Raw genomic sequence first — 72,089 nt, forward strand, 5'->3', positions numbered from 1 at the left:
ATGCAAAATAAAACTAGTCACACCACTCACACACCCAATATGAAATTGCCTTTTCACATATTCAACCAGTTTAAAACAATCCTTTAATAAAACCATAGTATCACTGATCACCATCTTCCAAATTATCCAGTTGATTCTTAATTTTTCCATCATTCCTTTATCAGAGTATCTATGGCATCATTGGCAACTAGGACGCTCACCACCTGTCCACTCAGGGGCCGTTTCCTAATTCCTAGCCCTTAATACTCGGCAATATAATCACTTATCAAGATGGACTCTCGTTGAAGATCAGCAAGATCAACCAACGGATCCATATAAGGAGCCATGGACTCATCCATTGAAGACCAGCAAGGTCAATCAACCAGATCCATGCTCGATTTCAGAAAACAACTCCAACTCTGTTCCAATATCTTCCTCGACGCACGCGTGGGTATCCTAGGCGACCCAGAGCCCGAGCACCGTATGGTCAGCACCCTCTAGGATCCTTCGCAGGTGACCTAGCGCTTCACTCATAGGCCGCTTCCTTGGCCCCTCATCCACCGTACCGGCGGAAGCTCACCATTTTAATCGCACCGAGGCTGGTCAAGACCTCGGCCGACCTTGCTACGCGAGACGTCCTTCATTGACTCTCCGTCAGCAGTTGCAACTTTTTCATTTAGGTCTCCACGACCTTAATCACAAGATGGTCACAATGCTTCCCCAGCAATCTTGAAATAAAACAGTCATTTACAAACAGCATTTACAAACAGTCACAAAATACAGTTTCTATATTAACTCTCATTTTTCCACATTATCCCTCATCAATCCACATTGCTTATTCCACATTCCAGTTATATGTGTACTCATCCCATCACATCCTTTTCCATCTCATCACTTCAGATTCCTTCACATCACATATCATATATTCACATCCATACATATATCTACATCCACATCCACATTCACATCCATACATCCACATCTACATCCATACATCTATTTTCACATCCACATCCACATGCACATTCATGCGTCCACATCCATACATCCACATCTACATGCACATTCACATCTATACATCCACATCTATATGCGTACATTCACATCTACATGCCTACATCCACATCTCTATGCATACATCCACATCCACATCCACATTCTCCTCCATACATCTACATCTACATGTATATATCCACCTCCACATCTACACATCTACATCTACATGCATACATCCACCTCCACATCTATACATCTACATCTACATGCATACATCTACATCTCCATTCACATCCACATCTATACATCTACATCTACATGCATCCATCCACATCTCTATTTACATCCTCATCTATGCATACATCCACATCTCCATGCATACATCCACCTCCACATTCACACTCACATCCATACATCAACATCTACATGCAAACATCCACATCTCCATGCATAACAAAACTCTTTTAATTAATCTAGGATGATAGTTCCTAGAATATGGTAGGAAGTCCTCTTTTTATGCTTTGAATGAAATTATTTTATGCGTAATTTCTATAAAAATTTTGCCATAGCTCCGCTACTATGACTGATAAATCTTAATTTTTTCTAAGGGATAAAGCTTATCATTAAGGAAATAATTAGAATGGTCTCTAATTGGATCATCAATCCATAATGGATTGAATCATCAATATGCATAAACTAAAAGCATAGAAGAAAGCCAATAATTTGGCCTCAAGTATAGCTTAATCTTGGATTAAGGAAAAGCTTTATGAAAAGCTTCGTTTGGATTGAGAATGGGTCATGAGTATGACCATTTCTTGAGTGAGAGAGAGAAATTACATAAAAACCATTAGAATTTAAACATAAATGGAAATTAACTTCAATAGCATTTATTAAATTATGTAACTCTTCACTACTATTCATCAATTAACTTCAATAGCATTTAAAAAACCATACCAATTAAACTTCTCAAGCTTGAGAGGGGTTGAGAAGAGAGAATTATTGAGAAATTATAGAAAAGATCAAAGTTCAATATACTTACCTTATAATTTGCTTGATTCTTTATTCACGGTAGAGGCCCCCAACCAATCAATTGGTTTAGTATGTTGATGGAGCCACCAATGGGGATTGAAGAAAGAGAGAAGTATCAAAAACTAGTGAATTATTAAAGAATTCACAGTTCTTGGCTTAGGTAGAGTAGAGTAACAATGCATAAGACACTATATATTTTGGCTTAGGTGGAGTAGAGTAACAAAGCATAAGACACTATATATTTTGGCTTAGGTGGAGTAGAGTAACAAAGCATAAGACACTATATATTTTGGCTTAGGTGGAGTAGAATAACAAAGCATAAGACACTATATATTTTGGCTTAGGTGGAGTAGAGTAACAAAGCATAAGACACTATATATTTTGCAACAAGGGGAGGCTTCTATTTATAGGAAAATTTGAGCTCCTAACCGATTCTAGAATTTTCCAAGTCAGTTAGGTCACTTTTTGACCATTTTTAGGTCAGTTAAGCTAACTTTTTGGAACTAGACTTGAATGAGGAGAGAGGAGAGATGAAATATCTCAATTTTTTTAAGTGTAAAACTCATTCAAGCATGTGAAATATGCACCTCCTTTAAAGAACTCCCCTTCCTTACATATGTGTCAAAATTCTATTGCTCATAGTTTTTTTACTAATAAACCTTGTACATTTTCAACTCTTCATCTTATGTGAAATATGCACCTTCTTTAAAGAACTCCCCTTCCTTACATATGTGTCATAATGAAATCATTTTAATATTGCTCATAGTTTTTTTTTACTAATAAACCTTGTACATTTTCAACTCTTCATCTTATGTGAAATATGCACCTTCTTTAAAGAACTCCCCTTCCTTACATATGTGTCATAATGAAATCATTTTAATATTGCTCATAGTTTTTTTACTAATAAACCTTGTACATTTTCAACTCTTCATCTTATGTGAAATATGCACCTCCTTTAAAGAACTCCCCTTCCTTACAAATGTGTCATAATGAAATCATTTTAATATTGCTCATAGTTTTTTACTAATAAACCTTGTACATTTTCAACTCTTCATCTTATGTGAGCATTTACTCATTTTTGGGTATCTTCTTTTACAAATTGGATTTATCTCCTCCCTACACATGGATTGATGCTATTGGCCCATAGGAACCTTAATTGGACCATAATCCAAAGATTTATGAAAATCTAGACCCTTAGACTAAGGTTCTTTATACCTATTTCTAATTAATTCCAATTGCACATTGGAAAATTCTTTTTGAATTTTTGTTTCAGAGGAACTTATTTTAATAAGATGAGATATTTTTCTATCCAAAAATATTCAAAATCTGAATATTCTCTCTCTAGAATAATTTTCTCTCTCTAGGCTAAAACAATTAGAAACAAGGTCTTTATATTTCTGAAGAGGGATTGATTACAGGGGAAGATACTAGACATCAAAAAGGGGTTGGGGGAGGAATCTTACATTCTACCCCACTTAAAAAACGCGAGATGTCCTCATCTCGCAACTTGGGATAATTTCGCAAGATGCACGAATATGAGACTTAGAGAAAAATTTTAATCAAGATTAACCACCGAGAAAAGTCTTAAAGAGAGCAAGATTCAAAATAAGAACAAGATTTAAACTTTATTCATTCTCGAAACTTATACAGTAAAGATAGAAGAACTCTTTACACTTCCATAAGCCCGTCCATCATATGGTCACAAAAGCAGTCCTCACAAGCTGCACAAGTATAGGGTAACTCATCTATGGGAATGATTCTACTGGTTATTGCCGCACCTATCTCAGTGGTATGAGGTGATCTAACAAAAGGACCTCTGAGAGGCAAGCCAAAAACGGGGTAAGGGCATATCTTCTCATGAGGAAGAAAACACGCCAGTAAGAAGACCCGCTCAGAAAACCCAAGATGCCTTGATCTCATGACGCAGTAGTATCGGGGACCCAAACCCAAGGCTTCAATAACCATGGCCAAGCGGACATTGTTACGAAAGTGCTGCTGACCCCAGGGTGTTACCCTAGTTATGTTTTGATAGGTCCGCCATTTGGTCTGAGCTACAGAAGTTCCTAGGTGAGGAAAAAGTGAACGCTCATACTGTTCTATAAAGTCTTTCTTCACAGACTCTCTTGCGTCTTGAAGGTGAGAAATCATCAGGGATAAAACTAATTCCTGTTGCCAAGCCATGAAGGAGATCAAGAAAGAAAGGAGATTGATGGGAGTAAGATTACTGTGAGCGACAAGTAAAAGTTACGACTTATATAAAGGAAGGAGCTAGCGTAACCTAGAAGCCAACGGTAACTTGCTACTGAAGTTTTACCGTCTTTCTATGATTTGAGTTTGACACATTTTTCTATAGAAGGCTTTAAGAATTTTGAGATGAGGAGATAAAAGAACTTGTAGGCTAAGTCACCTACTTTCATTGAATTCAGATATAAGGATCACAATATCTGGGGGATAACTTCTTATACTCCCCAAGAGATAAAGAACTTCTTTTGGGCCGTACTCGAATGAAAACCAAAACCTTGGTATCCAAAACACCGATTTTCACTTCTGAACTCATTGTTCTGAATCCTTAAAATAGGCGTGACTCTTGAGAAGTATTCTAGGAAAAGGGTCTTCCTTTTTTAAACAGAAACTTTCTTTTATTTTAGAGAGGGAATAATTATAAGATCAGAAAGGGAGATTCTTACTCCTGTATACCTCGAAGGCTGGGGAGGAATCTTACATCCTACCCCACTTAAAAAGTGCGAGATGTCCTCATCTCGCAAGGTAGAGGACAACTCTTTTTCTTAAGATCCAATTTTATTCTGGGGTTCCTTATATTCTGCTCAACCCAACAGAATACTGGGATAAATATCCCTTATATAGAACTCATAATTAAATAACAATTCATTCAGATCTTATCATTCATATCTTTAACATGATAATGGTCCATTAGACCGAAAAATTTCCTTCTGAACATTCCTTCACGAGAATTTCAGTTAAGCTAGTCCTCAATTTGACATCCCTTAACTTGATCTACCGATCAAGTATTAACAGTAGCAATCTGACAGCACAACCCACTAATCTCATAGTGATTTGCTGAATTCATTATCATCATTCTAGTTATGAATATCATCATAGGGACTCGTCCCATTCCCCCTCATTGTGGTTTCATTATATTTCAACTAATTTTTAAAAATCATCATTTTTCAATCAAAATTTTCAATCAGAATCCAAATCAATTCATCCATTCTCAAACAGAATTAAAAATCATATCAATCACATTCGAAATCATCATCTGGATAGCAATAACACTTATAATGTCAAGTCTTAGATTTACTCGTATATACTGTCAGTAAAGAGCTGCAGTATACTCTCGATATATACGGATAGTCACGGCCCTTGGAATTATAAGGTAAATACTATCATGTCTAGGCCTCAAGCAAGTCAGGGATTCTATATAATTGCGGTACTTCCATCTGAAGAACCAATTACCAAATTATGAATTTCAGTTTGAATATCAAATTGTATGAATTATATCACACAATTATAACTTTTTTGTGTTTCTTGATAAATTTTTGACATATTTGTCTTCTCAGTTGATCTTTATTAACCAAATGCTCTGATACCAACTGTAAGATCGTCCCACCGAGTAACAGATTCGGGATACTAGCAGCGGAAGTAGCACTTCTCGTGCGGGACAGGGGTCCCACATTCGGGGCCTCACCCACGGATATCCGGATAAGAGACTAATCCGTCGGTTGTTCCAAAACCGAACCCGAAAAAACTTCCTTTACCGGAAAGCACGGGCGATTCCACCAGGATAACTTTTTACTCTAACGTAGTCAAGATCATTTCTGATCGAGTTGATCCAATTACATCTATAAGATACTTGGTCAGATCAAGGAAGAAACTTGCACTTGGATCATTGGGATCAACGCTTTTTTCCCCATTCAAGAGGCACAGCCGTTAATTCCTATCCATAGAACAGTTACTGTCTGGGATTTATTTTATCTATCGTAAGAACAAAAGTTTGAGTCTCGATTTACGGATCCATCAGTCCAGCCTAACCCCATCCGATCCCATGGGTTAGCCAACCGCCCAACCACTATAGTGATGGGATCCAATTAATAATTTGGTTAGGTTTTGTCTCGGGTACCAAGGAAAAGAGTTCCAAGGCCCCCTAGTTGGGGACGATCATGCAAAATAAAACTAGTCACACCACTCAATATGAAATTGCCTCAACCAGTTTAAAACAATCCTTTCATAAAACCATAGTATCACTGATCACCATCTTCCAAATTATCCAGTTGATTCTTAATTTTTCCATCATTCCTTCATCAGAGTATCTATGGCATCATTGGCAACTAGGACGCTCACCACCTGTCCACTCAGGGGCCTTTTCCTAATTCCTAGCCCTTAATACTCGGCAATATAATCACTTATCAAGATGGACTCTCGTTGAAGATCAGCAAGATCAACCAACGGATCCATATAAGGAGCCATGGACTCATCCATTGAAGACCAGCAAGGTCAATCAACCAGATCCATGCTCGATTTCAGAAAACAACTCCAACTCTGTTCCAATATCTTCCTCGACGCACGCGTGGGTATCCTAGGCGACCCAGAGCCCGAGCATCGTATGGTCAGCACCCTCTAGGATCCTTCGCAGGTGACCTAGCGCTTCACTCATAGGCCGCTTCCTTGACCCCTCATCCACCGTACCGGCCGAAGCTCACCATTTTAATCGCACCGAGGCTGGTCAAGACCTCGGCCGACCTTGCTACGCGAGACGTCCTTCATTGACTCTCCGTCAGCAGTTGCAACTTTTTCATTTAGGTCTCCACGACCTTAATCACAAGATGGTCACAATGCTTCCCCAGCAATCTTGACATAAAACAGTCATTTACAAACAGCATTTACAAACAGTCACAAAATACAGTTTCTATATTAACTCTCAATTTTCCACATTATCCCTCATCAATCCACATTGCTTATTCCACATTCCAGTTATATGTGTACTCATCCCATCACATCCTTTTCCATCTCATCACTTCAGATTCCTTCACATCACATATCATATATTCACATCCATACATATATCTACATCCACATCCACATCCACATTCACATCCATACATCCACATCTACATCCATACATCTATTTTCACATCCACATCCACATGCACATTCATGCGTCCACATCCATACATCCACATCTACATGCACATTCACATCTATACATCCACATCTATATGCGTACATTCACATCTACATGCCTACATCCACATCTCTATGCATACATCCACATCCACATCCACATTCTCCTCCATACATCTACATCTACATGTATATATCCACCTCCACATCTACACATCTACATCTACATGCATACATCCACCTCCACATCTATACATCTACATCTACATGCATACATCTACATCTCCATTCACATCCATATCTATACATCTACATCTACATGCATCCATCCACATCTCTATTTACATCCTCATCTATGCATACATCCACATCTCCATGCATACATCCACCTCCACATTCACACTCACATCCATACATCAACATCTACATGCAAACATCCACATCTCCATGCATAACAAAACTCTTTTACTTAATCTAGGATGATAGTTCCTAGAATATGGTAGGAAGTCCTCTTTTTATGCTTTGAATGAAATTATTTTATGCGTAATTTCTATAAAAATTTTGCCATAGCTCCGCTACTATGACTGATAAATCTTAATTTTTTCTAAGGGATAAAGCTTATCATTAAGAAAATAATTAGAATGGTCTCTAATTGGATCATCAATCCATAATGGATTGAATCATCAATATGCATAAACTAAAAGCATAGAAGAAAGCCAATAATTTGGCCTCAAGTATAGCTTAATCTTGGATTAAGGAAAAGCTTTATGAAAAGCTTCATTTGGATTGAGAATGGGTCATGAGTATGACCATTTCTTGAGTGAGAGAGAGAAATTACATAAAAACCATTAGAATTTAAACATAAATGGAAATTAACTTCAATAGCATTTATTAAATTATGTAACTCTTCACTACTATTCATCAATTAACTTCAATAGCATTTAAAAAACCATACCAATTAAACTTCTCAAGCTTGAGAGGGGTTGAGAAGAGAGAATCATTGAGAAATTATAGAAAATATCAAAATTCAATATACTTACCTTATAATTTGCTTGATTCTTTATTCACGGTAGAGGCCCCCAACTAATCAATTGGTTTAGTATGTTGATGGAGCCACCAATGGGGATTGAAGAAAGAGAGAAGTATCAAAAACTAGTGAATTATTAAAGAATTCACAGTTCTTGGCTTAGGTAGAGTAGAGTAACAATGCATAAGACACTATATATTTTGGCTTAGGTGGAGTAGAGTAACAAAGCATAAGACACTATATATTTTGGCTTAGGTGGAGTAGAGTAACAAAGCATAAGACACTATATATTTTGGCTTAGGTGGAGTAGAATAACAAAGCATAAGACACTATATATTTTGGCTTAGGTGGAGTAGAGTAACAAAGCATAAGACACTATATATTTTGCAACAAGGGGAGGCTTCTATTTATAGGAAAATTTGAGCTCCTAACCAAACAAACTGATTCTAGAATTTTCCAAGTCAGTTAGGTCACTTTTTGACCATTTTTAGGTCAGTTAAGCTAACTTTTTAGAACTAGACTTGAATGAGGAGAGAGGAGAGATGAAATATCTCAATTTTTATGAGTTTAAAACTCATTCAAGCATGTGAAATATGCACCCCCTTTAAAGAACTCCCCTTCCTTACATATGTGTCGAAATTCTATTGCTCATAGTTTTTTTACTAATAAACCTTGTACATTTTCAACTCTTCATCTTATGTGAAATATGCACCTTCTTTAAAGAACTCCCCTTCCTTACATATGTGTCATAATGAAATCATTTTAATATTGCTCATAGTTTTTTTTTACTAATAAACCTTGTACATTTTCAACTCTTCATCTTATGTGAAATATGCACCTTCTTTAAAGAACTCCCCTTCCTTACATATGTGTCATAATGAAATCATTTTAATATTGCTCATAGTTTTTTTACTAATAAACCTTGTACATTTTCAACTCTTCATCTTATGTGAAATATGCACCTCCTTTAAAGAACTCCCCTTCCTTACAAATGTGTCATAATGAAATCATTTTAATATTGCTCATAGTTTTTTACTAATAAACCTTGTACATTTTCAACTCTTCATCTTATGTGAGCATTTACTCATTTTTGGGTATCTTCTTTTACAAATTGGATTTATCTCCTCCCTACACATGGATTGATGCTATTGGCCCATAGGAACCTTAATTGGACCATAATCCAAAGATTTATGAAAATCTAGACCCTTAGACTAAGGTTCTTTATACCTATTTCTAATTAATTCCAATTGCACATTGGAAAATTCTTTTTGAATTTTTGTTTCACGGAAACTTATTTTAACAAGATGAGATATTTTTCTATCCAAAAATATTCAAAATCTGAATATTCTCTCTCTAGAATAATTTTCTCTCTCTAGGCTAAAACAATTAGAAACAAGGTCTTTATATTTCTGAAGAGGGATTGATTACAGGGGAAGATACTAGACATCAAAAAGGGGTTGGGGGAGGCATGGATGAAGGATGATTGGATGAGAATGGATGAAGGATGATGGGAATAGATATAACTGGATGTGAAATAAGCAAAGTGAATTGATGTAGAACAATGTGGAATAACGAGAAATGATGTGGAGCAATGTGGAAAGATGAGAGTTCGATAGAGACTGTATTTATGGCCTGTTTTTAAATGATTGTTTTATGTCAAGAATGCTGGGGAAGCATTTTGACCATCTTGTGAATGAGGTCGTGGAGACCTAATTATTAAGTTGCAACAGCTGCCTCGGTTCGATTCAAATGGTGAGCTTCCAGAAGTACGGTGGATGAGGGACCAGGGAAACGGCCTATGAGTGAAGCACTAGGTGACCTGCGAAAGGAGCCTAGAGGGTGTTGACCATACGTGCTTGGGCTCTAGCTCGCCGAAGATACCCACGTATGCGTTGAGGAAGAAAACTGGAACAAGGAGTTAGACTTGTTTTCTGAACTCGGGCATGAATCTGGTTGATTGGCCTTACTGGTCCTCCAACGGATGAGTCCATAGCTCTTTTATATGGATCTCTTGGTTAATCTTGCTGAACTTCAATGGAGAGTCCATCTGGATTTTCTTATGTGATTATATTCCCGGGTACTATGAGCTAGGAACTATTGAAAAGGCCCCTGAGTGAACAGGTGGTAAGCGTTTTGGTTGCCAATGATGCCATAGGTACACCGATGAAGGAATGATTGGAAATTTCAAGCTGGATATTTTGGAGGATTATGATCAGTGATACTATGGTTTCATTAAAAGATTGTTTTAAAGACAGCTGAATTTGTGAAAACAGGCAATTTCATATTGGTGTGTAAGTGGTGTGACTATCTTGAAGTTTGCTTGAAGCGTCGGTTTGGGGGCCTGGGAATTGTTTTTCCTAGTACCCGGGACAAAATATAACCAAATTACTAAATGGATCCTATCACTACAGTGGTTGGGCGTTTGGCTAACCCATGGGATTGGATGGGGTAGGTTGGACTAATGGATCCCTAAAATGAGACTCAATTTTGTTAAGTTACGATAGTTGAAGTAAATCCCGAATAACCCTTGTTCTATGGAAAAGAATCAATGGCTGTGCCTCTTGAATGAGGAAAAAAGCATTGGACTCTATGATCCAAGTGCAAGTCTTTTCCTTGATCTGACCATGAGACTTACGGGTTTAGTAGTCGGATCAGTTTGGTTAGTGATGACCTTGACTACGTTAGAATAAAATTATCTTGGAGGAATTGCCTATGTCTGCTGGGCGACGGAAGTTTTTTTGGGTTTGGTTTTGGAAGAACCAAGGGATTAGTCTCTTGTCTGGATATCCATGGGCGAGGCCCCGAGTTAGAGGCTTTGCTCTGCACAAGAAGTGCTACTTCCACTGCTAGCACCCCTCAATTCGTTGCATGGAGGGGGCAAGGATCTTTCACAATACATACTATCTCTATGACAACCAAATACCCTCAGGTGTGCAAATGACCTCAATTCCCAAAAAGTAGCACAGATCTCCCAAATCCTTCATCTCAAACTTCCTTTTGAGAATAATTTTAACGTCCTCAATCTCTTCCAAGTTGTCACCCCCAACAATAAGATCATCTACATAAATGGTGATGATCACAATACCCTTATCACTCTTGCACATATAACACATTTTTTACATCCATCTCATCAATGTAAAAGCCAGCCTTTAGTTGCAGTGTACCGCAATCACAACTCTCACAATTGCCATCTTTGCAACTGGGGCAAATGTCTCCTCATAATCAATCACATGTGTCTGTGCATATCCTTTGGCTACCAATCTAGCCTTGTATCTGCTTATGCTACCATCACTATTATGTTTCACCTTATACACCCACTTAGAGCTAATAACTCTCTTGCCTTCTCAGAAAATGGCACCAAATCCCAAGTCTCATTTCCATACAATGCATCTATCTCCTCATCCATAGCTTTCTCCCAACACACATTTCCAATAGCCCCATCAAAACATGTGGTTTCTACAACTTGCACAACTTTTGTTGTATAAGCATAGTGATGTGCCACATAACCATCATAACTCAACCTCTGCATAGGGTTTTTGACTCTTCCAGATCCTCGTAACTTTGCGTTCATGGCTTCCATAACCTCCTTCACACCAGGTGTCCTCATTGCTAGAATCCCAAGCTCCTCATCAAGGCTTATCTGCTGCGAGCCACTAGACTCTCCACCATCTACAAGAGAATGCCCTGCAAAAATATCTGGCATACCAAGGGGCTCAACCATTTTCTCTTTGCCTTTATATGATGTACTAACTATATTTCCAAGACTGGTATTATGACCCAGCCTACCACTCCATGGTTTATGAATAGAACCACTAGATGAGGACTCTTCTGGTCCACTCAATGGCTGTGATTTGCTGACTTGCATTCTGTGCGATCACATTTCCACTTACATCAGCCCCAACAACATCGTTTTCAACAGCATTCCAGCTATTCATCTCATCAAATACAACATCCCTGCTTATCCTCAATTCAGATGTAGCAGGATTATAGCATCTATATCCATTTTTCTCAAGGGAATACCCAATAAACACACATTTTTCTGCCTTTGGATCCAGCTTAGTACACAATTCATCTGGCACATGCATATATACAATACATCCAAAAACTTTCAATAAGTGAGACAAATGAGGTTTCCTGCCAGTGAACTTCTCCTCTGGCGTTACATCATATATGGCTGTAGTAGGAGTCATGTTCATGATATAAAGTGCTATAGACATAGCCTCAATGCGGTATATTCTTCTCTTCCATCAATGCTCGTGCTATCTCTGCAATGTGCCTATTTTTTCGCTTAGTAACTCCATTTTGCTACGGAGTGTATCTACTTGTAAATTGTCACTGAATGCCATTCTTTCGCAAGAAATTAGAGAAATCATTGGAGAAGTATTCTCCTCCTCCATCTAACCTTAGGCACTTCATATGCTTTCCTGTCTGTTTTTCAACCATCACTCTGAAATTTTGAAAATGAGTGAACACTTCACTCTTATTCTTCATGAAGTACACCCACACTTTTCTCGTGTGGTCATCAATGAATGTTATGTAGTACCTACAGCCACCCATAGACATAGTCTTTGCAGGACCCCATACATCTGAATGCACAACATCTAGTACATTCTTGCTCACATTTTGTGTCATGTGGAAATACATGCTTTGTTTTCTTTCCAAATTGACACGCTTCACATACTTTCCGTATACCAAATTGACATGCCTTGTCACAATTTCTTTAGTTTGCAGCATGGACTTCATTCTTTGCACATTTACATGCCCAATTCTCTAATGCCAAATGTCTATATCTACCAAAACTCCTGAACCATTTGCAAACATTGTAGCACTTACTTCACGCATATCTATATTCAATGTAAACATTATGTCCACTTTAGCCTTTTGCAACCAACCTGCACTTATCTTTGAAGTCTTATACATAACATCCATCATGGTTAAACTAGCCCTGCAAACCCTCCTCAATCATCTAGCCAATAGAAACGAGATTCTTTGTAATGTTTAAAACATGAATACATCTACAAGGTACTTCACCTTACCATCCTACATAGACAATGGCACGTCTCCAACGTGGGCAATCGGATGAGTAGTGTCATCCCCTGTTTCAACAAAACCTGGTCTTTCAAGACTCTTCATTTCCTTGAACCACTCACCATGACTTATCATGTGGTTCGAAGAACCTGAATCACCATACATCATGTTTACATGTTGCTACATCATTTCCAGACACATCATTAACCACATGTTGCATACCTCTCATTATCCTCATTATTTTTGAGAGTGGATGAATAGTTGTTTTGCTGCACTTTTCCATTTTGCATCTCACTTTGCTTCTTATAGCACTCTGCCTGCACATGTCTAGTCTTAACATAGTAAAAAAAACCTCGTGTATCATTATGTTGGCTTTTCCAATTTTGCCATGACCTCTTTGACCCCCTGTCTTTAAACTGGCCTCTTTGACCCCCCTGCCTTTAAACTGGCCTCTTTCACCTATGTGTTATTGTTTTGCGAATCTTAGGACTGTTATACTGATGTTGATCATAATTTTGATTACCTCTTTGGCCACCATCTTGGGCATGTCCAAGTCTGCTACTGTGTTTAATCTCTAGTATCTCTGGTGCCTCCTCATGTTCACCTTTAGTGTAGTCCTAGTACCCTTTTCCCATTAGGAAATTGGTCAATCTAAACCTCCAAGCATGGAAGTTATTCTTGTCAAGATTCTCTGCAACAATCTGGTTTATTCTATCATTCGACATCTTGTCTGCAACACAAATTTACCAAAAAATAGCACTTTTGTTTGACCTGCACAAACTGATGTATTCTCTGCAGCAGTACTATACTGCACCCAAATTGTCACAACCAGTGACATCAATTTGTATACATATACCCAATGGCAAATGTAAGACCTCTTTGCAGCACACACAATGTCTAGACAACCTATAGCCCTTCCTGCAGTTCCAAAAATAGAGTTCTATAGAGAATCAAAACTTACCTGTAGTGCTCGTGAATGCCTGCGAACTAAAAAATGGAGGTCCAAACATGCCCGAAACGCGTTTTTGGCCTGAAAAATGTTGTCAAATATACAATATTGTTACCTTGTAGCTCTCCTTTTTGCGAAGAAAGCTCCTCAATTAGAATTTGTTTACCAATGCCTCCCAAAGAGCTCCCAACAAGGGTGTAGTAGTCAACACAAAGGGGGAAGAGGAGATGATCTCTTACCCTTATATTGCTTTCTGTGCTTCTCTTTCTTGCCGCTCAGCCCTTAGCATGAACCAATCTCTGATACCATGAAAAGATGTAGGGGATAAGAGAGCTTAAGCTCTTGCAAGCACACACACACTCACACAAACCCTAAAAGAGAATACACAAGATGAGAGGCTAAAAATTATGCTCCTTCTTCACATAACAAATGAGGTCTACAAAGAAAAAGTGACTAACACACATAATAGAGTATATACAAGCGGTCTATAATGTGAACACGCTAAGTGGAGTGGGTAGATGTGGACTAGTTGGTGTATTCCCAGCTGTAGAATCTTTGGCGAAGATATGTCGAAGCGAGGTTCCAAACCTGCCAGTGATATAAATGTCAAACAGTCATGCAGGCGCCTCATGAGTGTCAGCTCATGCAGATCTTGATATCTCAACAAAGACCCACCCCAAGGAGGCCCCTATCCTTTTCTATTAACACTGACACATGTTGAAGAGCACAAGTATGCAGGTGACAAAATACCAGGAAGCCTACACTGCACCATGAAACTACCAAATAACTGAGAAAAATACAGCTACCAAAAGTTGCGCCTACTATACCAAGCATGATACTGACGATGGAACTAAGGGTACCAATTCCTTTAGGGAAAAGCTAGCTAATGCCCAAGGCACAAGGCAAGGTAGTTTCTTAGGAACTGACTTTGGACTAGCAAGACTACTTTCTAGAATTCCTCTTTCGATGACCACATTTCCACTCCAAAACATACCATAAGCTAGACCCTCCACATCTAAGAACTGAGCTCTAGAGATGAGGCCAAGATAGAAGTGAATAGGCAAAGGTAGGAGGAAGAAGAAAAAGGAGAACCATACAAGCCAATTTTATTCCAACTACAAGAGATAGATAGGTTCACAAGAATGGTAGCTATGCATGCATTAGAAAAGGGTATTCTCCATTGCTTACACCCAAAGTAAAATAAAGTAGATGAATATCTGAACTAGCCCGACAAACAAGACTACAAAATGGAGGCCTACATCTCCAACTTGAGCATCTTCTCCACCCAAATTATGGAGCACAACTACCATATGCAAGCCTCCACCAATAGAGTGCTTGTGTAAGCTGGAATCCTAGAGAAGGAGAACAAAAAGGCCAAGGAAAAGGTGGACCAAGCTAAGAAAGAAGTTGAGGTCCATAAGAACAAGGAGTTGGAGGAGAAAAATAAGGATCGAATCAAGAAGATCCAAGACCTTATCAACAAGCAGTTAGCAGAGAAAAAACAAGAGCTCGTGCAAGAAAAAGAGCATCATCAATAATTGTAGGTTAGGGTCAAAAACATCAAAGATATACATGAGGCCGAAGTCAAAGATTTAATAGCCAAATCTCACACGAACCTGCTTGCGGTCAAGAACCAAAAGAGGATAGCTAGTATAGAGCCCTTCAAAAGAGGCTAAAGGAGAAAGAGAAAGAGCTACAAGCCATAGAGTCCAGCTTGAAGGCTTAGATTTTAGCTTTGGAGGGCTAACTAGAACAATCCAAAGAGATATACAAGCTAAGTTGGAGAAATTATGACATCTAGGACAATGACCTCAAGGAATAATTGTATGCTTTACAGATAGAGAAAGTGAGTATGCTCCAAATCCAATAGAAGGTGATTGCTCACTTGAATGAACAAATCATAGATGCTCACATGGTCTCTGCAGGACTCCAAGCAAAAGTCGAGATCCTTAAAAAGGAGAAAGAAGGCTTAACCACTATAATTGGCAACTCACCAAAGCCAAATAAAAGCAAGAGGAAGACATGGCCAAATCTCTAGAAGTATTAGAAGAAAAGCTGATGGCTTTACAACAACAACTCAACGAGCATCAAACTGAGCCCACTAAAGATGAAGATGGCACATAAGTGGTAAGCTGGTATAGAAAGGGTAGCTCGTCTATCTGCTCGTCCAGTGATTCCTTTGGCCCCATCTCAAACTTTCACTACATTTGTTACCTTCACTAACACTCTCACTTTGCCAATATACTCTAAGTCTAAGTGAGGAACTAACCCAAGGGGATCTTGCTTTAATAAAACAAAAGACTACTAGATATGTTGACCCCATAGTAATTATGTCTAATTTTAAACAGAACCTAGAGCTATGGGAGAGGCACTCAATCTATATATATCCCCTACATCCCATTGTTCTTAATTTAAGATAATGTGTAGAATACTATTAAATTCCACTAACTTTGTTGAGGGTGAGGAGCTTTTAGAGTCCTGTGTATCTGTATATAATGCATTGGGAGCAAGAAGTTGACGATCCTGATTATCAATATGAAGCTAAATTTAGAATCATGTCACTTAGGCAGTTTAATACACATAAGACAATGAGTGTGAAAATCAAAACCTTTTATTCCAAGCTTTAATATTTACAAGTAAACCAAGCCATTTACAAGGATTGGACTACATCCAATTTTATTTATTTACATGATAGTCCTCTAGGGAACCTAATAAAGATCTGCGGTGGTAGCATTGAAAAAATAGGGGGGTTCTCCCATGGTTTCAAGAACTCGATAAGTCTCTGGTAGGGGAGGTAAACCTCGTCTAGAAGGACAGGTGACGGCTACTCTATCAGGGGATATCACTTGAGTCACCCTATCATAAACCCATCGATTCTGCAACATGCAATTCCCTTCGATAGTGACATAGGTGTTACGAGGAGTGCCAATAAACCAGAACAGGCGAACCATCCGCAACATCTCGGCATATCGGATCCGCCTCAAGTCGTTGGTGAGATTGCCGACGTGCTCAGCTCGAATGATGAAGTAGGTAGATCAACGATGCCAATACTCAGCTCTGTTCCATCCCCTTTCGATGCGCGTGTAAAGAGGAAGGGTTAGCTTGTCTACAATGTGCATCATAGTGTCACGGAACTCAAATTCGGAAGAGCGACAAAAGCAGTCATGAACATGCATTGGAATACCAGGAAGCGAGAATAGGGATCCATCTCGTCCTCCTGCATCCAGCCATAACTAGATTAGTTTAACAAGAATTCCTAGAGCAACAAGAGAATACAATATAAAATCTCCCAAGTCTAAACCTGCTCTGATACCACGTGTAAGGCCCCCGAAGCGGGGGAATCCTTTTGATAGGCGGTTAAGTCTCGTGTTATTTTCCGATTGACGACACCTCGATCTCGTAGAAATACGAGGTTACGAGCAAACGGACAGACCTAACTCTATCTCGCAGGGTAAGCGTAGTCATCCTAAAGGAAATTCTAATCCCCAGCACAGAATGTGCGTGGAGATGGAACAAGACCCACACTTGGTTCAAGGAAGCCAACGCCTTTTTCCCCCGTATTTCATGAGGCACGGCCGCTAGCTCGGTCCCCTAAAACAAGTCTTGTTCATGACTCTACTATTTCCTAAGTATCGTAAGTTACGACTAGTAGAAAGCTACCCGACTGATCGGGTCCACCCATCCTTAGAATGGTATCGTCAGGGCATCCATTCTCCCACTTTCCACACACTCACCCGTTCAATTGTTTTCTAATTACGTCCTACTACACTGTGAAACACTTAAAAACAAATTCCTTTGTTAATTAACTACACTTGATTCCTTAAAAGAAATCTTCCTTAGCACAACATTGAAATCAACAAACATACTTACATTGAAAAATATTTACAAAGACCCTAGAACCGGGCCGATATTCCAATCCAAACTTCATGTCCAAACCATAACCATAACCATAACCACAATCCAATCACAACCACAACCACAACCACACCGATGATCTAGAATTCGATCTTCCAGCCTCAACCAGCTGGGTAAACCTCAGGGACCGTCTCCCCTCGTCTCGTCAGCCAGCCGATGAGGGCCAAGCCATCCTGTCACCCCCTCAGGTACTGACGCTTGTACCAAACCCTCTCGCTCTTCGGAGGGGACGTCTCCTCATGAGGTGGGGGTTAAGTCACCGCACTAGCCTGGACCCACAGAACTAGGCAGCATATATACATCACCTGTTGAAAGAACGGTAGAGGGAGAGGAGACACACACATAGGAGCAAACCCTAAGGTATATTGCAAACCCTAACCATAGAGGGAAGCCATGTCCACTCTCACAAAAAGCATAATGCACTAATCCATAATCCACACAACACACAAATGAGTTGTGTCCACACTCTACTAACCCTAGCTAATGTCCACACACTATGACCAGCTGGACACGCGGTCATTTATGTCTCACACATGTTCCTACCTAATCTGCCAGCACATAGCATAGCTGGCTCACACTGAATCACACTGACATCGAGCTTGAATCTCAACAGCCGCTCTCAAGCTCATGATGTACTGCCGATGAAGATGGAGATGAGCTTGGGATATCAAGACTCTCAACACTCTCCCTCAAGCTCATCCCATGTGCTCCCAACATAGTCCGGAAGTACTCAAATTTCTCCCTGCTAAGTGGCTTCGTAAAGATGTCTGCCACTTGCTCATCAGTCTTCACATACTGAAGATCAACTGTACCATCCAGCACCTTTTCTCTGACAAAGTGATAATGGACCTCTATGTGTTTGGTCCTCGCATGAAACACTGGATTCTTTGCCAACTGTATACTACTCATGTTGTCACAATGAATGACAACTTTGCCACCAATAGGCTCACATAAATCTGTCAAGAGACTCTTTAACCATATAGCCTCACAAGTAGGCTGCACCCCTGTACTCAGCCTCTGTACTGGATAAAGCAACTGTAGGTTGCTTCTTGCTACTCCAACTCACCACAGCACTTCCAAGTGTAAAAGCATATCCACTAGTAGACCTCCTGTCATATGCGCTACCTGCCCAATTAGCATCTGTGTAGCCATGTATGTCCAAGCTTTTACCACTCTCATAAAATAAACCATAATGTGCTGTGGTCTTCACATATCTCATGATGCGTCTCACTGCATCCAAATGTGGTTTCCTGGGGCTCTGCATAAACTGGCTCACTAGCCCCACAGCATAACTCAAATCCGGGCGTGTGATAGTCATGTATATGAGACTACCAACCATCTTCCTGTACATAGAAGGATCATCCAATTCCTCGCCATAATCAGCCCGCAACTTCACATTTTGCTCCAATGGTGTACTCATAGGCTTACACCCTGTCATGCCATACTTTGCCAACATATCCAATGCATATTGGCGCTGTACTAACCAAGTACCTGCATGATCTTTCACCACTTCAATGCCAAGGAAGTATCTCAACTCACCAAGATCTTTCATGTCAAATTTCCCACTCAAAGCTTTCTTGACATGCATAACATCTGCACCATGATCACCTGTGATAATCAAATCATCTACATAGATGACTAGTAAAACAATCCCATGCTGTGTCTTTTTCACATAGAGTGAAGAGTCTGCTATAGAAATCTGAAAACCAAGTGAGATAATTTATCTGCTCATCTTATCACTCCAAGCACGAGGTGCTTGCTTCAGACCATACAATGCCTTTTTCAACCTGCATACGTGAGTGGGATATCTAGGGTGTACATACCCTTCTGGCTGTGCCATGTACACTTCCTCTTGTAGATCTCCATTCAGAAATGCATTCTTAACATCCATCTGATGCATTTCCCAGCCATTAGCTGCAGCCATAGCAATGACTGCTCTCACTGTGCCCATCTTAGCCACTGGACTAAACGTCTCATCATAATCCAATCCTTGGGTCTGTGCATAACCCTTTGCTACCAATCTTGCTTTATGTCTTTCAATAGAACCATCAGATTTGCACTTCACTTTGTAAACCCATTTACATCCAATAACATTCTTGTCCTTTGGTAGTGCAACCAAGTCCCATGTATCATTATGGACCAATGCGTCCATCTCTACATCCATTGCTTTCTCCCATACATGCTCTCCAATAGCCTCTGTATAGCATGTAGGTTCCACATGCTTCACCATAGATGTCATGTATGCATAGTGCATAGCAAAATCTCTATATGTCAATCTGTCAACAGGATATCTGACTCTCTGGGATCTCCGCAATGCATGCAGGTCACTCTGTACACCTGTAACTCTAGCATGTGGTGGCACATATCTGTCCTGCCTCGCACCAGGTGTGCGTAAAACAGGTATGCCAAGCTCCTCATCCAAACTCTCAGAACTAGATGACTCATAACCTGTGATTCCAATTCCTTCGACTTTCTTTTTGCCTTTATCCATAGCACTACTCCCAGTGCTCACACTCTCATGCCTCAAACGTCCTAACCATGGACGTACACTGCTACTCTCAGCTTCTGCTGCTGGCCCAGACATAGTAGTAGAACTAGAACTTGCTTGTGGTGGCAAGTTCACATGTACATCAGCCTCAAGTGACTCAATAACACCCTCATCTTTTGCTTTGTACCAACTAGCAAGCTCATCAAACACCACATCACGTGAAATGACCACTTGTCTAGTTTGAGGGTTATAACATTTGTATGCCTTTCGATCCTGTGCATATCCAACAAATACACATTTCTCTGCTTTAGGATCCAACTTCCTTCTTCTTTCATCAGGCACATGTACATAAGCTATGCATCCAAAAACTTTAAGATGTCCAATGTCTGGCCTGTAACCTGTGAGCCGCATCTCTGGCGTGCTTCCATGAATGGCTGCTGTAGGTGTTTTGTTCAAGATATACACTGCAGTAGCACATGCTTCTGCCCAATAGTAATCTGGCATGCTCTTTTCATTGAGCATCGCTCTTGCCACTTCACATATGACTCTATTCTTTCTCTCAGCCACACCATTCTGCTGAGGTGTATACCTGCAAGTCAACTGTCTTCTTATTCCATGCTTCCTCAAGAAGTGCTCAAAGGCCTTTGAGGTGTATTCACCACCTCCATCTGTCCTCAGACATTTAATCCAACAACCATATTGCTTTTCTGCAAAAGCTTTGAAATCCATGAACTTTTCCAACACTTCACTCTTCTCTTTGAGAAAGTATATCCATGTCATCCTGCTAAAATCATCTATGAATGTAACATAGTATAAACTGCCTTTGATAGATGGGTTTTGTGCAGGACCCCATACATCACTATGTACGATCTCAAGTGGCCTGTTACTCATATTTCCTTCTCTAGGAAACCTCAACCTTGCCTGCTTTCCAAACTGACAGGCTTCACAAACATGCATATGTCCATCATATTTGAACCTAGGCAATCCATTGACAATGCCTCTTATTTGCATGTTCTTTAATCTCTGTATATTGACATGTCCAATCCTCTTATGCCACATATCAATATCCTGTACCACATTTCTGCTCTTTGAGAACATGGCTGATTTTAGCTCAGGAATTCCAGCATCCAGCTTAAACAGTCTTCCTTCTTTCTTGCCTTTAGCAATCACTCTACATCCATGTTTGAAATCTTCAACAAAGCATCCATGCTCGTTGAAACGAACCTGTAATCCCTGTTCTACCATTTGACCAACTGAGGCCAAGCTTTTAGTGATCGAAGGCACATACAGCACATCTGACATAGACTTTGTCTGACCATTGTGCATGACCAATGGTACACTTCCAACATGTGTAATGACATGCTGGGTATCATCACCTGTCTCCACATAGCCTTTTACATCCATAGGCTTCATGTGCTCAAACCATTCACCATGACATGTCATATGGTTTGATGCTCCTGAGTCCATATACCATGTATCATCATTCTCAGCATTTGTTGTCATAGAACCCACAACATGCTTCATGGCAAACAAATGATTTGCAGTTCCATCATTGCTACTTGATGCATAGTTACCACCATGTTGTGCATAGTTTCCACCATAATGACCACCACGTTGTGCTCTTCCCCCTCTCAAATCATTCTGTTTGCGGAAACAATCTCTCGCCATATGACCATATTTTCCACAATAATGGCATTCCACATCTTGCATAGAATTTTGTTGGCCTTGCCAACGTCCTCGACCACGGGGGGTACCTCTGCCTCGCTGAGGTGCATATCCACGACCACCTCGAGCACCATATGAAGGCTGAAAATTCTGTTGTGGAGGCCTATCCTGCCATCCACGACCATTACCACCACGTCCACGTGATGCAAATCTCCCCCTGCCTCTAAAGCCTCTCTGCAAGTAGAAAGCCTGATTTCTGCCATCATCATGGCTAGTAGATGCATCCAGAAATGAATCACTGAGCTTGATTTCCTCAACCAACAAGAGGGAAACCAACTCATCGAAGTCGGGTAGACCTGTACTCCTCACTGAGATAGATGTATCAAAAGATTTGTATTCCTTGCCAAGACCGCACAAGGTAATATCCACCAAATCATCATCAGGCATGGGGGCATTTATTGTGGCCAATGCATCTGCAAACTTCTTGATTTCTTGCACATAATCATGTATGCTCCTTTTATTCCTTTTCACATTGTGTATCTGCTGTCGCAATTGAGACTTGCGAGCACTCGTATCTGTATCAAACATCTTGATCAAAGTATCCCATGCATCTTTGGGATTCTTAGCATCCTGAATGTGTATGAGCATAGCATCAGAAATGCATATAGACAAATAATGCAGCACTTTGAATGCTCTCTCTGACCATTGCTTATGAGCAATAAGCTGCTGCTGTGTAGGTTGCCGAGGTAGCTCAGGCTCTGGCTCAGCACCTGTAATGAGATTCCAAAATCCTTTTCCTTTCAAGAAACTTTTTATCCTGTACTTCCATGCCTGGAAGTTCTTCCTATCCAGCTTCTCACCAACAATCTGAACGGGATTGTCCGACATGTTGCTCAATGCGTACACCTTCCGCACACTTCAAATCTGTAAATGACCCCTTCCTCAGCTCAACCACACTCCAATGAATGTTCCAGATACTCCAAGATAGCCAACAAACTCCAAATTTGATGTAGAAAATCAACCTGTAATCATCCAAGATGAACTGACTCACTCAGTGCGGGATACCCTGAATTTACACACCTTCCAAGGCTCCAAATCACAATGTAATGGTGCAATCAAGTATGGGAAACTTGCATTGACACCTAATGACCCTCAATGTTGAGTATCAACACCATCTGACATGTGTACATATCGATTTTTGAAAACCCCTTTCTCTGTTTTTGGAAAAACCAGAAAAACCAGTAATGATTTGGCTCTAATTTCTTCAGTATTTCACCAAATTGAGCAACCAGGCATTCATTGGCTTAGCAATAGTGTCCATCAACTCCATGTAAGAGGAATTTGTCCAATTGTAAAACACCAAAGATTAATTGCTCAATTAAAATGCTCTGTTTCTCTGCAACCAGTGGACAGCCTGTTTTAATCAGCTCATTCCCAGCTCAATTAAGCATCATTGACCAAACAAATCACATAGCCCTCTTCTCCAAAGTGTAAAGCATCCAATTGCTAAGGAAGTTGTGGAAGATATCAAGTAACCAATGAGAAATTGATCTCCTCGTAGTCAAAAAACCAAAAAACTGCTCTGTTTCCTCCTCTCTGGCTGCGCCGCTTGCAATTAGGGGATTTGGGAGTGGTTGTAAGGTTAATTGATGATGGATACTAGTCCCCAAGACACCTAGGCATATGTGTGACCCATCAATGCTTTGATTTTTACCAAAAATGTGCTCCAAATGCTTCAATTTTTGACTTGCTTTTCTCTGTTTTGTGTGAGCTCAAAAACCAGAGTTTTCCACTCAATTAAATGCATTCAAATTGCTCCAAAATTTGTTCAAGGCTTGCACATGGGTTGCTAATACATCCCTCTTTGTCAAATACATATGTCTTTTGCCAGAATCACACGTATTTCCACTATACATCAATGTTGCCAAGCTTTAATGGAAAGCTTCCAAAAAACCAGAATTTTCTTTGCTTTGATTTGCTCTATTTTGCTTTGCTTTTGCCTGTATCACCTGCAATCCGCTCAAGGATGTTTAGAGGACCTTACCCGGTAGGCCAAGCTTTCAGATCTGATAGTATTTGGTGTGCTCCAAGCTTCACAGCTCCAATGGCAAGCTTCACAGCTTCTCTTCACAGCTTCTTCTCCCTCTTCTCTTCACTCACTCATAAACCCCAATAAACAGCACAAGGCTCTGATACCATGTTGAAAGAATGGTAGAGGGAGAGGAGACACACACACAGGAGCAAACCCTAATGTATATTGCAAACCCTAACCATAGAGGGAAGCCATGTCCACTCTCACAAAAAGCATAATGCACTAATCCATAATCCACACAACACACAAATGAGTTGTGTCCACACTCTACTAACCCTAGCTAATGTCCACACACTATGACCAGCTGGACACGCGGTCATTTATGTCTCACACATGTTCCTACCTAATCTGCCAGCACATAGCATAGCTGGCTCACACTGAATCACACTGACATCGAGCTTGAATCTCAACATCACCCTGGTGGTGAAATCCAATTCCCAGTGGCATAAGAGGAGATTGCCCTGGGCCGACTCCCGGCCTCGCTATATCCTCCGCCCGGCTACACAGGCAAGCACGGAGTTAGCTAAGGGGGGGAGAAGCTGTACCTGCATGTTAGCAATAAACCAGCAGTATATCCAATAAAAAGAGACATAGCCTTTATTCAATGAATTCACACATTAACAAAAACCATCGTTTCGGAAAGACAATGATTCAAAAGCAAGATTATCTTCCTATAACGTTACTTAAGAGTAACCATAAGGTACTTTAGGCCATCTATACTAGGGGTTTAACCTTGGTTCCTTTCCTATTATTTCGAATCTTTGCATTAAACTTCATAAGAGAGAATTTTACTTAAACTTGTTAAATGACCAACCTGGTTATCGTTTTCATGCCTATTCGCTTCAAGAGGGGCGAAGTCGATTGCAGGGACGCGATTCGCTTCATTCCCTCCTTGGGCAGCGCGTGGTTCTTCAATTCGGCGGCGTTTCGGTGCCATAGGAGCACTAGAGTTTTAAGAGGATAGAGAGAAAACGAGGTGAATATAAGAGGTTGGGAGCGTGGAGAGAAAAGAGAGAATTCTACTAGTTCAAACGGATTCGAAAACGGAGTCCGTTTGGGGTAGGAAAAGCTTGTTGGGCTTATGGGTAGGAACGACCTCTTAGCCTAAGTTTAAGTCGCCGCATATGGGGGGGGGGAATTGAGAGGGTGTCCTTAACTTGGAGAGCTCTTGAGAAGAGTGTACGTCTAGGGAGGCCTAGGGAAGAGTAAGGCAAGGGTTGGAGGAGAAGCACACTTTAAGTCTATTCACACGGGGGGGAAGAAGAGTGCAGGACATGTCCTAGAGCTTGAGGGAGGGCTTGCGCGTAGGGCCTTGCTGGGGGCTTGTCTGGAGAAGGGGGCTGGGAGGGTCCTTTTATAGTGGAGAGTGGACGTCCGGGTGCGGGAAGGTGACACTTGGGTGGTGTAGGTGTCCGGGAGAGAGTGTGGGCGTGAGACACCTGGGGGTGGAGGTGTCTCGAGGAGAGAGAAAGTGTGACACATGGGGGTGGAGGTGTCCCCAAGAGAGAGAGAGCGCGACACCTGTGGATAGAGGGTCCTGGGAGGAGGGGGTACGTGTAGGGGTGTGCTGGAGGATACGTCTAGGTCGTGTACACGCTTGGGTGTCCCGGGTGGATTGTCGGTTTTTTTTCACGGGCGGCACCCGTGGGTGGGGCCCACGCCGGCCGCCCGCCGTCGCCCCGGGGGGGGTCAAAAATTTTTTTTGACGAAAATGTCCGGCCTTGCCTCGTGACCATGGGGGCGTGTTCCGTTCGTTGATTAGACGCCTGGATAGTTACTATTTTAGGTCGGAAGTTCGCAGATTTAAAGGCTTAAAAGCTTAATTAAACCCATTCCGGGTACCCGTTTTTAGTTCAGAAAAAACTATTTCAAGCGTAAAATTACGCGTAGATTTCAAATTTGGATTCAAAATTATAAATTTCTAAGCAAAAATGGCTCATTTTCCAAAAATAGAAGTTTTTTGATCGTAAAAATGACAAGCTAAGTTATATTTTTCAACTCTGAAGCGAGTACATTGTTATTTACAATGGGTATGTTACACACAGCATCCAAAACAGACACCAGATCAAGCTTATACGCAAATTTCAGTCATTTTAGTTAAAAAGCGACGACCTTTAAACCTTAATAATAAATGCACGACCGGGCATCCGATTGATGAACGGTCTGAACCCCAATGACTGGGAGAACCTCCCGGATAAAAAAAAAATTTACCCCCGGGGACGGTCGGCACGCAAATCGAGACGGACGTCCCAAATTTGGGGATCCTGCCCCAAAAATTTAGACCGTACACACTTACCAGGGTGCTTGTACGATGACCGCACAAGAACCAAAGGACGGCCGCCCACTATGTGGGTCCACACGTACCCCTACGTGGACACCCATGCTGACCAGATAAGGTACATGCGTACCACTCCTTTCCCTGATAACCGACACTGTACCTTTCCCCTAGACCCATGCGTACCACTCCTTTCCCTGATAAGGAGTGGTACATGCGTACCACTCCTTTCCCTGATAACCGACACCGTACCTTTCCCCTAGACCCATGCAAGCCACTGATCCATAACCTTTGCTGGTACACCGTCCTTTCGTCCTTGCTTTGCGCAGCGCCCGTACCCGTACCCCACAGCTATATAAATCCCCGAGGTGCTCCACAGGCAACACGCATTTCTGCGCAGCGTATGCCCTGTTGTACCACCGTCTGTCCTTATGTAGTGTACTTGTTGTAGTATAGCCACCCCTCTCACACCCCCTCATTTGCCTCTTTTCAGATAAGGCAATTTTCCTCCATCCCCTCTTGCTAGGAGAGGCAGTGTCCTTAACTCTTCTCCCCCTTGTGTGGAGAGACTTATAGCAGCCCTTCTCCCCTTTACCAAAACGTTTTTGTCTTGAGGACATCCCACAATCCCCCCCATTTGCGTAGACTTTAATAAGAGGTTTTTGCCTTGAGAAAGGATTCATGCGCTATAGTCTTTTGCTCATACGGTGAGCAAATGATCTCAGGGAATTAAGATCTGACTGAAGTGCTTCGACCGCGACAGCGAGCCCTACAAGACGACGTCCAAGATGGCCCCATCTCGGAAATGTCAGAATATTGCCTCGAGAGGAGGGCGCAACAACGAGATTAGGGAAGATGCTCCCGATGCGGCTCCAACCCTCCCTTTTGGAGCTCCTCAAGGAAATGGTGGCTAGGTTAGCTTGGTTATATTTTAAAGAAGAGTTTTTTTTTATATTAGTGCTAATAAATGTGTATCTTTTCCTTTTAAAATAATGACATAAAATTGTATGAAGTTAGGAATTGTGTGATGCTGTATTCAATAAATTGCATTGAAATTGTTATCTTTAAAGAGTGCAAGTTTTTCCTGGCTTCAACGCTAACTCCGTTCCGTCCTTGTGTAGCCAGGCGGTGTCGTTAGCAAAGCCCGGGAATGGCCCAAGGTATCCCTCATACCATTGGGAGAATAAGGTTCGCCGATTGAGGTGAGAGATTATGATGCTGCCTAGTTCTGAGGGCCCAGGCTAGTGTGGTAAATAAGCCCACCCTAGTGTGCAGACATCCCTCTGAGGGGCGGGAGGATTGAGCGATGGAGCGTGAGAGGGCGACGAACAGGCCGGCTTGAGTCCTCGCCAACGGCCGACGATGAGGTGTATAGTCCCATAGGGTTTTGCCCAGCATGTAGAAGCTGGAAGGCCGAATTCTAGATCATCGGCAGATAAAGGAAAAGAATAAGAGAGCCGGTTTAGCTTGTATGGAATTGATTCATGTATAAACTTTATATATATATATATCTTGTCTTTGGCATGATTGTATTGTGTAAAAAGGCTATTTTAAAAAGGGCCTTAATTAAGGAATATGTTTATTTATGTCAAACAGTGTGGTAGGATTAATTAGAAAACAAATTGACGCGTGAGTAGGGTGGAAAGTGGGAGGATGGATTGCCCCGATGGCACCATCCTACGGACGGGTGGACCCGATTAGTCGGGTAGCTTTCCAATAGATTAAGTGAAGGCCCTACGCTAGATAAATAGGTTCTTGGGCAACTCTATTCTAGAAGACTAGGTCAGCAGTTATGCCTTGCTGCATGGATGAGGAAAAAAGCGTCGCCTCTAGAAATCAAGTCTAGTAGTTGCCCAATTTATGATCAATTACCCTATGGGTGATTTGATTTTTAGAAGATCACGCTTCCCCTGCGGGATAGGACTAGGTCTTACCTATGAATCATATCCTTGAATCTCTACATGGTCAAGGTGTCGATAAATAGGAAATTTTCTCCAAGTTAAGACTTAGTGGACTATCTTAAGTGTTCCTCCTATTTTAGAAGGGGGGAACCTTACACTGCATCTGCCATATGAAAACTAATAGTGACAAGATATTCAATAATCTTGTCATGCCATGCTCATGGAGCTTGCTTTAGTTCATACAATGCCTTATGAAGCTTACATACATACTTTGGGTGAGGACCTGTATCCTCAAAACCAGGTGGCTAATCCATATACACTTTTTCTTGCAAGTCAAAATGCAAGAACACATTTTTTACATCCATCTAATGTAAAAACTAGGCTACTACAAACCACCGCAATTATAGCTCTCACAGTTGCCATCTTTGCAATTGGGGTAAACATCTCCTCATAATCAATCCCATGTGTCGCTCTTGCAAGAAGACACACACACTCTCACAAACCCTAGAAGAGAACACACAAGATGAGAGGCTGAAAATTGTTCTTCTTCTTCTTCACAACAAGAAGGGTTCTAACAAGAGATAAGGAAAATACAACATAAGTTCTAAAGTACTATGTACATGTAGTCCATAATGTAAATACGCTAAGTCGAGTGGGTAGGTGTGGACTAGTCAATGTAGTCAAGCTGGAGAATCTCTTTGCGAAGATATGTCGATGCTAGCTACCAAACCTGCCAATGATATAAATGTCGAACGGTCACGCAAGCGCCTCATGAGAGTGACAGCTCATGTTGATCTTGACATATCAACAATGATCATCAGCACAAACTTTTGGAAGAGATTTTACTTTCTTATAGAAGTCCTCGAGTGCTCTAGACAAGGAAAAGCTGCTACAAAGAATACCTAGGAGAACATGCCTTGCGGTAGTAGATTCCAGGATGAAAAATCCACATTATATGTCTACTACATATGAGAGATAACATAATAAGTGTCATGAAATGGCACTATAAAGGTTGTAATTATGAGAATAGATGTGGTCATTCCTAAGCCTAAGTAACTCTTATAATCATTTGGCTCAATTCGTTTTAAGTTTTGGGCACCCAAATGTGAATTAGGGCCAGTTGTATCGATACCAATTCCTCATAATGCAAAGAAAAAATCCCCCTTTGTGCCAATTTATTCTTGTGCTTATCTCCTTGTTATTGTAAGAAGAGTAGAGAGGAGTGAGAGACTTTATATGGAGAAAGGTAACCCCTTAGTGTCAATTAAATCTTGTGCTTATGTCCTTATAGAGTAGAGAGGGGTGAGAGTCCTTATATGGAAAAAGGTAACCTCTTGCTGCTAATTGAGTCTTGTGTGCTTATCTCCACAAGAGTAGAGAGGAGTAAGAGTCCTTGTATGGATAAAGGCAGCATGAGGAAGGAGGAGAAGGACTGGAACTAGCAACCAATAGTGCATCTTGTAGTCTTCAAGAGATATGAGCTGAGAGTTAGAAAGTTTCCAAAGACACGTTAAGGTTGACAATATTCATGGAATTTATGGAGTAGTAGTATAGCCATTAATAATGTGTAAACGATGTCATACCCAATGGTAAGCATTTGAGGAGTATTATTATAGCCATTGATAATGTGTAAGTGATGACATACCCAATGGTATGTTTTACCTTTTGTATACTTTAACACCCACATCAAGGCTAGGACTATATATATGAATGGTTAATCTAGTTGTGGGGGAATATGTCTCCTAAAATTCAAGCCCTTTAACTAGTAGAAAACCCTTCACCCCATAAGCCTTGCCCTGTACCATAATAACTTTATGTTTTTGCAAGACGATCCCTAAGATCCCAAGTGTGATTTCTCATAATTGAGTCATATTATCTATATTGCCCCCCTCTAACTTGGACTTGCTATTGCTTTCTCCAAGCTTGTTGGCTCTGTACTTTCATTATCTCAACGAGTAAGGCCATATTAATAATGTGAGAGGAGGCCCTCTTTTTTCTCCTCTATTCTCTTGGACCTACAAACAATTGACAATGAGAGGGGAGGCCCTCTTTTTCTCCTCTATTCTCTTGGATCTATAAATAATAGTTGGGTCTTTAATGACTGCATAACTTTTCCATTCAAGGAGTTTCTTCACCCATTTAGGATATGACCCAATGAATTCCTACACTTATTAATTGAAGAAGAATAATGAACTTGAACACTTGATTATAGAAGTCCTGTCGTTGGTCACTGTCCAAAATTTTGAAAATAGGAGAATGATTCTTAAGTCTTTCTCTTCTCATCAGTAAAGAAGGATCTGAAAACCATCATCAATTTGCTAAAACCACTTTTGTGAAACTAGAAGTGGTTTCTCTTGCATAATAGTGAATTTGCAAGAAAGGGTGACATCAATTTCTAGCCTTTGATTCCAATCTCCATCCAAGGGTCCACAAAATTCCCATGAACCTTCCAAGAATTATCCAAGAGTTCTTAAGTCTTTGTATTCTTTACCCTTTCAATTTTTGCGAGCTTCTCCCTATCCTTCAAGTCCAAGTACCCATAGCTCTAATACCACTAACATGGGACCTCATGTACTTCTTGAAGAAATAATTAGAATATCACATATACATTAAAGATTAAATTATATACTTGAATCAAATTAATATGAGAGCATAACATAGCATAAAACAAGAAAAATAGAGCAACATCACCATCCACACACTACTGGGTGTAATCTCCCCCCTCATGCGTGTAGCTTCACTTCCACGACCAGATTATTTTGAGAATAGTATTCAACAAATAGCCCAAGGAGCTAATAATATAGTTGTGTATACAAAATAGGGCTTTCTTTTTCACTTTTACAAAAATAGCTCAAACACTAGAGCTTATTCACACACTAAGTGTAAATAATCAAAACTCTTCTAAAATATGTACTAGTAATATAGCAACGTCACGCACAAGCGTGCATAAATAATATGTACAATCATTTGGCATGTGGCTAATAAAATAACTTGAAACAATAATATTTCAAGATGATATAGACTTGATCCTCCATGTGCGACGTGCATTTCTTTTCACCTATCTCACAAACGTAAACACATTAGTTGTTCCAATTAATTGCCCTTCTCTATAATTAATTCTAATATGAAACATTGATAAGTACAAACACAACATACACTCACCACTTATTTCACTACAATGAGAGTATGATCATACACATCATGTGAGATCCCACTGCCCCCTCTACGCACCGCATTCCTAGATGGTAGCAGCAGAAGTAGCTTCCTCTTGCGCGGGGCAGGGTTTCTCACTCGGGGCCTCACCCTCGAATGTCCGGGCACGACACTAAACTGGTGGTCATTCCGAAAACCGAAACCGAGAAAATTTCCCATGCTCGGAAAGCGGGGATGATTCCACCATTTTTATTTTCTTAACGAATTCTTTTAACGAGGTCAAGATACTGAACTACCTTCATCTGAATAAACCAGATAGAAGGGAAACTATAACAGACTTAACTTGAAGGAATCAATGCTTTTTTCCTAATTGAATTAGACACAGCCGTTGATCCATTATGATTTGAGAAGTCTTCAGGTTATTTTTTAACTATTCGAGTTCTAAGCGTAATCTTATTAACCAATTTTATTATTAAAACTCTATTGATTCCAGCCCATGGATTACCATAATTGAAAGCCTTTCTTAACTTTTGTTTTAGAATACAGATACTCACACACTCCTCTTTAAACTTTAATTTATAAAACAATCCATTGACAAACAATTACTGGGTACAGATGTCAACTCAAAATTTCCATTCAATCCTTGTTTCTCACAAAACAGTATCACTCTGGACTCTCCATTGAGACCAGCAGGTCAACAACGAGATCCAATAAAAACAGATTACAATAAGTTTCTCGTCATCATACATATATATCTTCCACGACATACGCATGGGTATCCTCGGCACCGCGCGCCCGTGCATCGCCTGGTCAGAACACTCTAGGATCCTCCTTAGGTGTCATGGCACTTCACTCAGGGATCGCTTCGTCGGTCCTCGTCCATCGTACCAGAAGCGTACCATTTTAACCATACCGAGGCTGTTCAAGACCTGGGCAAGCTTTGCCGCGTGAGCCGTCCTTTGAACACTCCCCGCCAGCTGTTGCAACCGAACTTCCCTTAGAACACACATATACCAAATGCTCCCTCCAGCATTCTGGCATAAGACAGTCCTTTAAGAAAACAGGGTTTCTATGCAAGTTTTCAGTTTTGATGAATACAATGAGTATATCTTAATTCCGTATCCGAAGACTTCTAGATCACAGGTCTCGATTCCCAAACAGAATTCCTTGATCCTCAGATCAAAATCAAAGGTCTTAACTTAGTTTCAAATTCGATGGGTGATTTGAGTGTAGATTACTGAACTGGTCACATCGTCATTTCTTTAAACTGACGAAGGAGTTACGTCTTGGTCATAGTCTGATTCAGGGTTTAAGTCTGGAAAGGTTCTCCCCCTGAACTATCTTTCTTAAAGGTAATATTTCAATTACTACTTTACTGAATCCAAAACTAAACACGAATTCCTATGAGGAATAAATTAGTCATTTATCTAAAATTTCGACTTCAATAGTTTTTTTTGAATTTTCTCATTACTATCCTAGAGAATATGAAACTTTATAATTTTCCTTCACTGAGTATTTACTTATTCATTTTTCCAGTATTCATGGGATTTAAACATAGGATTAAAGTGAACTCTTATTTTAATAAAAAAATTCTTTTATGCATCATTTTTTGCATAAAAATCAATATTGGTGAAAGCAACACTTTTGTAATAAAAAATTCCTTTATGCATCATTTTATACATAAAAATCAATATAAGTGAAAGTAACACTTTTACAATAAAAAAATTCTTTTATGCATTATTTTGTGCATAAAAATCAATAATGATGAAGGTAACACTTTTATAATTAAAAAAATTCTTTTATGCATCATTTTATGCATAAAATCAATAATGATGAAAGTAACACTTTTATAATAAAAAAATTATTCTTTTATGCATCTATTTGTGCATAAAAATCCATTTTGATGAAAGTAACACTTTTATAATTAAAAAATGTTTATGCATCCTTTTATGCATAAAAATTAATAATGATGAAAGTAAAACTTTTATAATAAAAAAATTATTCTTTTTTGTATCTATTTATGCATAAAAATCCATTTTGATGAAAGTAACACTTTTATAATAAAAAAATTATTCTTTTATGCATCTATTTATGCATAAAAATCCATTTTGATGAAAGTAACACTTTTATAATTAAAAATATATATTCTTTTATGCATCATTTTATGCATAAAATCAATATTAGTGAAAGTAACACTTTTACAATAAAAAAATTCTTTTATGCATAAAAAAAAATATGAGTGAAAGTAAAACTTTTACAATAAAAAATTTTCTTTTATGCATTATTTTATGCATAAAAATCAATATTAGTGAAAGTAACACTTTTACAAATAAAAAAAATTCTTTTATGCATAAAAATCAATATTAGTGAAAGTAACACTTTTACAATAAAAAAATCTTTTATGCATAAAAATCAATATTAGTGAAAGTAACACTTTTACAGTTAAAAAAATTCTTTTATTCATAAAAATCAATATTAGTGAAAGTAACACTTTTACAATAAAAAAATTCTTTTATGCATAAAAATCAATAATGATGAAGGTAACACTTTAATAATTTAAAAAAAATCTTTTATGCATCTATTTATGCATAAAAATCAATATTGATGAAAATCACTCTTTTATAATTAAAAAAAATCAATATGCATCTTTCTATGCATATTTTGCCATAACCTCCTTTGTATGGTTGACCATTTTTCAATTTTTCTAACCTTAATTTACTTATTAGGAATTATCCCTAATTAGTTTAAAGCATTCTAAACTAATCAATTTTCACTTTTAAGAGAAATATTATGAAAAGTTTAATTCCAATAATTAGATCACTTAGCTAGGATAAAGAAGGGCTGATTTTAAGAATGAGAGAGGGGGAAAGCCTTTCCAAGAAGGCATAGCATCTGTTTATCATTTGAAGATAACAAACAATTTAGAAAACCATTAAAAGAATAAAGAAAATTATAAGATTTCTAAATTACATGAATTCTGGGAGCTTTCCTTTGGCTTGATGGTTTGAGGGTTCTACAAGAGTGGCCACCAATTCTTTAGAAGAGGGAATGGTCAAAAACTAGTGAATTATTAAGAAATTCACAGTTCTTGGCTCTTGGGAGGAGTAGAGTAACAGTGCATAAAACACTATTAAGCTTCAACAAAGGGGGAGGCTTCTATTTAAAGAAAAAAGTGAGCTTCTAACCAAGCAAATTGATTCTAGAGTTTTCCAGATCAGTTTGGTAAATTTTTGACCATTTTTAGGTCAGTTTAGCTTGCTTTTTGGAACTAGACTTGAATTAGGAGAGAGGAGAGATGAAATATCTCAATTTTTGATGATTTAAAACTCCACCACACATGTGAAGTAGGTGCCTCATTCATGAGGGGGGAATCCCTATTGTGAGGTGTCAAAAATCCTTTTTTTTTAGTAATTCCTTTTGTCCTAGTCCACTCTTCATCTTATGTGAGTATTTACTCATTTTTGGGGGGATTTTCTTTATTTCTTCTATTTATCTTCTCCACACATTTGGATGAATCTGATTGGTCCCTCAAAACCTTAATTTAAATTTTTTTTAAAATCTAGACCCCTAGGGTAAGGCCTCTTGAACAGATTATACTTGATTTCTAATGCTCCTTCTGAAAATCTTTTTGAACTTCTATTTCGAGGGAACTTATTTTAAAAAGAAGAGATATTTTTCCATCCAAAAATATTCAAAATCTGAATAACCTCTCTTTATGATATTTTCTCTCTCTAGGCCAAAATAGGTAGAAACAAGATCTTTTATATTTTTGTAGAGGGGATTGATTACAGGGGAAGATACAGGACATCTTTAGAGGCTGGGGAGGAATCTTACATTCTCTCCCACTTGAAAAACGCGAGATGTCCTCATCTCGCAAACTGGGAGTAATCCCGCAATAGTTTGGCTTCTTTCTCCCAGGTGGCATCTTCAAAAGGATAGAACTTCCATTTGACCAATAATTCTCTCAGAATTCTGTTCCTGAGAACCTTTTCTCGAACATCAAGGATTTCTTCTGGTTGGAGTTCCATCTGCCCTTGGGTTGAAGAAGTTAAGATTTCATTCATCAAGCACATGATTTGGGCTTGGTACATACTTTTTAAGAAGGCTGACATGAAATACATTATGTACTTTGAGATGAGGAGGTAGAAGAAGCTCGTAGGCTAAGTCACCTACTTTCTTTGTAATTAGATATGGCCCACAATATCTGGGAGATAACTTCTTGTACTTCCCAAGAGATAGAGAACTTCTTTTGGGGCGTACTCGAATGAAGACCATATCTGCTTCTTCAAATCCTCTGTCTGTCCTCTTCTTATCTGCATACTGCTTCTGTCTATCCTGGTGGGAAGCTTTTATATCTTTACGAATTGACTACATCTACTGCTCCATGTCGTCAAGCATCTGTCTAGACATCTCGACCCTAATCAATGGGTCGGACCAAGTTAATGGAGTTAAACAATCTTGTCCATACAAAGCTTTGAAAGGGCTCATCCCAATACTTCTATGATAAGAAGCATTGTAGGCGAACTCGACTAGGAGCAGATAGCCTAGCCACTTCTTGGGTTCCCTGCCACAGTATGACCGAAGTATATCTTCAATTACTTGGTCCACCCTTTCCGTTTGACCATCGGTCTCAGGGTGGTAAGCTATGGTGAGATCCAAGAAAGTTTCTATTGCTTCAAAAAATGCAGTCCAGAATCTTGACGTGAATTTGGGATCTCGATCACTTACTATTCTTTTGGGTAGGCCATGTAATCTGAAGATTTCCTTGAGGAACACTTTGGCCACATCCACTGCAGTGTAGGTTTCTTTTACTAGAATCACATGGGCAACTTTGGTTAGCCTATCAACTACCAACGAAGACGGAGTTGTAACCTAATTGCACTGAAGGTAATAAAATCCATACTGATGCATTCCCACTTCAATTGGGGGATGACTAATGGATGTAATTTTCCAGGCATTTTTACTCTCTCGGCCTTGACTTTCTGCTGTGAGACAGGTCAGACATTGACGTACATGATTAAGCACATCCTTTTTTAGACCAGGCCAAAAGAAGCTTTTCTTCACAGACATGTAGGTTTTGATGAAACCTGGATGTCCTGCAACAAGGTTGACATGGGCTTCATTCAGAATTTGACCCTTAGTTCTCTCATCATTGGGAATGCATAGCTTGCCATTATCATACATAATTCCATCATCCACCAGGCTGTACCCTCCATGAACTCGGTTCAACTCCTATGGAGTTTTGCTTTCCTACATAAGTAGGGTAGCAATAGGGCCAAAGAATCTATCCTGCATGATCTTCTCTCTTGCTTCAATAATCAAAGGATTTGACACTACAGTAATTGCAAGCAAGGAGGCTTTTCTGCTGAGGGCATCTACTACCACATTTTCTTTGCCTGGGTGGTACTTGATTTCAAAATCAAATTCTTGCAGGGTCTGCATCCACCTTCCGAGTGAAGCTCCACTTTAAGCTCTGAGTGTATGTTGAGATCCTTCTGAGTGAAGATCCACTTTAAGCTCTGATGATCTGTCATCAAAGTGAATCTTTGACCCAGTAGGTAATGTCTCCATAACTTTAGGGCATATACTACTGAAAGTAGTTCCAGGGTCGTGGCCAACATAATTCCTCTCATGTGTTCTGAGTTTTCGGGATTCATAGGCCACTGCATGACCTTCCTGCACGAGTGCACCTCCCAGGGCAAAACCACTGGCATCAGTTACTACCTCAAAGGGTAGAGAGAAATCTGGTAGTTTCAGAACGGGATTGGTTACCAAGGTGGTCTTCAGCTTATCAAAAGCACTCTGGCACCTGGCAGACCATTGAAACGGGATATTCTTCTTGAGAAGATTAGTCAGGGGGAAGCTATGAGAGCATACTTCGGTATAAAAATTCTATACCAACTAGTCAATCCCAAGAATCGTCTGACTTCTTTCAGTGTCTTTGGTTCAGGCCAATCTATGACTGCTTGGACTTTTGTGGAATTTAGAGAAATTCCATCTTTTGATACCAGAAAGCCCAAGTATTCAACGTGGTCAGCAGAGAAAGTGCATTTGCTCTTTTTTGCAAAGAGTTGGTGCTTCCTTAGAATCTCAAGAACTTTTTTGACATGAGCTTCATGGTTAGCTGCATTCTTTGAGTAGATCAGAATATCATCAAAGAAAACAAGAACGAAAACATCCAAGTATTCTCTGAGAATGTCCTGCATTAAGCGATTGAATGTAGCTCGGGAATTTGTCAATCCAAACGGCATGACAATGAATTCATAATGCTCATACCGCGTATTGATGGTGGCTGTCTTCGAGATATCTTGCTCATCATTAATCCTGATCTGATAATACCCTGATTTGAGATCTATCTTTGTGAAGATCTGGGCTCCACTTAGCCTATCCAGAAGCTCATCAAATCTTGGGATAGGATACTTATTCTTAACTGTCAGTTGATTGAGACCTCTGTAGTCCACACAGAGTCTTAGCGTTCCATCTTTCTTTTTCTGAAAGAGAACTGGGGCACCCCAACGTGAAACACTGGGTCTTACTGTAAGATTCCTCCCCAGCCTCTTAAAATGTCCAGTATATTTCCCTGTAATCAATTCCCTCTTCAGAAATATAAGAGATCTCGTCTCTACCTGTTTTAACATAGAGAGAGAAAATATTCTAGAGAGAGAATATTCAGATTATGAATATTTTTGGATAGAAAAATAACTCATCTTATTAAAATAAGTTCCCCTGAAACAGAAATTCAAAAAGAACTTTCCAATGTGCAATTGGATTTTATTGGAAATGGGTATAAAGGACCTTAGCCTAAGGGTCTAGATTTTTAGAAATTTTTGGATTATGATCCAATTAAGGTTCCTATGGACCAATAGCATCAATCCATGTGTAGGGAGGAGATAAATCCAATTTGTAAAAGAAGATACCCAAAAATGAGTAAATGCTCACATAAGATGAAGAGTTGACTATGTACAAGGTTTATTAGTAAGAAACTATGAGTAATATAAAAAATATGAGATATTTTTGATATCCTAAAATGAGTAAATGCTCACATAAGATGAAGAGTTGAAAATGTACAAGGTTTATTAGTAAAAAACTATGAGCAATATTAAAAATATGAGATATTTTGGGTATAATAATTCTATTTTGACACATATGTAAGGAAGGGGAGTCCATTAAAGGAGGTGCATATTTCACATGCTTGAATGAGTTTTTAACTCAAAAATAATGTGATATTTTTATCTCTTCTCTCTCTTGAATCAAACCAAATCAAAATGGAACCAAATCGAATCAAGAAGGAACCAAACTAGATCCAAATCTAGTCCAAATTCAACCAAACTGAATCTAGAAAATTCTAGAATTCAGTTAGCTTTGGTTAGAGCTTCCCTCTCCTATAAATAGAACATGAGTCCTTTGAAAAAAATAGAAGAATTTTACTATACTAGAGTTATGCTGAAATAATACTAATTTCTACTATTCTCTAAAATTCTCTCCAAATTGAAGAAATTGGAGCTTCCCTCTTTCTTCATTCCCCATTGGTGGCTCCATCAACATACTTAACCAATTAATTAGTTGGGGGCCTCTACCGTGAACAAAGAATCAAGCAATTTGTAAGGTAAATGGTGAATTTTGATCTTTTCTATAATTTCTCAATGCTTCTCTCTTCTCAACCCCTCTCAAGCTTGAGAAGCTTAATTATAATGGTTTTTGAATGCTATTGAAGTTAATTGATGAATGGTAGTGAAGAATTACATAATTTGATGAATGCTATTGAAGTTAATTGATTAATGATAGTAAAGAATTACATAATTTTTTATTTATGCTTAATTCTAATGATTTTTATGTAATTTCTCTCTCTCACTCAAGAAATGTTCATACTCATGACCCATTCTTAATCCAAATGAAGGTTTTTATAAAGCTTTTCCTTAATCCAAGATTAATCTATGCTTGAGGTCAAATTAATGGCTTTTTTCTATGCTTTTGGTTTATGTATTTCATGAATATTGATGATTCAACCCATTATTGGGTTAATGATCCAATTAGGGATCATTCTAATCATTTCTTTAATGATAAGCTTTATCCTTCAAAATAAATTGAGATTTATCAGTCATAGTAGCGGAGCTATGGCAAAATTTTTATAAAAATTACACATAAAATAATTTTATTCAAAGCATGAAAAGAGAACTTCCTACCATATTCTAGGAATTATCATCCTAGATTAATTGAAAGAATTTTATTGTAATCATGGAGAAATTGATTTTTATGTTATGCATAATTGATGATTATTTTATTGTAAAAGTGTTACTTTTATCATATTTGGATTTCATGCATAGAGGTATGCATAAAAGAATTATTATTTTAATTAAAAAGTGTTTCTTTTATCATATTTGGATTTCATGCATAGAGGTATGCATAAAAGAATTATTATTTTTATATAAAAGTGTTTCTTTTATCATATTTGGATTTCATGCATAGAGGTATGCATAAAAGTTGATTATTTTATTATAAAAGTGTTACTTTTATCATATTTGGATTTCATGCATAGAGGTATGCATAAAAGTTGATTATTTTATTATAAAAGTGTGACTTTTATCATATTTGGATTTCATGCATAGAGGTATGCATAAAAGTTGATTATTTTATTATAAAAGTGTGACTTTTATCATATTTGGATTTCATGCATAGAGGTATGCATAAAAGTTGATTATTTTATTATAAAAGTGTGACTTTTATCATATTTGGATTTCATGCATAGAGGTATGCATAAAAGTTGATTATTTTATTATAAAAGTGTGACTTTTATCATATTTGGATTTCATGCATAGAGGTATGCATAAAAGTTGATTATTTTATTGTAAAAGTGTTACTTTTATCATATTAGATTTCATGTATAGAGGTATGCATAAAAGATATTCTTTTTATACTAAAATTGTGATTTTAATCTCATAAATGGATTTTATGCATAACTTAGATGCATAAGAGAAATTCTTTTATTCTAAAAGTGTAATTCCTACCAAATTGAATTTATGCATAAGAAGATGCATAAAAGATTGATTTTTAAATTCAAAGTGTCATTCTCATCTAAATTGAATTTATGCATAAGAAGATGCATAAAAGAATGAAATTTCAATTCAAAAGTGTTATTCTCATCCAAATTGAATTTATGCATAGGAAGATGCATAAAAGATGGATTTTTAATTCAAAAGTGTCAATTCTCATCTAAATTGAGTTTATGCATAGGAAGATGCATAAGAGATGGAATTTTAATTCAAAAGTGTCATTTTCATTTAAAAAGAATTTATGCATAGGAAGATGCATAAAAGATTGATTTTTAAATGAGATGTGATAATATGTGATAAGATGCGTATGGGAAGTGATAGGATGTGATAAGAGGTGTATGAGATGTGATAAGATGTGATAAGATACGTATGGGAAGTGATAGGATGTGATAGGATGTGATAAGAGGTGTATGAGATGTGAAAAGATGTGATAAGATGTGTATGAGATGTGATAGGATATGATAAGAGGTGTATGAGATGTGATAGAATGTGTTAAGATGAGTTAGGATGTGTTAAGATGTGTATGGGATGAGGTAGAGAGTGTATCTAATGGGATAAGATGTATATGGGATGTGTTAGGGCGAGAATGGATGTAGTATGAATGTATAGATGTAGATACAGATGTATGTATGTATGTGGATGTGGATGTATGAATGAGGATGTGAAAATGGATGTATGTATGTAGATGTGGATGTATGGATGTGAATGTGAATGAAGATGTGGATGTGGATGTATGGATGTAGATTCGGATGTAGATGTATGTATGTGGATGTGGGATAAGATGTATATGGGATGTGTTAGAGCGAGAATGGATGTAGTATGGATGTATGGATGTAGTATGGATGTATGGATGTAGATGCGGATGTATGTATGTATGTGGATGTGGATGTATGAATGAGGATGTGAAAATGGATGTATGTATGTAGATGTGGATGTATGGATGTGAATGTGAATGAAGATGTGGATGTGGATGTATGGATGTGAATGTGAATGAAGATGTGGATGTGGATGTATGGATGTAGATTCGGATGTAGATGTATGTATGTGAATGTGGATGTATGAATGAGGATGTGAAAATAGATGTATGCATGTAGATGCATATGTATGAATGTGAAATTGGATGTATGTATAATGTGGATGTATGAATGAGGATGTGAAAATAGATGTATGCATGTAGATGCATATGTATGAATGTGAAATTGGATGTATGATGTGGACGTACGAACATGGATATGTATGTAGAATAATGAATGTGAATGTGTATGTGAAATAATGTGTAGTCTATATGAGTGAATGGATGAGAATGAGTACACATTGAATGTAATAGGGAATAAGTAATGTGGTCCGAGAGTGGATAATGTGGAATGACGAGAGTTCATTATAGAAACTGTATTTTGTGACTGTTTGTAAATGACTGTTTTATGTCAAGAATGCTGGGGAAGCATTTTGACCGTCTTGAGGATTAAGGTCATGAAGACCGAACTGATAAAGTTGCAACTACTGACGGAGAGTCAATGGAGGATGTCTTGCGTAGCAAGGTCGGCCGAGGTCTTGACCAGCCTCGGTTCGATTTAAATGGTGAGCTTCCGGTACGGTGGATTAGGGACCAAGGAAGCGGCCTATGAGTGAAGCGCTAGGTCACCTGCGAAGGATCCTAGAGGGTGCTAACCATACGGTGCTCGGGCTCTGGGTCGCCGAAGATACCCACACGTGCGTCGAGGAAGATATTGGAACAAGGAGTAAGAGTTGTTTTCTGAAACCGGGCATGGATCTGGTTGATTGACCTTGCTGGTCCTCAACGGATGAGTCCATGGCTCTTTTATATGGATCTGTGGGTTGATCTTGCTGATCTTCCACGGAGATTCCATTCTATTATATGAATATATTGCCGGTTACTATGAGCTAGGAACTATGGAAAAGGCCCCTGAATGAGTGAACATGTGGTGAGCGTTCTGGTTGCCAATGATGCCATAAGTATACCGATGAATGAATGACTGAAAATAAGGATTCAACCATAGACTTTGAGGATTGTCATCAGTGACATAATGGTTTCATTAAAGGATTGTTTTAAAATTAGCTGATGCTAAGAAAAAGGCAATTTCATATTGGGTGTGTAAGTGGTGTGACTAATTTTATGTTTGCATGAACTTCGGCTAGGGGGCCTTAGAACTCTTTTCCTTGGTACTCGGAACAAAACCTAACCAAATTCTTAATTGGATCCCATCACTACAGTGGTTGGGCGGTTGGCTAACCCATGGGACTGGACTGATGGATCCGTAAATCGAGACTCAATTTTTGTTATTACGATAGATAAAGTAAATCTCGGATAGTAATTGTTCTATGGATAGGAATCAACGGCTGTGCCTCTTGATGGGGAAAAAAGCGTTGATCCCAATGATCCAAGTGCAAGTTTCTTCCTTGATCTGACCGAGTATCTTTATAGGTGCAGTCGGATCAGCGTGATCAGTAATGATCTTGACTACGTTAGAGTAAAAAGTTATCCTGGTGGAATCGCCCGTGCTTTCCGGTTAAGGGAAGTTTTTCCGGGTTCGGTTTTGGAAAAACCGACGGATTAGTCTCTTGTCCGGATATCCGTGGGGACGAGGCCCCGAGTGTGAGACCCCTATCCCGCACGAGAAGTGCTACTTCCGCTACTAGTACCCCGAATCCGTTGCTCGGTGGGGACATGGATCTCACTGTTGGTATCAGAGCGAATTGGCTAATAAAGAGCCAAATATGTCAAAAATTTCTCAAGTAGCACAAAAAGGTTATAATTGTGTGATTTAATTCGTACAAATTGATATTCAAACTAATCTCGTAAATTAGTAATTGGGTCTTCAAATGGAAGTACCGCAATTATATGGAACCTTGACTTGCTTGAGGCTTAGACATGATAGTATTTACCTTATAATTCCAAGTATCATGACTAACCGTATATACCGAGGGTATAACTGCAGCTCTTTACCGACAATATATACGAGTAAATCTAAGGCTTGAAATTATAAGCATTAATGCTATCCAGTTGATGAATTCGAATGTGGTTGATATGATTTTTAATTCTGTTTACGAACTGATAAATTGATTGGGATTCTGATTGAAAAACGATGACCCCTGAAAATGGGTTGAAATGTAATAAACTGAGCGAAACCACAATGTGAATGATTGGGACGAGTTCCTGTGATGATATTCATGACTAGTATGATGATAATGATTTCAACAAATCACTATGAGATTAGTGGATTGTGCTGTCAAATTGTTTTTGTTAACACTTGACACGGCAGATCAAGTTAAGGGATGACAAATTCAGAACTTACTTGTCTGAAATTTCCAGGAATGTTCATAAAGAAATTTTTCGGTCTAATGGACCATTATCGTGCTAAAGAGATGAATGATATGATTTGAATGAATTGTTATTGAATGATGAGTTCTATTTAAGAGATAATTATCCACGTATTCTGTTGGGTTGACCAGAATATAAGGAACCCTAGAATAAATTGGATCTTAAGAAAAAGAGTTGTACTCTACTTTGCGAGATGAGGACATCTCGCACTTTTTAAGTGGGGTAGAATGTAAGATTCCTCCCCCAGCCTTCGAGGTATGCAGGAGTAAGAATCTCCCTTCCCTCTCTAAAATAAAAGAAAGATTCTGTTTAAAAAGGGAAGACACTTTCCCCAGAATACTTCTCAGGAGCCCACCTGTTTTAAGGATTCAGAACGATGAGTTCAGAAGTGAGACCGGTGTTTTGGATGCCAAGGTTTTGGTCATCAGTTAAAAGACTTCCCGACTCCTACCATGAAAAAGGGCACAGGGAAGTCTAGAACCCAAATTCAGAGACCAATTCCTTCATACCAATCTAATCAGGGTCCGTCTCGGACAAGATTGCTTAACTCCATTAACTAGTTCCGACCCATTGATTAGGGTCGAGATGACCAGTCAAATGCTTGGCGACATAGAGTAACAGATGCAGGCAATTCATAAAGATATAAACGCTACCCAGGATCGATAGAGATAATATACAGATAAGAAGAGGACAATCAGAGAATTCAAAGAAGCAGTTATAGTCTTCATTTGAATACGGACCAAAAGAATTTCTTTATCTCTAGGGGAGTATAAGTAGTTATCCCCCAGATATTGCGGACCAAAGAAAGTAGGTGACTTAGCCTACGAACTTCTTTTATCTCTTCATCTCAAAGTTCTTAATGCCTTCTATAGAAAAATGTGCTAAACCCAAATCAGGGAAAGACGGTAAAACTTCAGTGGCAAGATACCGTTGGCTTCTAAGTTACGCTAGCTCCTTCCTTTATATAAGTCGTAACTTTTACTTGTCGCTCACAGTAATCTTACTTCCATCGATCTCCTTTCTTTCTTAATCTCCTTCATGGCTTGGCAACAGGAATTAGTTTTATCCATGATGGTTTCTCACCTTCAAGACGCAAGCGAGTCTGTGAAGAAGGATTTTATAGAACAATATGAGCGCTCACTTTTTCCTCACTTAGAAACTTCTGTAGCTCAGACTAAATGGCGGACCTATCAAGATATAACTAGGGTAACACCCTGGGGTCAGCAGCACTTTCGTAACAATGTCCGCTTGGCCATGGTTATTGAAGCCTTGGGTTTGGGTCCCCGATACTACTGCGTCATGAGATCAAGACATCTTGGGTTTTCTGAGCGGGTCTTCTTACTGGCGTGTTTTCTTCCTCATCAGAAGATATGCCTTTACCCCGTTTTTGGCTTGCCTCTCAGAGGTCCTTTTGTTAGATCACCTCATACCATTGAGATAGGTGCGGCAATAACCAACAGAATTATTCCCATAGATGAGTTACCTTATACGTGCGCAGCTTGTGAGTGCTGCTTTTGTGATCATATGATGGACGGGCTTATGGAAGTGTAAAGAGTTCTTCTATCCTTACTGTATATGTTCCAAGAATGAATAAAGTTTAAATCTTGTTCTTGTCTTGACCCTTACTCTCTTTGAGACTTTTTTATTTGGTGGTTAATCTTAATTAAATCTTTCTCTAAGTCTCATGTTCATGCATCTCGCGAAATTATCCCAAGTTTGCGAGATGAGGACATCTCGCGTTTTTCAAGTGTGAGAGAATGTAAGATTCCTCCCCAGCCTCTCAAAATGTCCAGTATATTTCCCTGTAATCAATTTCCTCTTCAGAAATATAAGAGATCTCATCTCTACCTGTTTTAACATAGAGAGAGAAAATATTCTAGAGAGAGAATATTCAGATTATGAATATTTTTGGATAGAAAAATAACTCATCTTATTAAAATAAGTTCCCCTGAAACAGAAATTCAAAAAGAACTTTCCAATGTGCAATTGGATTTTATTGGAAATGGGTATAAAGGACCTTAGCCTAAGGGTCTAGATTTTTAGAAATTTTTAGATTATGGTCCAATTAAGGTTCCTATGGACCAATAGCATCAATCCATGTGTAGGGAGGAGATAAATCCAATTTGTAAAAGAAGATACCAAAAAATGAGTAAATGCTCACATAAGATGAAGAGTTGACTATGTACAAGGTTTATTAGTAAGAAACTATGAGTAATATCAAAAATATGAGATACTTTTGATATCCAAAAATGAGTAAATGCTCACATAAGATGAAGAGTTGAAAATGTACAAGGTTTATTAGTAAAAAACTATGAGCAATATTAAAAATATGAGATATTTTGGGTATAATAATTCTATTTTGACACATATGTAAGGAAGGGGAGTCCATTAAAGGAGGTGCATATTTCACATGCTTGAATGAGTTTTAAACTCAAAAATAATGTGATATTTTTATCTCTCCTCTCTCTTGAATCAAACCAAATCAAAATGGAACCAAACCGAATCAAAAAGGAACCAAACTAGATCCAAATCTAGTCCAAATTCAACCAAACTGAATCTGGAAAATTCAAGAATTCAGTTAGCTTTGGTTAGAGCTTCCCTCTCCTATAAATAGAACATGAGTCCTTTGAAAAAAATAGAAGAATTTTACTATACTAGAGTTATGCTCAAATAATGCTAATTTCTACTATTCTCTAAAATTCTCTCCAAATTGAAGAAATTGGAGCTTCCCTCTTTCTTCAATCCCCATTGGTGGCTCCATCAACATACTTAACCAATTGATTGGTTGGGGGCCTCTACCTTGAACAAAGAATCAAGCAATTTGTAAGGTAAATGGTGAATTTTGATCTTTTCTATAATTTCTCAATGCTTCTCTCTTCTCAACCCCTCTCAAGCTTGAGAAGCTTAATTAGAATGGTTTTTGAATGCTATTGAAGTTAATTGATGAATGGTAGTGAAGAATTACATAATTTGATGAATGCTATTGAAGTTAATTGATTAATGATAGTAAAGAATTACATAAATTTCCATTTATGCTTAATTCTAATGGTTTTTATGTAATTTCTCTCTCTCACTCAAGAAATGGTCATACTCATGACCCATTCTCAATCCAAATGAAGCTTTTCATAAAGCTTTTCCTTAATCTAAGATTAATCTATGCTTGAGGTCAAATTAATGGCTTTTTTCTATGCTTTTAGTTTATGTATTTCATGAATATTGATGATTCAACCCATTATTGGGTTAATGATCCAATTAGGAATCATTCTAATCATTTCTTTAATGATAAGCTTTATCCTTCAAAATAAATTGAGATTTATCAGTTATAGTAGCGGAGCTATGGCAAAATTTTTATAAAAATTACACATAAAATAATTTTATTCAAAGCATGAAAAGAGAACTTCCTACCATATTCTAGGAATTATCATCCTAGATTAATTGAAAGAATTTTATTGTAATCATGGAGAAATTGATTTTTATGTTATGCATAATTGATGATTATTTTATTGTAAAAGTGTTACTTTTATCATATTTGGATTTCATGCATAGAGGTATGCATAAAAGAATTATTATTTTAATTAAAAAGTGTTTCTTTTATCATATTTGGATTTCATGCATAGAGGTATGCATAAAAGTTGATTATTTTATTATAAAAGTGTTTCTTTTATCATATTTGGATTTCATGCATAGAGGTATGCATAAAGTTGATTATTTTATTATAAAAGTGTGACTTTTATCATATTTGGATTTCATGCATAGAGGTATGCATAAAAGTTGATATTTTATTATAAAAGTGTGACTTTTATCATATTTGGATTTCATGCATAGAGGTATGCATAAAAGTTGATTATTTTATTATAAAAGTGTGACTTTTATCATATTTGGATTTCATGCATAGAGGTATGCATAAAAGTTGATTATTTTATTATAAAAGTGTGACTTTTATCATATTTGGATTTCATGCATAGAGGTATGCATAAAAGTTGATTATTTTATTGTAAAAGTGTTACTTTTATCATATTAGATTTCATGTATAGAGGTATGCATAAAAGATATTCTTTTTATACTAAAAGTGTGATTTTCATCTCATAAATGGATTTTATGCATAACTTAGATGCATAAGAGAAATTCTTTTATTCTAAAAGTGTAATTCCTACCAAATTGAATTTATGCATAAGAAGATGCATAAAAGATTGATTTTTAAATTCAAAGTGTCATTCTCATCTAAATTGAATTTATGCACAAGAAGATGCATAAAAGAATGGAATTTCAATTCAAAAGTGTTATTCTCATCCAAATTGAATTTATGCATAGGAAGATGCATAAAAGATGGATTTTTAATTCAAAAGTGTCAATTCTCATCTAAATTGAGTTTATGCATAGGAAGATGCATAAGAGATGGAATTTTAATTCAAAAGTGTCATTTTCATTTAAAAAGAATTTATGCATAAGAAGATGCATAAAAGATTGATTTTTAAATGAGATGTGATAATATGTGATAAGATGCGTATGGGAAGTGATAGGATGTGATAAGAGGTGTATGAGATGTGATAAGATGTGATAAGATACGTATGGGAAGTGATAGGATGTGATAGGATGTGATAAGAGGTGTATGAGATGTGAAAAGATGTGATAAGATGTGTATGAGATGTGATAGGATATGATAAGAGGTGTATGAGATGTGATAGAATGTGTTAAGATGAGTTAGGATGTGTTAAGATGTGTATGGGACGAGGTAGAGAGTGTATCTGATGGGATAAGATGTATATGGGATGTGTTAGGGCGAGAATGGATGTAGTATGAATGTATGGATGTAGATACAGATGTATGTATGTATGTGGATGTGGATGTATGAATGAGGATGTGAAAATGGATGTATGTATGTAGATGTGGATGTATGGATGTGAATGTGAATGAAGATGTGGATGTGGATGTATGGATGTAGATTCGGATGTAGATGTATGTATGTGGATGTGGGATAAAATGTATATGGGATGTGTTAGAGCGAGAATGGATGTAGTATGGATGTATGGATGTAGATGCGGATGTATGTATGTATGTGGATGTGGATGTATGACTGAGGATGTGAAAATGGATGTATGTATGTAGATGTGGATGTATGGATGTGAATGTGAATGAAGATGTGGATGTGGATGTATGGATGTAGATTCAGATGTAGATGTATGTATGTGAATGTGGATGTATGAATGAGGATGTGAAAATAGATGTATGCATGTAGATGCGTATGTATGAATGTGAAATTGGATGTATGTATAATGTGGATGTATGAATGAGGATGTGAAAATAGATGTATGCATGTAGATGCGTATGTATGAATGTGAAATTGGATGTATGATGTGGACGTACGAACATGGATATGTATGTAGAATAATGAATGTGAATGTGTATGTGAAATAATGTGTAGTCTATATGAGTGAATGGATGAGAATGAGTACACATTGAATGTAATAGGGAATAAGTAATGTGGTCCGAGAGTGGATAATGTGGAATGACGAGAGTTCATTATAGAAACTATATTTTGTGACTGTTTGTAAATGACTATTTTAAGTCAAGAATGCTGGGGAAGCATTTTGACCGTCTTGAGGATTAAGGTCATGAAGACCGAACTGATAAAGTTGCAACTGCTGACAGAGAGTCAATGGAGGACGTCTCGCGTAGCAAGGTCGGCCGAGGTCTTGACCAGCCTCGGTTCGATTTAAATGGTGAGCTTCCAGTACGGTGGATTAGGGACCAAGGAAGCGGCCTGTGAGTGAAGCGCTAGGTCACCTGCAAAGGATCCTAGAGGGTGCTGACCATACGGTGCTCGGGCTCTGGGTCGCCGAAGATACCCACACGTGCGTCGAGGAAGATATTGGAACAAGGAGTAAGAGTTGTTTTCTAAAACCGGGCATGGATTTGGTTGATTGACCTTGCTGGTCCTCAACGGATGAGTCCATGGCTCTTTTATATGGATCTGTGGGTTGATCTTGCTGATCTTCCACGGAGATTCCATTCTATTATATGAATATATTGCCGGTTACTATGAGCTAGGAACTATGGAAAAGGCCCCTGAGTGAACAGGTGGTGAGCGTTCTGGTTGCCAATGATGCCATAAGTATACCGATGAATGAATGACTGAAAATAAGGATTCAACCATAGACTTTGAGGATTGTCATCAGTGACATAATGGTTTCATTAAAGGATTGTTTTAAAATTAGCTGATGCTAAGAAAAAGGCAATTTCATATTGGGTGTGTAAGTGGTGTGACTAATTTTATGTTTGCATGAACTTCGGCTAGGGGGCCTTGGAACTCTTTTCCTTGGTACCCAGAACAAAACCTGACCAAATTCTTAATTGGATCCCATCACTACAGTGGTTGGGCGGTTGGCTAACCCATGGGACTGGATGGGGTTAGGCTGGACTGATGGATCCGTAAATCGAGACTCAATTTCTGTTATTACGATAGATAAAGTAAATCCCGGATAGTAATTGTTCTATGGATAGGAATCAACGGCTGTGCCTCTTGATGGGGAAAAAAGCGTTGATCCCAATGATCCAAGTGCAAGTTTCTTCCTTAATCTGACCGAGTATCTTTATAGGTGCAGTCGGATCAGCGTGATCAGTAATGATCTTGACTACGTTAGAGTAAAAAGTTATCCTGGTGGAATCGCCCGTGCTTTCCGAGTAAGGGAAGTTTTTTCGGGTTCGGTTTTGGAAAAACCGACGGATTAGTCTCTTGTCCGGATATCTGTGGGACGAGGCCCCGAGTGTGAGACCCTTGTCCCGCGCTAGAAGTGCTACTTCCGCTGCTAGTACCCCGAATCCGTTGCTCGGTGGGGACAGGGATCTCACACTTACAAACCCTTGTTCCAATAGTTGTCTAAGCTATTCCTTGAGTTCAATGGCTTCAGGAACTGGCATTTTGTATGTGCGCAAGGCTACTGGGCTGAGCTCCGGGGGTCAATTCTATGACATGATCTACTTCCCGAATTGGGGGCATCTCTGTTAATTCTGCTGGAAATAAATCATCATATTCACTTAACCATTCAGGTTCTTTAGCTTTTAACTTTGAGTCTACCGGATTCATTTTGACAAGATAAATGCGCTGCTTTTTTCTAAGTCCTTTTAGTAACTTAGAAGCTTTTACTAACTGCAGACTAGGGGATCCTAAAATTTTGGTTCCTTGAACTTTGTTTTCGTGGTCACAGAAGGAGATGGTTCCATTATGACAGTGAATGTCAGCTTGATTTTTGTGGAGCCAATCCATTCCAAGGATCTCGTCGAGAACTCCCAAAGGTATAACTCTGAACTGACAGCAGTTAGTTAAATTCCCATCTAGATTAAACTAATACGATCTGTCTCAACATGAGTGAAAAGAATCTTCCCACTTGCCAATTCAACTTGCATAGGTTAAATTCCCATCTAGATTGAACTGAATACGATCTGTCTCAAGGTGAGTGAAAAGAATCTTTCCACTTGCCAATTCAACTTGCATAGGTTTCCCTGATTTCTGATCTAAGACTAGCTTACGCAAGCATCCAGGGGAAATGAAAGAATGAGTACTACCTGAATCAATCAAAAGCTTAAAAGGCTTACCTTGATACTCAGCTAGAGTATGAATGACGCAGAATTGGTGATTTGGCCCTTGGTTTTCAATTGCAGCATAAATCTATCCTCTTTCCTCTTCCACTACTTTTGCAATTGTGACTGCTCTGGCTGCTGCAGTCTGAGGCGGAACTCTTTCTCTTTGGTTGCCCTAGTTTTGGGAAGGAGTTCTGAGGCTACTCTGGGACAGAGGCAGACGGCTGATGAACTGGAGTTCTCCTGGGATTGCTCTGATTTGGGCAAGATGACTGATAGGAAGGGGTTGGTCTTTGCATTCTTGGTCCTTGACTTCCCTTTCCCCTTGACATGGCAGGAGTAGGGCAGTCTTTGAGCTGGTGACCAAAACCTTGGCATCCAAAACACCGGTTCTCACTTTTGAGCTCATCCCTCTAAATCCTTGAAATAGGTGGGGCTCCTGAGAAAGTGTTCTGGGGGAAGGGTCTTCCTTCACTTCTGAATCTTCCTGCATCCTGATTCTGATTTGGGCCTTGCTGCCTCTTTGGGGAAGGAAAGTTTAAAGTACTTCTCGGGGTTTGGAATCTTTTAAAGTTAGAGGGTGCAGGCTTTGGCGGGACCTTAAAAACAAAGGCTTTGGCAAAGTCCTTCGCCATTCTTACTGCTTCAGCCATTGAGACAGGTTTGGCATTCTTTACTAAGGTGTCCAATGGCTCGTTCATTCGTCGAATGAACTTGGCCATCAGCTGCTCTTCATCGAACTGAGGGGAATATTTGAGGAGGACAAAAGCTTGATGGAACTCTTCAATTGTCCAGCTATCTTGCTTTATTCCAAGAATTCATTCCTTTTAGTTTCAAGGAAGCCCGGAGGACAAAACCTCTTTTTGAGGTAAGCTTTAAGATCGGTTCAGGTCTGGGTATTCCGGTCAAGACGGTTAGTCTCGTAGTAATTCCTCCAAGCGACCCTGGCCATTTTCACAATCTTTAACCTGGCGAGAGCCATCTTGCTTCTCTCATTGTAGCCAGTTACATCAAAGTATTCCTCCATTGCCTCAATCCACTTTTCCACTACTTCACCTAATTGTTCCCCTTCACCCTTGAAGGGACCAGGTTGGGATCTGTGCAGGGCTTTTTGAATATCCGGATCTAACTCTTTGTCATCAGTTAGAGGATCCGGTTGCCTTCCACGGGTGCACGCCTCATGATTCTGACAAAATGAGATTTTCGTCAACTTAACTTTGACAATAGATTTATGATTATTTAATTTTTAGGATTTATTCTTTAAACAGATAATTATTTCATCATACTTCATCATACTTCATGAAACAAGATTAATCACATTCACAATCATGAAAACAATTTGGATTTTTTTTAATACAAAACATCATTTATTATCAAAAGTTTTCGACATATACATAGAGCATCATGGCTCCCAAAAATCACTGCCTCAATCGTATTCGCATAAATAAGCAAAATTGCGAAGGAGACATACCATGGTATACACGATTCATTACAGAAAGAGGTGTTGTAATTCTATCTCTAGGGATAAAGCAGCTAAGAAGCCTAAAAAGTCGGCATGAAGTTCTGAAGTTCTTGGGTGAATGATCAAAGAGTTGCACATGCTGAACAAGCCCTAAGGAAATATTCTGCCTGAGCCTCTGACACTGATGACTGGTACTGACATTAATACATCATCCTCCATAGAACCACATATACCGATGTCGCTCAAGAGGATCAGGAAAGTAAAGACTCTCAAAATGACGTGCGAGTCTCACTCTGCTTACTCGGGTCATAGCAGAGTTAATGAGGTGCTCGAATGCAAAGGCTATCATATCCTGACTCTGGGAGAGTTTAGGAATGCTAGATAGATTCGGGGTATCCATCTATAAATTTCCAATTCAATTTATGAGTTTTCCATTTTTGAAGTTCATTTAACATAATATAAACAAGTGAAAACATTATTTCCTAGATTTACTTTAAAATTCTTAAGCAATTTCTGTTGCTGTTACGTACATTTTAACAGCGCTCTGATACCAACTGTGAGATCCCACGGATTCCTGGATGGTAGCAGCAGTGGAAGTAGCTTCCTCTTTCATGGGGCAGGCTTTCTCACTCGAGGCCTTGCCCTCGAATGTCCGGGCACAAGACTAAGTTGGTGGTCATTTGTGAAAACCGAAACCGGGAAAATTTCCCATGCTCGAAAAACGGGGACGATTCCACCATTTTTATTTTCTTAACGAATTCTTTTAACGAGGTCAAGATATTGAACTACCTTCATCTGAATAAACCAGATAGAAGGGAAACTATAACAGACTTAACTTGAAGGAATCAACGCTTTTTTCCTAATTGAATTAGGCACAGCCATTGATCTATTCATTTGAGAAGTCTTCAGGTTATTTTTTTAACTATTCGAGTTCTAAGCCTAATCTTATTAACCAATTTTATTATTAAAACTCTACTGATTCCAGCCTAACCAATTTTATTATTAAAACTCTACTGATTAACTATTCGAGTTCTAAGCCTAATCTTATTAACTACTGATCTATTCATTTGAGAAGTCTTCAGGTTATTTTTTTAACTATTCGAGTTCTAAGCCTAATCTTATTAACCAATTTTATTATTAACACTCTACTGATTCCAGTCTAACCCCATCCGGCCCATGGGAGCCACCACCCAACCATTGGAATAGTAGAACCAAACAAGTACTCACCCACCCATAATTGAAAGCCTTTCTTAACTTTTGCTTTAGAATACAGATACTCACACACTCCTCTTTAAACTTTAATTTATAAAACAATCATTTGACAAACAATTACTGGGTACAGATGTCACAACTCAAAATTTCCATTCAATCCTTATTTCTCACAAAATAGTATCACTTTGGACTCTTGAGACCAGCAAGTCAACAACGAGATCCAGTAACAGATTACAATAAGTTTCTCGTCATCATACATATATATCTTCCACGACATACGCATGGGTGTCCTCGGCACCGCGAGCCCGTGCATCGCCTGGTCAGAACCCTCTAGGATCCTCCTTAGGTGTCCTGGCACTTCACTCAGGGATCGCTTCATCGGCCCTCATCCATCGTACCGGAAGCACACCATTTTAACCATACCGAGGCTGGTCAAGACCTAGGCAGGCTTTGCCACGTGAGGCGTCATTTAAGAAAACAGGATTTCTATGCAAGTTTTCAGTTTTGATTTTCTTTTGAATACAATGAGTATATCTTAATTCCGTATCCCAAGACTTCTAGATCATAGGTCTGGATTCCTAAGCAGAATTCCTTGAATTCTGAATTCTTGATCCTAAGATCAAAATCAAAGGTCTCAACTTAGTTTCAAATTTTGTGGGTGATTTGAGTGTAGATTACTGATGAACTAGTCACATCGTCATTTCTTGAAACTGACGAAGGAGTTACCACTTGGTCATAGTCTGATTTATGGTTTGAGTCTGGAAAGGTTTTCCTTCCTGAACTATCTTTCTCGAAAAGGTAATATTTCAATTACTACTTTACTGAATTCAAAACTAAACACGAATTCCTATGAGGAATAAATTAGTCATTTATCTAAAATTCCGACTTCGATAGTTTTTTTGAATTTTCTCATTACCATCCTAGAGAATATGAAATGGTATAATTTTCCTTTACTGAGTATTTACTTATTCATTTTTCCAATATTCATGGAATTTAAACATAGGATTAAAGTGAACTCTTATTTTGATAAAAAAATTCTTTTATGCATCATTTTATGCATAAAAATCAATATTGGTGAAAGCAACACTTTTGTAATAAAAAAACTCTTTTATGCATCATTTTATACATAAAAATCAATATTAGTGAAAGCAACACTTTTACAATAAAAAAATTCTTTTATGCATAAAAATCAATAATGATGAAAGTTACACTTTTATAATTTTAAAAAAAATTCTTTTATGCATCATTTTATGCATAAAATCAATAATGATAAAAGTAACACTTTTATAATAGAAACAGTTATTCTTTTATGTATGTATTTATGCATAAAAATCCACTTTCATGAAAGTAACACTTTTATATTTTAAAAAAATCTTTTATGCATAAAAATCAATAATGATGAAAGTAACACTTTTATAATTAAAAAAAATTCTTTTATGCATAAAAATCTATTTTGATGAAAGTAACACTTTTATAATAAAAAAATTATTCTTTTATGCATCTATTTATGCATAAAAATCCATTTTGATGAAAGCAACACTTTTATAAATAAAAAATATATTCTTTTATGCATCATTTTATGCATAAAATCAATATTAGTTAAAGTAACACTTTTATAATAAAAAAATTCTTTTATGCATAAAAGTCAATATTAGTGAAAGTAACACTTTTACAATTAAAAATTCTTTTATGCATAAAAATCAATATTAGTGAAAGTAACACTTTTACAATAAAAAAATTCTTTTATGCATAAAAATAAATATTAGTGAAAGTAACACTTTTACAATTAAAAAAATTCTTTTATGCATAAAAGTCAATATTAGTGAAAGTAACACTTTTACAATAAAAAAATCTTTTATGCATAAAAATCAATATTAGTGAAAGTAACACTTTTACAATAAAAAAATCTTTTATGCATAAAAATCAATATTAGTGAAAGTAACACTTTTACAATAAAAAAATTCTTTTATGCATAAAAATCAATAAGGATGATGAAGGTAACACTTTTATAATTAAAAAAATTATTTTATGCATCTATTTATGCATAAAAATCAATATTGATGACAATCACTCTTTTATAATAAAAATAAATCAATATGCATCTTTCTATGCATAGAACTTATTTCTATTAAAAATCACTCTTTTATAATAAAAAAATAATCAATATGCATATTTCTTTGCATGAATGAAAATGACACTTTTAGAATACACAAACGATGGGGATTACTCTTTTTTATTAATAAAAGATGAAATTTATTTCACAAATTTTTTAAAAAATTTACCATAACCTCCTATGTATGGCTGACCATTTTTTCAAATTTTCTGACCTTAATCTACTTAGGAATTATCCCCAATTACTTTAAAGCATTCTAAACTAATCAATTTTCACTTTTAAGAGAGAAACAATATGAAAAGTTTAATTCCAAAAATTAGATCACTTAACCAGGATAAAGAAGGGCTAATTTTAAGAATGAGAGAGGGGGAAAGCCTTTCCAAGAAGGCATAGCATCTGTTTATCATTTTAAGATAACAAACAATTTAGAAAACAATTAAAAGAATAAAGAAAATTATAAGATTTCTAACTTACATGAATTCTGGGAGCTTTCCTTTGGCTTCATGGTTTGAGGGTTCTACTCTTGTTCGCAACAAGAGTGGCCACCAATTCTTTAGAAGAGGGAATGGTCAAAAACTAGTGAATTATTAAGAAATTCACGGTTCTTGGCTCTTGGGAGAAGTAGAGTAACAGTGCATAAAACACTATTAAGCTTCAACAAAGGGGGAGGCTTCTATTTAAAGAAAAAAGTGAGCTTCTAACCAAGCAAACTGATTCTAAAATTTTCCAGATCAGTTTGGTCAATTTTTGACCATTTTTAGGTCAGTTTAGCTTACTTTTTGGAACTAGAATTGAATTAGGAGAGAGGAGAGATGAAATATCTCAATTTTGATGATTTAAAACTCCACCACACATGTGAAGTAGGTGCCTCATTCATGAGGGGGGAATCCAGGCTATTGTGAGGTGTCAAAAATCTATTTTTTTAGTAATTCCTTTGGTCCTTAGTCCACTCTTCATCTTATGTGAGTATTTACTCATTTTTGGGAGGATTTTCTTTATTTCTTCTATTTATCTTCTCCACATATTTGGATGAATCTGATTGGCCCCTCAAAACCTTAATTTAAAATTTTTCAAAAATCTGGACCCCCCTAGAGTAAGGCCTCTTGAACAGATTATACTTGATTTCTAATGCACCTTCTGAAAATCTTTTTGAACTTCTGTTTTGGGGGAAATTATTTTAAAAAGAAGAGATATTTTTCCATCCAAAAATATTCAAAATCTAAATAATCTCTCTCTAGAACATTTTCTCTCTCTAGGCCAAAACAGGTAGAAACAAGATCTTTTATATTTCTGCAGAGGGGATTGATTACAGGGGAAGATACAGGACATCTTGAGAGGCTGGGGAGGAATCTTACACATCATCTAGCACACGGTGTAAGGTACCACTTGTTACACTTCAATTAGCATGGTACATCAATTGCATAAACCACTTGTTACGCTTTGACCATGTGTAGTTGTCCGGCATAGTCCACTTGTTTCACGTTTACCACAATACAGTCATCAAGCATGGCACTACTTGTTACACCTCAACAACATACACCTGTCAAGAATGGTCTCAAGTTATACCAATAACACTTGGTAACTAGTACTTAATGTGGGGTCACCCATGATATCAATTCACTAGAGGAAGGCACACTGGCGTCCGAGCGTCCCCATTCAGCTAAAGAGTAGACATTATGTAAAAGGTTTGCACATGGGCAAAATGGGCTGCTCAAGATCTTTACATGATTATTGTCCTCTTGGTAACTTTACGGTCCATATGCCAAATACATGGTTGGAACACGCTCCATATTGGCTCACTGTGTGGCTTTAAAGGTTAAAAAGGGATCCATGCAATCTTTTTAATGGTTATTGCAGTCGATATGTAGTATATATGGTCTAAAATGGTTTGTATGTGTGGAAATATACATGCTTTTTATATATGGTTTGTTTACATAATACTGTGATCCTCGTGTGGTCTATATGGCTCATATGTTCTATATATGGTTGGAATGGGTTGCATGTGATTTTTATGTGGTTTTTAATTCTTCTCTAAATTTTTTTAGTCCATGTACTCTTTATATAAAATAAGATCCCTCCTTACTACTCCTAATATTTAAATGAAAAAATTATCAATAAAAGGGATAATTTTTAGGAATATGTGTGTAGAGGGAGAATTTGTGTTAAAGATGCATGCATTGGAGAGAAAAAAAATTCTAAGGCCACAAAATATTAGGAAAAGTAAAGTGTTACATCCACCATAGCCCACCGCCATAGCTCAAGAGAGGGCAAGGACCTCTAGTCACCACCTAGGCATAGAGGGGAATGTGAATAACTCCACATTCCTGAGCACCTGCCGAGCCGTCCAAGTGCTTCAACTTGGGCACTCTCACCCCCAAACCCCACTAGAACTCACCATGTGTGCTCCGCCATCCCAACTCCGCTAGTGGCCAAGCTCCATGCCGCTGTTACGGGCTATGTACCATTACCCCCCTTCTAAAGAGTTTTCATTCGTGAAAACAAACTGGGGAAAGATTTTGGTAAGTGCATTTATTTGTTCTCACCACTTGATACCTTTTCTAACCTATCCTTCCACTTAAGAATTGCTTATCGATACACAGTACACCTCGTGTTTTGATCTTTGAACCTAAGAATCCTCCTTAGTTCATGTGGAAGTGCATAACTATAAGGAATCAACAACAACGTTAAGATAAACTGCATTGTCTTGGTGATACATTGTTTGCACATGCCACTGGCATGAAAAACTAGAGGTACTCAAGAGATCTACGGCAACTTAAGTTTATAGAATACGCTACTAGGTTATGCAACCAAAGAGTTAAATATTCTCCTTTTATAGCTCTACAGCCATAGAAGATGTAGACTAGAATCCATGCAACAAAAGTGAAATAAATCTAGTTGATAAATGTTTGAATAACGAAAACCAAATTCAACAAGTGTGACGGGTACTCCTCTCAACCTGATTGCCTTTATGCACAGGCATATTCTCTAGAACCTGGTTGACTTTTACAATTTAACCAATCAAACTCTAGATGATAGGCTATACGCTCAAAGTAATATCCAAATTTTGAATATTTTCCTTCAGAAGCGACCAACACCATATTAGTGAATTTGGGAATTTCCCAATTCCCATTTTTGAATACTTAAAAAAGGGGACATGGATAACATGTTTGTAAGTTTCTCAAAACCCTATCATATGACCTATTGTTGGAAAGCACTTGAAAAATGGAATCTAAAGAGCTATAAAGCGATCATTTTGGATTAGTGGTGTTCAAGTTATGATTAATCCAAACTTTTGACCACGTGTCCCAAACTTGTGGGAAATTCCCATATTCCCCAATATGACCATCAAACCTCCTACCTCTATCTAACACTATATCTGCACAAGCATGTCGTACAGTTTGTAGAGATGCTTGATAAAGAATCTTTCAAAATCAGATGTTTCACATCCTTTTGGCCATCTTTGTCAACCTATTTACCCTTCCCTTTAAGAAGAGTTTTAGTTCGTGTGAAGATGACTAAGAAAGCTATAAGTAAGTCTCTGTGTGTAGACCATATGTGTTGAGATATCGAGCTCAACTAGTGCTATGACAGATATTGATGACCCGCATGGGTGACAACTTCCACACTTATGCCACTGGCATGGTTGGTGAGATTATGGTTGTCAATATACTGCCAGTGGATAAAAGGCTATGTGACAGCCACTTTGGAGTACTAGAGTTATGGCATAGTTATAGCGCCAGTTCATATAGTTGGGTTCACTCTATAGACCGACCATTTTTTGTATGTTCTTGTAGGTGAGTACTTTCCCTTTATGTATGTACTCTTATCTTTTAGTTACACGGTTGTAGAGAAGACAAGAGGATAGAAGAAAATTAAGCCATACATCTCTCTCGTGTGTCTTGCACTCTCGTGTGTGTGTGTGTGTGTGTTTTCTTGCAAGGAACTCAAGCTCTCACTCTCCCCCACATTGTCTTTAAAGTATCAGAGCTCTGGTTCATGTGAGAGCCAAGGAGGCAACCAAGAGGCAAGAACAAGAAAGCAAGGAAGCGGTATGCAGGGGTAAGAGCATTATCATCTCTTTCCCCTCTTAGTTTAGGCACAACACCCATTGGTAGCTCCGAGAGCTTCACATCTCCGATTGAGGAGGTGTCTTCGCAAGCTTGGAGGTGCTTGTGTGGTACATAGTACTTTGTACTGATGTTTTGTGGGCAGAATTACATTTCGGGCATGTTTCGGTCTCCGTTCTATCACTGCAAGGTATTTTTTGGGTTGTTTCAAAAGTTCTAGTTGAGAATTATCTTTGGTTGAAATCTAGTTATTACAGTACAACAGTGCATTTTGGGAACGTAGATAGTGTTTGCACATGTACTTTGATTAGATGTGCTGACCAACAAGTTGTGCTGAAGTACCGCTGCAGTAGTCACAGAAGATATTGTTATGTTACAGATTGCATACATAAATTATTTGTTGCAGTTTTTTTATTGTTGCAAGAAAACATGTTTGACGGAATCAATCAGATTGTTGATAAGAAGCTAGACAAGAATAGCTTCCATGCTTGAAAGTTCAGAAAGAGAATGCCACTATAGTAGACATAAAGGCATTCAAGTATTGGAACCAAGTGCAAGAAAAGTCATGTAGTATTGGCTTTCAATTAGTGTCACAGATACGATGATAGGACACATATAGGACGCCAACACTCGAGCAGTTGCGTGGCAAAATCGGTGCAGATTTTCCAAACCAATACAAAGGTAAGGAAATTGCAAACTAAAGCAAGAGCTGCATATTGTGGAAAAGAAAAGCATGTCTATCAATGAATATTCTTTAAAGATCAAGGGAATTTTTGAATCCCTTGGTTCCATCAATGTATCAATGGAAGATGATGATTTGGTGAGTGTCTATTTGAATGGGCTTGGCAAAGAGTACAAGATATCCAAGACCTCCATTGCAGTCAGGGAGAATATTCCTAACTTTTGGGATGTGTGGTGTCCGTGCTGAGATAATAGAAGAAAAGTCACTAGGTGAGGAATCTTCTTCACAAAGAAAGAACACATTGGAACGTGTCTTTTACTCTACTTCAAGTAGAGGTAGAGGTAGAGGTCATGGTCAAGGCCAAGGTGATGGGGCTAACAAGGAAATTAGAATTTTGGACAACAACAGTCCAATGATTCGCAGTAGCAAAAGCATACAGAACTGGAAAAGGCCAGTCTAGAGGCAGGGGGAGCCAAAGAGGCCAAGGTGGTTGGCAAAGAAATCAGAATACAAATATCATAGAGTGCTATTATTGTGGCAAACCAGGGCACATGGCAAAGGACTGCTATAAAAAGTAGAATGACATTAAAAGTGGAAAGTTGTAGCAAGGCAACTATGCATCATCTAGTAAATAGGGAGGTGATGACAGAAGTGAGCATATGTTTATGATGCAACACATGCTTAGTTCCATAACAAGAGATGTGTCAGGATATCAAGATACATGATTTGTGGATTCTCGCACCTCTAACCATATGAGCAGTCATGTTGAGTGATTTAGAGACGTAGAAAATGGAACAACCAAGTTATGTAAAAACAAGTGATGATATTGCGCATCCCATTTTGCATGTTGTTAGAGTGCCATTGTCTATGCAAGATGAAAAAATGAAGTACTTGGCATATGTAATTCATGTTCCAAATATTACAAAGAACTTAATTTTTATTGGATAGATGGTTGAGCAGGGTCTGCAAGCGAGGTTTAATCCTTAAGGATGTTTTGTGGAAGACTTCAAAAATCAGTGTCGCTTGGTTGCAAAAAGGGTAACAAAAATGGTAGGATAATTTAGATGTGAACATGCTTAAAATAAAGGCAGCCATGTTTGCACATGGAACATGTGTCATTGCAGATATTAACATATATCACAAGCGCATTGCTCATGTGAATGTACAACAAAGTCTATGTAGGCCCAAAATATTATTGTAGGTTTACCAAAGTTTAAGGTTGATGGTATGCACAAAGTATGTGAAGCATGCCAGCTCGATAAGTAGGCCAAACATGATTTCCCGCATAAAAAGTATGTTAGTGCAAGGCCATTAGATGTCATACATTCAAATGTATGGGGACCGACCAAGATTGCAACAATTGCAGGTTATAGGTATTATCTTACATTCATTGATGACCACACTAGGACAGTGTGGGTTTACTTCATGAAGGAGAAAAGTGAGGTTTTTGCTCACTTTCAGAGATTAAAAGCCTTGGTCAAGAAGGAAAAAGGCATGTAAATAAAGTGCCTAAGATCAGATGCTGGGGAACAATATTTCTCCAAGGAGTTCAGAAATCTCTTGAGGAAGCAGGGAGTCAAGAGACAATTTACATGATGCAGGTACTCTGCAACATAATGGTGTTGTAGAAAAACGAAACAGGCACATTGCAGAAGTAACACGTGCCTTATTGGCTGAAAAGAATATGCCACATTATTTTTGGGCAAAAGAAGTAGCAACTGTTGTGTACATTATGAGTGTACATTATGAACAGGACACCCACTGTAGTTGTTCATGGTTTGATGTATGAATAGAAGTTTACAGGCATAAGATCGAATGTGTCTCACTTTGCTTGGGTGTATTGCATATGTGCATGTTCCTGAGAGATGAAGTGAGAACAAAGTTGGATCCAAAGGTAGAGAAATACATCTTTATTGGCTATACTATGGAGCAAAAAGGTTATGGATGTTATAACTCTACCACTCATGAGATGTAAGTAAGTAAAGATGTTGTCTTTGACAAGATGAGTAGCTAGTATGCACTAGTAATGAAGGTAACAGAAGTTGCAAATGTAAGAAGTGTTGATGTTTCACCACATGTAGAGTAGCAATAGCATGTGCTTAGTGGATTCGAAGAGTCCTCTAGTAGTGGATCCAATTTTAGCCTATGTTCAAGTAGATTGAGGACAGATACAGGTACACATGTATCATGCAAAGGGAAGGAAAAGGTAGATCACTCTTTTGTGCTGATCTATGAGCAGGTCAGTCATATGTGGATGGTGACTCTAGTTGCTCTGAGCAAAGCTTTGATGAGGAGCTTGGAATTCCATCTATGGTTACTCCTGGTGTAAGGAAAATGAGAGATGTTTTGAGGACATTTGGCAGTGATCCAGGTGTGCGTAGGTCGACGAGGGTTAGGTACCCTGTTGATAGTTGAGATATGATGGATATAAAACCCATCATTATGCTTACATGGTTAAAGCAATACGTGAATTGGAGCCCACTTATTTTGAGAAGGCACTTGGAAATAAGAAATAGGAGGATGCCATGAATGAGGAGATGGCAGCATTGGATTCAAATGCAGCATGGGAGTTAGTGCCTTTGCCTAAGGAAAACAAGGCAATTGGATGTAAGTGGTGCATAAAGTCAAGCATAACACTGATGGTTCAATGAGCACCTAGGTATAAGGCATGATTGCTAGCCAAAGGCTATGCGTAGACTTATGCCATTGACTATGAAGAGACATTCAGCCCAGTTGTAAGAATGGCAACCATGAGAACTGCCATTGCTATGGTTGCAGCAAAGGGTTGGTCTTTACATCATCAAATGGATGTAAAGAATTCCTTCTTGCATGTAGTGATTTGCAAGAATAAGTTTATATGATGCAGCCACCAGATTATGAGAGTGATGCACACCCAAATTTTGTGTACAACAAAGCCTTGTATGGCTTGAAGCAAGCACCCAAAGCATGGTCAAACAAGATTGGGGAGTATCTTGTTACTGCTGGATTTTAGATATCCAATGTAGATTTTTTACTTTATGTGAAAAAGACAGATAGAGGGACTATGCTATTAGTCATCTATGTGGATGACTTGATTATCACTGGTGATAGTGATGTTGACATACATGACTATGCTATTAGTCATCTATGTGGATGACTTGATTATCACTGGTGATAGTGATGTTGACATACATGATGTCAGTAGGCTTTTGAAGAAAAAGTTTGAGATGAGGGATTTGGGTGAGCTACGGTATTTCTTGGGCATAGAGGTGGTGAGATGACCTCATGGAATTTGTTATATGGCTTGGACATGTTGTCCGAGTATGTTATGATAGGCTGTAAGCTTATTTCAGTGCCATTGGAGTAGAGAACACAAAGCTTTTTGCACATATAGGTGAGATTTTGGAGGACCCCACTACATACAAGCACATAGTGGGTAGCTTTTGGAGGACCCCACTACATACAAGCACATAGTGGGTAGCTTGATCTACATACAAGCACATAAATAGTGGATAGCTTGATCTACATGACCATTACTAGGCCAGACTTGAGTTATGTTATTGGACTTGTGATTCACTTTATGCAAACCCCTAGGAAGCCACACTTGGATGCAACTAGATGGATTCTCAGGTACATAAAGTCCACAGTTGATTATGGACTTTTCTATGAGGCTAGTATAGAGATACAGCTACATGGGTACACATATGCTGATTGGGTTGGTAGTGTTGCAGATAGGAGATCTACAAGTGGTTTTATGTTCTCATTTGGGAGTGCTGTTGTGAGTTGGAGCAGCAAGAAGTAGCCAACAGTTACCTTGTTGAGTATAAACGTAGAGTACAAGGGTAGTGCTATGGCAGCTTAGGAGGTAGCTCTACTTTTTAGAAGCTACTTGGTGATATGGGTGTGCTTGTTATTAGAATATAGGCATTGTAACCATTAGTCTTGGGCACAATATTGTGACCAAGACTAATGGTTACAATGCCTATACCAAGTTGAGAATTTGTGGTGCTCATGCTAGGTGACACAAGTGGAGGAGAGAGAAGACACAAAGTCATACAAGAAATCTCTTGCTTATTAAATTGCTTACAAATGCAATTGGGCTCTACTCTCACACAAATTTTGAAGAGTTCCCATCCTTTAAATAGGAGGAGGCACCCCTTTGGGGTACCTTTACACACGACCTTAATTTCAACCATCCAATATTGTGCCCAAGACTAATGGTTACAATGCCTATATTCTAATAACCCCCCTCAATACCAGCTATGAATGCTTGGAATGGGTGGTATTGCACATAGAATCCCCCCCTTAATCTATGGATGGAGATGCCTTTATAAATAGGCGTACAATGGTGTTCATGGTGATGTGATTTACTAGGGTTTACCAAATATCCTAGAGCTTCAAAGGTTAATAATGGCCTTTGAGTCTTTAGTTGTTGTCTCGATGACGATTTACACCTTATTGCGGGACCTTAATGCGGGTGCACTCCACTCTTTATGCTTGCTCGTTCATCTTTCCACTTTGACCTTTCAAACAAGTGTTCAAGGGAATGGGTTTGGGAGGGTCTTACCACTTGTCTTAATGATTTGACAAGAGCAGTGTCTACTCCACTAATACAATGAGAAGGTACAAGCTTATTTAGAGTGATTAAGGAGCTGATTTCATGGCTCACAATGATAAGAAACACTCTTCTTGACTTATGAGTACATTGCTTATACATGTGCCAATGTCTCTTACATAAACAATGCCAAGAGAGCAATGTCACTAAAAAAATGAAATAGAGGCATGTTAGGATGCATTGAGCTCTTCTTAGGTTCAGCTTACATGCTAAACACAATGAGTTCACAGTGGAATAAGAATGCATTAAACCATTCATGGGTTGCACATGGCTTATGGGATGCCATTGCACCATACTTGCATGGAACAAGCTCAAGAAATAAGTGGAAGTTGAATAGAAGCACCCAAAATTGATGTGCTTACCAAAAACCTTCATAATAGAAGATTTGCTGATGAAGAAGCTGATGTAGAACTCCTCCTTAGTTGCAAAAACTTCCCGCTTTGATGGTTATGCCCACCGTTAGTGTTTAAAAACACTCTCCAAGCTAATAGTCACCGGGAGCTTTGTTGCTTGAGTAAATTGTTGTTGAAGACGCCGCCTTTAGAGATTTTTTATGAAGCCACCTCCCCTTAGAGCCAAGGGACTCCACTCCTCTTCAGTTGGGCCACCACTAGTGTTTAGCAACACTTGTTAGTGTTTAAAAAACACCTTAATCCCGCTTTAAACAAGCTTTTGGTGAGGCTTTTATGGAGAAGATGGAGAGGGAAACTTGGTTTAGATTTTGGCTTTAGGAATTAGCCAAATGCTGGGAAAAGCTTATAATTACCATTATTTAACCAAAAAATCAACTCCACTTGAAAAAAAAATGAGAAATAATTAATTTTTAATCTTACTTATAAGCTTGGTGAAGCTTTGGCTATGGCACCTCTGGACAGCAGCCTGCTCTTTTGCTTGGCTCTCCTTCTGTGAACCACAAAATGCCAAACCCTCTTAGAGGTCACTTTAGCACATCATGGCGCCCCTACATGTAAGAGGGTTTGTTCCAATTGTGCACAAGAAATGCGTATGGACCGTACGACCACAAAGCAGCAGAAAAACGGGCTGATTTGGGGGCGTGGAAGAAATTGGCCACTCTAGGGGCTAATCAGAGGCATTGATGGGCCACGGAGCTTAGCAATGACCTAATCTACAAAACCCTAGATCAAACCTCAAGCCAAAAACACCTACAATGCGTGCTATGGCCCTCCAATGAGCTGTGGTATGGGCTGGCCAGTTTGGAAGCTAGTGAAAAAAGCAAAAATGGCATTAAATGCCCAAATCTGGCCCAAATCTCCCACAGATTGGCTTGAAGTCGACCTATTCTACACCACAAGAGTAAACCTAAGCTCTAGATACCAAGTTAAGAATTTGTGGTGCTCATGCTAGGTGACACAAGTGGAGGAGAGAGAAGACACAAAGTCATACAAGAAATCTCTTGCTTATTAAATTGCTTACAAATGCAATTGGGCTCTACTCACACAAATTTTGAACAGTTCCCATCCTTTAAATAGGAGGAGGCCACCCCTTTGGGGTACCTTTACACACGACCTTAATTTCAACCATCCAATATTGTGCCCAAGACTAATGGTTACAATGCCTATATTCTAATACTTGTGTGGATAGGAAAGTTGTCATTTATTGTGACACATGAGTAGTATATAGTTAGCTACTAGTAGCAATGAAGCACATTGAGGTGCATTATCACTTTGTGAGGGAGAAGGTTCTAGCAGGTGATGTAGATATGGTATATGTCAGCAGCAGAGAGGATCAGGTGGCTGACATCTTCATGAAGGCATTGGGAATAAAGAAGCTCCACAGGTTTAGGAGATTACTTGGAGTGCAGTGTGTGGAGTTGAGCTCGAGGGGGAGTGTTGAGATATTGAGCTCAACTAGTGCTACGACGACACGACAGACATTGATGACCCACCTGAGTGATAGCTTCCGCACTTATGCCACTGGCATGGTTGGTGATATTATGATTTATATGTCGCCAATGAATGACACGTTGTGTGATAGCCACTTTGGAGTACTAGAGTTATGGCACAGTTATAGCGTGCCAGTTCATATAGTCGGGTTCACACTATAGACCGACATTTTTTTATGGTGTTATAGGAGATTAATTTTCCTTTATGTATGTACTCTTGTCTTTTAGTTATATGGTTGTAGAGAAGAGAAGATGATAGAAGAAAATTCAGCCATCCATCTCTCTCGTGTCTTGCACTCTCTTGTGTGTGTTTGCTTGCAAGGAACTCAATCTCTCTCTCTCTCTCCCCCACATTCTCTTTAATATGGTCATCTATGCCTGTAACTTGCCTAAGTATTATAACAAGGAGAATAGGACACACAACATGTAGTTTCCTTAAGTACTACAACCAAGGAAACATGCACCACTCATGTTTCAATTGAACCCCTAAACCATAGTTGCCACTTGCAACTATGAAAGATGTCAATACAACACAAATTGCTAATAAGGCATCAAATAACAACATGCCTTTGTATAAACGATTAAGAAAGATATAAACAGGTGTCTGTGTGTAGACCATCTAGTCATCTATGCTTATAACTTGCCTAAGTATTATGACAAGGAGAATAGGACACAAACCATGTAGTTTCCTTAAGTACTACGACCAAGGAAACATGCAGCACTCATGTTTCAATTGAGCCTCTAAACCATAGTTACCACTTGCAACTATGAAAGATGTCAATAAAACACAAATTGCTAATAAGGCATCAAATAACATCATGCCTTTGTATATGCTAGAATTTTTCAAATTCTCAAACACTTCATAATAAATGTGATCCGACATTCAAGGAATTTCTTTGCATGTTCTATGACATTAAAGATGTTTTTCTTCTGCTACCACCACTACTTTAATTCAACAAATTTGTGCAACTGTTACAAGTATTTAGCAAATTGTTCTATAATGTGGTAAGATTCAATTGAAATTACACATAGTCTAGGGATAGGTCGCACCCCTCTCAAAACATTTTTGCATTCTTCAAGAACATTTTTGAGTTCTTTGTTCTTCCTAGAAAAATTCACACACTACAACAAAGATGATGTACACATAGACATCATCTATGTGATCTATAGTGTCTACGCACTACTAGAAATCAAGAGTAATGTGCAAGCAATGAGAGTCATATATAAACCCCAAAGCCCACGAGGAGATACGTGCATATCTACTACAACCATGTGACTTAGTAGCCAGCTATGTTTCTATGAACATGTCTTTGGGTTACCATGCTGACATCTAAACATTAGTAGCACCATCGAGACACACACCTACACAAATGTGGGCTCACTAGACACCCATGGAATTTACTTTCCATAGAAAGACGACATCACCTGCGTGTATGAAACTTATAAAAACCCCCTATTAAGATTCTCTAAAAAAATATACTATACCCCTTTTGAAGCATATGAGTCCCAATTATGAGATTCAAGTACCCCCTATTTAACACTTCTCATTAAATGCTTCAACTCTCTTTTGAATAGTCTTCTCATACCATTTGATAACTTCATCCCTATCCAAAAGAAGAGAGTGTAATCTAGTCCATCTCTTATTTTCTTGTTCCTCTTGTTCTAAATCATGCTATAAGATAAAATCAAGTGAAGGGAGCATGGTATTAAATAGGCAACACACACTCATCTCACCATAGACCAGATAGGGAGAGAATCTTGTAGCATTCTTTTTTGACACCATGTATTCCCCCATAAAGCTCTGTCCAAATACATATCCCAAGCCCTTGGATGTTCTTCCATGAGCTTGAATAACAATTTCTACAATACACCATTAAAACTCTCGACAAGCCCATTGCACTGGTGGGGGTGATAAGTAGTAAATATGTGCTTTATGCTCAGCATCTTGGCAGGATCCTTCATCACATAAACTCTAAACTCTCTTACTTAATCAATAACCAAATATAAAGGGACTCCAAAACAACAAAAAATCATATCATAAATGAACTTACACACCTATTTTACTATAGCATTTCTTGTTGCCTTGGCTTTTGGCCACATAGTCAGATAGTCCACTGCAGGATAACTTGTTTGTGGTCCCTGGAAGAGGTCCTATAACATCCAATCCCACTTTTCAAAATCTCCATAACTTATGATATGATGCATAGGCTCTGGAATTAGCATCCTTTTTTGGAAAGCCTGACACTCATGGTGATGACAACTCCTGCACCAATGATTAAGATCTCAGTTCATGTTTGGCCACATAAGCTGGCTGTCAAGATCTTCCTCTTTATGATGTCAACTCCATAATGGCCTCCAAACCTCTCCTCATGGAAAGCCTTTAAAAAATCTTGAATCCCATCATGACATAAAAATCTTTGCATAACACCATCAGTCCCTTGGCGATAAAGGTGATCCCATCAAAACATACCTCATGGCTCTCTTAACAGTGGCCTTCCTCTTTGAAGCATCCAAGTTTTTCTTACAATCCAAGTTTTTCTTACAAAACCTGTAAGAAGAACATAATCTTACTCATGAAGAGATTATCTACCTTCATACAAAGGCTCCTGAACCTTTATGAGACCTTTATAGCATATACATCTTTGGTAAAGACCTGCTCTGCCAATTCATGGGCTCTTTTGTTTTCATCCCTGGATACATGCCCTATTTGGAAAGCTTGCAAACTATTCAGAAGCTTTCTCACCTTTAAAAATCAGCTCTTCATCTCATCTTTTTTTACTTTCCAAGTGCCATGTACTTGCCTTAGGATGAGCATGGCATCACCTTTTATGATCAGCCTTTTGATTTCTCTTCTTTTGCACCCTTTAAGACTTAAGCACATGCTAAAATATTTAGCCTCATTGTTGCTCTTTACCTATATCTCTTGATAGCCATACCATAGCTCTTTCCCTTGATCACATTAACAAAAATTAATCCTTCTTCTCCTTTGCCAAAACTTAACTTAAAATCCCCATCAAAAAGAAATATACCATTGATATGCTGTAACTCCTCATGCAAGTTAGGACTAGGTACAACTTCCTTCTCAAAATCCATGAGACAGACGTGGGCTTTACCTGAACTTCCCTGTAGGTGAGCATATTAGCCATGTGTGCTCTTACACTATCCTCTTTACTCGAACTCATACCAAAATCTTGAAGAGACATAATCCACCTTTGCACCTTTCCATGTTATCTCTTGGGTATCTCAGGACATGAGGCAACAAGCTACAAAAGGTAAGTATCACAAAAGTATCCTTAATGTTCTCAAAGGCATTCTCCTCCACTTGATTCCACATAAAAGGATCCTACTGACTAGTTTTCTATAAAGGGTAAAGATGTTCTGCAAGAATACAAAAAGACCTAGACAAGTACCTGAGCATTTGGATAAAACTTATAAACTCCCTGTTTGATTTGGGGCTATTCATCTGCAACAAACTTCCCACTTTTGTAGGATCTGGAGCTATGCCATTCTCACTCACTTCATGACCCAAGAGTACTACCCTGGCCCGCTAGTTTGCACTTAGCTAGATTGAGCTGTGCTCCATCTTCATCAAACACAAAAATCATCCATAAAAATTCTTACAAAGGATCCAAGATATGGGCCAAGAACCCTATCTGTCCAACTCTGAAAATTGGGATATGCATTAAGAACCCCAAAGGGCATAACGATGTAATAGAACACCCCCCACGGAGTGATAAAATTGGTCTTCTAGCGCTAGTTCAAGCTATTGTATGTAGATTGGCCAAAACCAAGCACTTTGAAGCAAGTTAGAGGATTTTTTGGTTTAACAAGATGGTATAGAATCTTTATACCCAAGTATGGTAAAATAGCTTCACTATTAACTGCACTTCTATAAAGAAAGAACTCCCATTTAAATGGAAACCCTTGTGCTAGAGTAATTCTGAGAAATTAGAATTTGACTTAGTGATAATCCCTCTTCTTAAATTACAAAAATTTGATAAGCCATTTGAAGTAGTCCGTTGATGCCCGCAGATTTGCAATTGGGGGAGTCCTAACTTAAGAAGGGTGACCAATTACATATGAGTCTAGGAAACTCAAAGTGCATGAGAGAAACTATATAGTGCATGATTTAGAACTATATAGATCATGATTTAGAACTACTTGAAATTATGCATGCCCGTCCCAAAGGCCTCTAGCAACACATGAACATACCGTTGTTGAGAAACAAAGAACCCCCTCTAGGTCTGCCAAATCTTCAATCCCAAAAAGAAACGGAGTAAGCCTACGTCCGTCATCTCAAACTCCTTTGACAAGGAAGCCGTAGTCACAGCTATGTGCTCCACATGACCGCCAGATAAATTGGAAAAAACTATAAAAATTGATTTTATCTCCAAGTTTGGCTTGATTTTCTATTAGCACTGAAGCCCTCGACCAATCAATTGGTCCACCAAG

Source organism: Cibotium barometz, chromosome 5 (genome assembly GCF_041138505.1).
Source record: "Cibotium barometz isolate CiBa-2024 chromosome 5, ASM4113850v1, whole genome shotgun sequence".
Taxonomy (NCBI): domain Eukaryota; kingdom Viridiplantae; phylum Streptophyta; class Polypodiopsida; order Cyatheales; family Cibotiaceae; genus Cibotium; species Cibotium barometz.